This window comes from Pipistrellus hanaki (assembly GCF_964339955.1).
Source record: "Pipistrellus hanaki genome assembly, chromosome: 12".
Classification (NCBI taxonomy): domain Eukaryota; kingdom Metazoa; phylum Chordata; class Mammalia; order Chiroptera; family Vespertilionidae; genus Pipistrellus; species Pipistrellus hanaki.
Window position 1 is genome coordinate 4,884,206 of NC_140514.1, and position 72,089 is coordinate 4,956,294.

Below are 72,089 nucleotides of genomic sequence, written 5' to 3' on the forward strand. Positions count from 1 at the left end.
TCAAAAGAGGCTGGTGCCTTTTTCTCTGAACCAATTTCTCCCCACCTCCCACTCACCAATAACTGGGATTAATGTACAGAAAGATGGGATTTAGAAGTAGCCACCCACCCTTCTAGTTTAATTTATAGGTTTTGAAGTTCTACTGGTAGATGATCATTCAACTGGGTCTTGGAGAGCCTTTTTAAGAAATTAAAATAGCTGAGACAGAGGTGAGCCACACCTGAGGGTTTATGGGGCCACATGATGGAGGATGGAGGTGGAGGGCAATCTGCTGAGGGAAAGGCTCACCTGCTGTGACGTGGAAGGACCACAGTGACTGGGGCTCCAGACTGGCTGCCTACATGCCATTCATCAGCTGTCACATTCCTGGGCCTCGATTTCCTCATCTCTAGAAGGGGGCCAATCACACCTACCTCCCAAAGGGTTGTGAAGATCAAAAGGCAAATTCAGATGCCTATCAACATACATGATATGCTTCTTAGCTGTGTGTAAAAGTCTGATATATTTCCATTGAACAAACATATAGAAATATCATAAGGAAAGTCTGGTCCTTGGTCATTATAAACTATAAAATCCCTAATTAGACCTTACTGTTTTGATAAAAGACTTAGATATAATAGTTTAGCACTTTATTTTATATATATATATATATAAATATATATAAATTTATATATTAAGTATATATAAATATATATAAATTTATAAATATATATAAAGGGTGTCTTAAAAATGTATACACACTTTGAGTGATCATAAAGTCAGTGTTTATTAACATACAGTTCATTTAAAAAAATTTAAAAGGATCTCAGAAATGAATATATATATATATATATATATATATATATATTTTTTTTTTTTTGTCAATGCCTGTTTTCAAACTGATGACCGTTCTGGTCCAGGCACTGCTGATAACATAGAATGGCAAACATCAAGATTCATCTTGTTCAGTAGATGTGTGTGCCTAACCTGTTGAGTGTTACAGGTTTTATACCGTAAACTTTATCTCTTATGTATCCCAATTTTTAAAAAGTCTAGTGTCATCTTAGACTAGCCAAATGATAACTGAATATGTTCCTCTTTTCCTAGTGCCTTTCCCCTTAATCTTATGTCTAGAGTCTTCCCATCTATTAATACCCTGTTCGAATAATGCGTCCTCCACGAAGCTTTTCCCTCCTGTATATTCCCAGAGTGCTTTGCTTCTATATATCTATTTAACTGCTATTTTAGGCTATAAGCTTCTTCAGAATATCATTGGAATTGAATCACCACTGTATTTTCTTGTCCCAGAGCCCAGGGTATTATAAACCTAGAACATAGCAGAGTCTCGATGGTTTTTAAATGAATGAACTATTGAACCAACAAAATACACTAAAAAAGAGAACAAATTTTGAGGGTGGCATAGGAATGAGACTTCAGGGTGAGTTTTCTTTGTTCAAAGCTTAGTTTGGCTTCACCCATTATTTCAAATCAGTTAAACTTGAAAAGGAGTAAAATTAAGTGAGTTATCAGCTATTAAAGTGCATATATTTCTGGGGGAAACACCCTATAGATTTACTTTTAAAACTGAAAAAAAAGTTAATGAGCTAATAAGCTTAGTCTCAATGAACATGTGATTAAGGTTACAGATTGTTTTCAGTATGATTATTTCATTCATTCATTTCAATATATCTATCTACCTATATCTATATCTATATAATCTATTTAATCTATTTAATTTATTTAATCTATATCGATATCGATATAGATATAGATATAGATATAGATATAGATATAGATATAAATTAGTACCCATTATTTGGCACTTTAGTCTCCAATGGTTAGGATTATGAGACATATATTGATTTATTACTTTTTTTAAAAATCAACCTATTTTTTTGAAAATATTGATAAAATCCATATCCAAATAAGCTCCCAAACACTGCAGAACATGGCCAATGCCACTGCTAAACAGAACTACTAGCTGGCAGCAATACACATGGGATGGCTCAAGTGTCCTTTCCAGACTGATGATGGAATTCAGCATGGAGATGTGTTTTAAGGGTCTCGATGTAAAATGTAGGTAGTAAAATGTCAAAAACCACCAAATCTCTATTAAAATATTTTGGTTAAGGCAGCAACCAAATCGAAGGGAATATTAGCTCTGGACATAGGAGAGTGATGGCAGGTAAGAGAAGCAAACAAGAAAGCCAGGAGGGGAGTGGAGCCCTGTCCCACAGACCATGCTTCTCCTGACAGAAGGCTCAGATGCAGGGGAAAGACGGCCCGCTTCCCTCAGGATAGCCCGTTCTGTCCTACGCCATCACTAGCGGAGAATTCTGTCACTCCTCATTCCCAATCCTGGCTACACATTCAAAACACTTTTGGTTCTTAAAAACCCAAGACCAGTTCAATCAGAATTTCTGGGCTCCTCCCTGGGGAAGCTTAGGTGCAAATGTATGTTTGGATGCCAACCTGTTAGGTTTTTGTTGTTGTTGTTATAGTTTGCTGTATCAATTTGAAGATTACACATTTTAAAAATTATTTGTTAGTAGTCACTCTGAATTATATCATGCATTCTAGACTTAACACATTTGAATACCAATCTTTACTTTTATCTTTCCCTGGATAATGAAAAACCTTTAGAACGCTTTAATTAAAATGACCCCTTCCTGATTTCTGTGTTAATGTTATCAGGTATATTAAGTCTGTTATTTTACATTATTATCTTATATGTCTTACTAGTTTTATCTGATGCTTATATAATTCTTATCTTCTTAATATAATTTTCAGTTTTATAATTACTCAATAGTGTTTTATTTGTCTTCATTATTTTCTCAGAACTTCCGTCTGGAATAACCTTCCTTATGCCTGAAGTGAATCGTTTAGAATGTCCTCTGATGTGACCAGCGGTGACCAGTTCTCTGCATTTTGGTATGTTTGTGAACATTTTTGTTTTACAGCCAGTCTGGATATATATTTTGATTGAGTATAGAATTTTAGATTGGCAGTTATTTTCATTCAGTCTACCACTCTCTTTCACTGAGTATGTATTTTATCTGTGGTCTTTTCAAGCTGGCTGCTTTCACTTAGCAATATGAATTTCAAGTTTCTCCATGTCTTCTCATGGTTTGACACTCTTTTCCTTTTATCCCTGAATAAAATCTCATTGTTTGGATGTACACAATTTACTTACTCACTTACATACCAAAGGGCTTATTGGTTGCTTCAAAGTTTGGGCATTTATGAATAGAGCTGCTAAAAACATCTATGTACAGATTTTTTGCATGAATGTAAGTTTTTAATGTATAGCTTTTTAATATTCCTGTTTAGAATTAGCCTTGTTGAAACTTTGGGTTTGTTTTTCATTCGTCATAGAAAGTTATTTTTTAATTCTCTCTTCAAATGTTGCCTCTGTCCCAATTCTCTCTTGGTTTTCTTTCTAAATTCTAATAAGAATATATTATATATTTTTATTCTATCTGCCACAATTCTTAATCTCTCTCCTAAAATTTCCATCTTTATGTCTCTCTTTGCAGCATTCTGGATCATTTTTCTGATCTGTCATTTTAGTTCATTTCTTTTCTCTTCTATGCAGCAAGTCCACCCTCTGAGGCTTTCATTTATTACAGTACTTTTCACTTCTAGTAGTTATATATTGTTCTAAATGTTGTCACTTTTATATGTTTTCTGCTAAAATGTCCAAGCTCATTCGTATTTCTTTAAGCACAGTGGGCATAGTTATTCTAACATCTGTGTCTGATGGCTCCTATATCTGACTGTTTGGATTGGTGCTGCTGGTTCTTACTCATGATACCAGTACTGTTCCTTACTGCTTGTCATTGCCCTCGATAAAACTATTTTCAGAGGCTGCCCAAGCGCTTTTATGAAAGGACCTTCCTCTGAAGAGGATTTGGGTTTGGTTTGGTTTTTGCTGCTGGTCCTCTAATCTCTACTGATTTTAGAGCAAATTGATGGGTTGAGCTTTCCTGGGTTGCTCTGATGAAATCCGTTAGCATTTCTGCAGGGGGGGGGGTTAGCTTACAGCCTTGCAGGGATGGGTTTCTCCTTGTATATGTCCCCTCTTCTGCTCAGGGTTGAGACAACCCCCCTATTTCATGGAGCACCTGGGAATATAATATACTGTGGATTCTCGCTCACCCTTACCTTGACCATGTAGTCATTTGGAATTGCAGTTTATTGTGAATTGCAGTGTCCATTGGACATCAGACCCTAGATTTTGTGCAGATGTTCATTTCTTTTTTTTTTAAATGTATTTTATTGATTTTTTACAAAGAGGAATGGAGAAGAATAGAGAGCTAGAAACATTGATGAGAGAGAAACATAGACCAGCTGCCTCCTGCACACCTCCCACTGGGTATGTGCCCACAACCAAGGTACATGCCCTTGACCAGAATTGAACCTGGGACCTTTCCATCCGCAGGCTGACACTCTATCCACTGAGCAAACCGCTTTTGGCCAGACATTCATTTGTGTCCTCCACCAGGTTCTAGGCAGTCAAAACACAACTTCACATTCATCATGGCTTCTCTGAGGGTGACAAGTGTCCTCTGGGCAATAGGAATTTTACCTTTTCCCTTAACCTTTGAGATTCTTACCTTTGTGTTTACTTGATTTTGATCAAAAAATGTCTCACCATTTTTTTTCAGCACTTTGCTGTTTTTTAAGAAAAAAATATTTTTTTCCTATTTTCTTCAGGATTGTTAGTTGTCCTTAAGTAAAAATTAGTTCAAGTAATTTAGCCTGATTTTTCCAGAAGCCAAAGTGTCCTTGAAGTAACTCTTAAAAAAAAAAAAAAAAAGAAAGAAACATAAAAACATCTTTTATCTGTCTCCACTCACTTCATTCAGAAAACTTTTTACATGAAATAACATTGATATGTCAAGTGTGTAATCAGTTGTGTAGTAGGAAAACTATTCTAAGTATTTGAAATCTTTAAAAAAAATAGTGGGTTTTCACTAATGGGATATGTGTAAGGTCTGAATTCTTAGGCGTTGAAGAGTTAAAACTGTTGCACTTTAAAATAAATGGATGCATTTGCTATAAAGTATAGTAATATGGTCCTTTTGATCTTTGCATTGTGATTTAACTCAGACATCTTTATTGTTTGTGCAATTTCTCCAAACCCATGAAAGGTGATATATATCCTTCTGGCATGAAACCGACCCTCTGGATTGGCACTGGGTTATTTAACCACCCTGATAAATAATTTACACTTGGGGATATTGTGCAGAAACCTTTTCAATTAACCTGTGTTGACAGAGAAACTAAATATAGTCGTCAATGAAAAAAATGTTTAACACATTCTTGACCTGTTGGGCACACACACACAAAAATTATTACTTAACGTGTTATCTACTCTACATAAGAAAATACGTGAAAGGGGAATATTGAACATAATAACGATTGTAAATATGAGATTTAAACATCTATTATTTTTTAGAGGAAATTTTAACGTTGTATATTATTTTAACTTATGTATAAAACGTTAACGTATGTACACTATTTTAATTCACTAAAAGAAGTGTCCACTGGTCGAGAGGGTCTCAACTCTGAGACATTTTGGTTCAATTCCTGGTCTCATCGGGCATGCCATTTAGGCTTCATAACACTCACACCCCTTAACTGTAAATCGGGAATAAGAATACCTGGCAGTGTTCTTACAAGGATTAGAGATAAATAGGTTAAATAGCTTACGTATGTAGTAGTTATTATTTTTCTAGAAAGAACTTTCTTGGGTGAGTTTAATCAAATCTCCTAATTTGTCATATACTTGATGATCTGTGGTCTTAGGCATTTGCAATAACGTGGCATTCTTTTAAAAAGGAAAATAAGCTCCTTTAGTTTTTTTTTTTTTGTGTGTGTGTGTGTTTTTCCCCCCAAAAATTTATACATCTTTGAAAATTAAGTAGGGGATGAAGTTAATGCATACAGATTATGACAGAATTAATTGTGTTGGCTTTAGTAAATCACATCTAACTAATTGAAGGCAGACTGCTTACTAAAATACACAGGGATCTGCAGAAAGGAACCAAAAAACAAAAAACAAAAACAAACCTAGAGGACAATAACCAATAATCTGACTGAACTGTATAGAAACTTCCAGGGGAATTTGTGGCCAGCTTAAAGTTTTGCAGTGTGTGAGCTTTCTTTCCAGCTTCCCTCATACTAATTCCAGATTACCACTGACTGTCATTGTCAAAATGACACACGTACCCAAGGCTTTCACACTCATCATTGCGTACTTTGAATAAGAGCGTGCAGGGAAATTCGGCACCACCTTCTGAGCCAGAAGGGCCCTCTTCTCCCTGTAACGGTGGGGCACACTTTCTAGAGGGCAGGCAAAGACCAGTTAAATTAGTTCGGACTACTCTGGCCATCCAAAGGATGACAGACATGTTAGTTTTAAGGTCATTAATTAACTGATTAAACAATCAGCCTAATATCTTGTGAGTAATTGGTATAGCACTGCCTTTTGCCAGATGTTAGCAGGAGGCAGCAAATGTTCAAATACATGCCCCCGCTCCTCAGCAGCACACTGCAGGCTGGCTCCTGAAAACTCACATCTAGCCTTTGCATCCCCTCTACCTTGACTTCTCTGATTAGATGTGCAGCAGATAAACAGAAATAAATATTCCCGGGGTAGCCAGGGCTTGGGTTGTAAATGTCTTTCTAATCCGTTCACACTCCCCGGAGCACTTATGCAGGATTATCCATCACAAGTCATTCTACAGTCTTAATCAAATTGCCTGCTGAAGGAAGCCTCGTATTTATTACATTTTTTCCTAAATGGAAAACAGCTGTGATAAATTAACGTGCACCAGAAATCTCATATTAGGAGCGATTCTCAACTGTCAGTCTTTCCAACTATGAATAATATATTCCTCTACGGCAACCTGTATCTCTGAGTGTGGCTAATTCGCTTGGCCCCTTCCACCTCTCTGTGTGGTACACTGGAGGCGAAATGTTTTCTGAGCCAGGCTAGCAATGTTTCAATGATATCCATAGATTTTAAGAAATCAGAAAATGGCCTTACGAAGGCGGCATGGTTGGCAACCGCAGAACACATGTGTACAAGGCTCATGTCAAAAGCCACATCCATCCCATCCAGAGCATCCATCTCCCGCTTATGGATTTGCCTAATGCAGGTATCACTGCGAATGGCACCCACATTCACGCTCAGAATTAGCTTCCTCTCCTCTGAGTCTGTAATAATGAATCAAGGTCCTGATTAGAATGTGGCTTCCCCAATGGGTTTCCCCATCGAGACACAGCATACTACCGGAAGGAAAGAGATTTCCAGTTCCTCTGGTGGCATCTCTTTGTCAACTGACAATTTGACAAATTTATGTATCGGAGGCTGCTAAGGGAGGGCCCAAGTACTGCATTATTGTGATTTCACCATAGAAATGCCTCTCTTTCATCAGCCCTCCTCACTTTTCAAGCTATAATACTCCATTTCCTCGTGCCTTCTGTAGATCGTTTCACTGGCTCATTTGCAAGGTGGATTTTAGTAGCAAATTTATATGTGTGCTTTTTTTTCTCGCTAGACAGTAATCCTGGTAGTCTACTTTTTTGTAAAAAACAGGGAACAAAATCCATCCAGCTATTTTAAGTGGCAAGAAGATAGTATAGAAAGTGCCTGCACATTCATGGGAAGGGCTGGAAAAGCAGGATAGGTTATAACAACAGAAATGACTCCCAAAATACTATAGTACTGACCTGGGAGGGGAAGCTACTGCTTCTGCCACAATCAGGGAGATGGGAACCTCGAGGGTTCCGATGGAAATACTGAGTGACAGCACACAGCACCACAGCGAGGACGTGGGCATCCGGAGACGGCAGGATGCCACTGCCCTGCAGCCTCCTCTCAATACCCACTAAGAACTGAGTGGACACAGAATGTCGGGGTCTCTCCCAGTTGCCTCTTGTCATTAAAAAACAACAAAACAAATCAAAAAGAAATAGCTGAGTGTCCACAGCCTTCTTGCCCACAGAAAATAGCCAGAAGGAGTGGAAAGAAGGCTCCCTTTTCAATTCTCCCTTCAAAATCTCACCGTGGGGCAGCCATGTGTCGGAAGCTGGCATTCACCCTGAACAGCGGTCGGCAAACTGTGGCTCACGAGCCACATGTGGCTCTTTGGCCCCTTGAGTTTTTAGCAAAGGCCAGCCTAGGGGTACCCTCATTAAGTTAATAGCAATGTACTTACCTATATATTGTAGTTTAAGTTAAAAAATTTGGCTCTCAAAAGAAATTTTAATCATTGTACTGTTGATATCTGGCTCTGTGGACTGATGAGTTTGCCGACCACTGGCCCAGAACAGAGGCATTAGGGTTTGTTGCTCGTTGTGGGGAAGCTCTCCAGCCTTAGCAGGACGACAGGAGCAATCTCCCAGTAGGAACACAGGACACCAGACGAGCATGTCATTCAGGTTCTCTTAGTCATATGTTCCTACATGTTCCTACAAGCTCCATGGTAGTAACATGGAAGGCATCTTGTCTTGCACATAGCCTACTGTTCATATCTAATAGGGATATGGGGACAGCATCAAAACTGTGCACTGGAGGAGTTGTATGTTAGTTGTACTCAGTGTTATGTACTGTGTGAGATCCTGAATAGCTCCATTCCCAAGGAGACTATAGCTATGGTTAAGTGTGTAATATGCATATCATTGAACGTCCCCATATTACACGGAGTGTGAAGCAAGACAGAGTCCCTCTGAAGAGAAGGGAACCCTCATTTGACTTCTTCTATTCGCATTTACTTTAATAAGATATGAACCCCCAAGTGTGCTGCCTTGCTACTCTGCCAATACTTTTCTAATTTAAGTGTGGACACATTTTTGTAGCTTCTATTATTTCTTTCAAATATTGAAATATTTGAATATATCAAGACATTCAAATATAGTTATCCTCTTTTCAAGTTCACAGAGAATTCTGGAATAAGAATGTGCATTCAGAGGAAAATGAAAAATACACATTGGAGCCTTCTCCACCCTCCTCCAAAACACTCCAGTGACTTTCGCAACACCCCCAAGTTCATTTATCTATAGGATGGCTCTTGATGGCTTTGTGTGAGCTTTTTAAAGTTCAGCCAAGCCAGCTGCGTGATCCACACAAAGACAATAGCTCCCACACACGGGGCTACATGGATTAAAGAGCCCGACCCATCAGTAAATCTGCCAGATGGCAGTGGAAGAAAGCTTGTAACTCTCTCACTTTCATTTCAACAGCAGCAAACAATGTTCAATGTTTAAAATAAACTCTTCCAGATGAGCTAAAGATAAACTCTGAGGTGGGTGGACTGGGGCTTGCTAGGCTGCAGCTCTGAAGTGTTTGATTACATTAGCTCAAACCCCTGGGTAGAACCCGCTTCTGTCAACAGAATGCTTCGCTTCCAACACCTACTACATGAAGCCATTTCCTGTGCTTTCATGGCTTGGTGGCAGAAACTAGCCTTGCTTTTTGCACAAACTAATAATGATTATTTATTTCTCCGCGCTCGGCTTTTCCTCAAACAGTGTGTACAACTTTAAGATATGCCCAAAAGGCCAATGCTGTATGTAGGTCTGCACGGATTAAAACCTTTTGAATGTACTGGCAACTTAAACTTCTATTGACACTTTCACCCTCCTGCTCACTTTACTGTTCTCATAGTAACAAGAAAGGTACCATTATTTAGAATCATTCTGCTAATAACTAGATGCCTATTTAGATTCATTGGGTACAAAGAAAGAGCGAGAAGGAAGGAAGGAAGGAAGGAAGGAAGGAAGGAAGGAAGGAAGGAAGGAAGGAAGGAAAAATACAAGTATTCTGTTAAGTCAGAATTTATAAAGGAAGTTAGAAACATTTTGTTGTTTTTATTAAACTTCAAAACCTGCAACTTAAGACCAACCAGGCTATAATACATCATATGTAATATGTCATTTTAAAGATAAAATGACACACTGAAAAATAATTCTGTTAAGTATTAAGGAACTTATTTCAACGCAATTAGTAGATGCTTTAAATGAAGGAGAGAAACAAACACAGGTTGATAATGCAAATAAATTTTAGGACACTCAGGATATCAACAAATGCTCAAGGAAGTATATTGGGGCATTTTAAAAAATTAAACATTGCAAATTTAGTTTAGAAGTCTTCGGGAAAATATGATTCACAACACAGAACGCAGTGACTGCTGGTTCCTCAGACAGAAACCTCTCAGTAATAGCTCTGTGTATGCAATAGAAGCCCTCTTACTAGAAATCAGTTAGCTACATGGAAAAAAAAATGATTACAGAAGAATTTCATGAAGATTAGTAATTGAACTTCATCTGCCTATCTTCTGACATAAGGTTAAAGGCTTGTCTATTGTTTTTCTGAGTGTGGCTTCACTTGGAATTCCATCTTCCTATATTGTACTCATGTACTCTATGACTTCCAGCCTTTGTGCCTTTAAATTGGAGTCAAAGTTTAAAGCCATTTGCAGAGCACTAAACACAGACCCTTTTAGATGTCTATAATATCTATTTTAGTTGTTTTGAAACTTTATTCAACCATTTCTAGTGATTTGCCTTCATTTACTTTTTCACAAAACATTCAGCTTACTTTTCATAGAAATTCTTTTTTGCACTCATAATTTATTAGTTTGCATTATGATTAATAATTTCTATTCTAAATTATAACTAGCACAGCTAACACACACAGGATTGGCTGGGTTTTTTCTGTTGCCGCCTATGACCCCAGGGGCTAGGCTAATGACTGGACATTTGACTGTATTTGTGAAATGACAAATGAACGGTACATAACTCACTCTTCCTATGTATGTGACAGAATAGGTGGGCAAGAGGGGAAACTCTTAGCTTAGAGCATTATCATGCTATGGGCCTCAGTCAGTATATTTTAGCGGGGGGTGGAGGGGTGGGGGTAAGAGGAGAATCGGTTATTACAGCAAACTGCTTTAATTAAATATCTAACTTAGCAACAACTCTTCCTTAAGAGAGGCATAGACTGAGCTCTCCAGCTAACTTTCCTCTAGGAATAAACCACCTTCCTCCATGCTAACCTGTGACTAATTTAACTCTCCATTGTCCAGAGAAGGTTTGTGAAACATCTGAAGCTGTCTGTGGGAGCCAAGCTCCTGAAGGGGGATTCGTAACATGTTCTCTCTTCAGTGTTGCTTAGGACATTTGGAATCAATTAAATATTCAAATATAGATTTCCTCAGATCTCTAGCCAGGCCCAGCTAGTTTGGGAGGGGAGGAAGTTCAAGGCAGATAACTGCTACTCCTCACACCAAAATCTATAGCTGACGATTTAAAAAATATACTCTCTAGACTTCCTGGGTCTGTAAGCAAATAGGCAAGATTAGAAATGAGGAGGAGAAACAGCAGGAGCCTTAAGAAATAGGAGGTACAGTATACATGAGAACGGCTGCCTAAACCGTGTCTCAAACACAAATATTTGACTACATTGGGATATTGCATAAGTACAACAGTATGTATGGCCTGTGTGCACTAAGAATGATTTTACATTGGTGAAGGATTATAAAACAATGTGTGACACAGACTGTATATGGCCTAATAACTTTAAATATTTATACTCTGGCCTTTTGTAAAATTGCTGACTCCTTGGTTTAGTTTTCTTTCCATCCTATGTACTAATATAAATATGACTCGCCCTACCAATTAAATGCTCTTTAGAACCTCACTCTATAAAAGTTACTCTGACCTCACCCCTTTTCAGAACAAGCTGTGTGAAACAGAAATCGATATTTCAAAAGAAGAAGCCAATAGCCAACATGAAAATGGGTTTCCAACTCCATGGTTCCAGGACCTGGCACCTTATACACGGGTCTCCCACGATATTTCGCTGAGGTCAGGGGAAGTATCAGAACTGTGTGTTACTTATTCCTGTGCCCAGTGAAATGGCTGGAAGTCAGTGAGCGGAGGGAGAAAGAAGAGAGCAGCAGCAAAGGTTTACAAATCTTTCAAGTCTAAGTAGTCGTACTGTAGCTGTTAGTCCTCGACTCCATCAGACGCCGGGTGGGAAGGACATCTTCCAAATGGCAGCTCATTTTACCTTAATAGTTGGTGTTTCCAGATGAGTTCCTAGTTTTCCATCATGATAAATTAATATATCCTATTTTACTACGGTGCCACAAACAAGAACTCTGAAAGGCTCCGCTCTTACAAAAGGCCCAAATCCCCCAAAAAGCATCAGGTATCAAAATGCAGCCAGAAAAGATGGTATTAAAAGAAAAAAATATGGGCTCCTTTTTAATGAAGTCGAGGTGTAGGACAGATTTATTAGCTTCCATTTTTCCAAGTTGCGTTCTGGTGTATTTCCTGCCCGTACTTTTAAGTTCAGCAGATCTCTTTGCAGAATTATTTTTTTTAATACTTTTCAAAGAACATGATGTGGCTATACACACTACACCTGCAGAGACACACCTGTGATGAGACAAACACAAAATGTTCCTCACATTCACAACCCAAGCTCTAACAGAAAACAGACCCTCCGTGTGATCTGCCAAGATCCTGCCATTCTCAGAAAGAACTGACACTAGTAACCACATATTATAAAGTCTTACAAAACAAACCAAGATCACCCCTGACCAAAATGCTCATTCAATTTAGTGTAGTTCAGTCTATTCTTTACCATAATTCATTTTTCCAATATTAAGAGATGATTAAGACAAATAATTACTTTTGGTGTGTAACAGATGCCTACAACATTCATATGTAGATTCTATTTTTATGTCCACCATGGATTCCTTATTATTCATTCAAACATCATTACCATATGTTTATTGTGTGTCGGGTACTATACTTGATTCTTGAGGAAGGAAAACTATTAATACAAATACAGTAAAATAAAATAAAATAAAATCTTTCCTTGGAAAGTTTCTATTCCAATTGTCTTAACTAGATTTGTGAACAAATAATCAGTGTATTAAATCCATAGTCAAGTTGCCAAGATCAATGAAAACGAAGTAGAAAGAGAATGAGTCCAACCTACAGGGACTGAAAATAGGAACACACTTGAAGAGAATGTTAAAGGGTAGGTAGTATTCCCAGTGAAAGGGAGAAGGGTATTTCAGATTGAAAGAACAATGTAAGAACAGGCCAGGAGGTGAGTGTTTGGTCTACACTGAGGACAGGATTATCCAATGGAATAACTGGCGATGTGCTAAGACAGTGGTCAGCAAACTCATTAGTCAACAGAGCCAAATATCAACAGGACAATGATTGAAATTTCTTTTGAGCACCAAATTTTTTAAACTTAAATTTCTAACGCCACTTCTTCAAAATAGACTCACCCAGGCCGTGGTATTTTGTGGAAGAGCCACATTGTTCTTTTGAGTTACCCAAGAGTTCAGCATTTTGTGTGCTCTGTTTAAACTCATCTAACATTCTAACACAGTGGTCGACAAACTCATCAGTCCACAGAGCCAAGTATCAACAGTACAACCATTGAAATTTCTATTGTGAGTCGAATTTTTTCAATTTAAACTTCTTCTAATGACACTTCTTCAAAATAGACTCACCCAGGCCATGGTATTTTGTGGAAGAGCCACACTCAAGGGGCCAAAGAGCCAGATGTGGCTCGCACGAACCACAGTTTGCCAACCACTGGGCTAAAAAATTAGTCACTATGCACATGTGCCTATTTAAATTTAAGATTAGAAATTCAGTTCTCTGTCATATTTCAAGTACTCAAAAACCACATCGAGTGTCCCGTACTGGAGAGCGTAGAGAATTATCTCCATCCTTGTACAGTTCTATTGGACAGCACTGTGCAGAAGAGTACAAGGTAAGCCTGTGGCAGTTCATGGAGAATCTAAAATGTATACGAGTGTTCAAACTTTAAGTAGAAATGGTTTGTAAACTACTGTATTCTACAGGGTACCTTCAGAACTAGCCTGGGGGACTCCACCTGGGTATATTTCTATGGCCTGTTTTACTAATCCAGCTTCTGCATTTGAGAAAGATATTTTTTAAGAAAAAATTCTGCAGCTTAAAATAGATAGATAGGTAGGTAGGTAGATAGATAGATAGATGATAGATAAGACAGACAGGACACTCACTATTATGAATAACTGGAAAACTACATAGGTTTTTAAGCATTGAAGTGTCACCAAGACACAGATTTGGGTTTTAGAAATATAACTCTTACAACAACAAAGAGAATGTGAGAAGAAAACCCACTTGATATTCCAAAATCAGTACAGGCTAATGATGTGGTAAGGACTAATTTCAGTGAAGCTTCTAAAGAAACAGACAATGAAGAATTTGCATCAGTAAATTTATTCCAAGTAAGGATTGCACACACAAACCAGGCATATTATATCCACAAAACCCAGCATTGCAACACAAATATTTAACACTTTGGTCATGAAAATCAGAGATAAAAACTTTTCAAGGTATCTATTTTAAGTAACTGAGTTCAATATTTGTAATCCAAGCATGTTCAATTACAATTTTTAAATCTTTTATATTTTTTCCTTATTCATTATGCCTATTGTATATTTACATCTTTTCTGAAATGATTTCCAAAATGTAACTTTTCATAACTTCAAAATAGCCATATATACTTCTATATATATAGTACTACTGTAAAACCAAAATGTGTTTAAGTAACAAGTGCTCAAGCCACCTGATCACAGATGTGAGATCCATTTTTCAAACGGCCCTTACACTTCCTGTTTCTACTGTACTATGCCAACCATTACTTCACTGATATCCCAGAGTTTTCTTGCCACAGACTCATCCATGGCTATAGGCAATAGTTCTTCCTCTTTACAATCCCCAAAGTACTTTCCTGACACACCTTCTACCTCCGGAGAAGAGGCTAAATAAATGGTAGTCTGGGCACCTTCTACTGGAGTTTTGAAAAATGCCCAAGACACCAAATTGAAAAGTGGTTTGGCCAGCAGTGGAATGTGTATGTGCCTCCCCAGGTTAGTCCGCACAATGCCAGGGTGCAAGACATTGACAGTGACCTTTGTGCCTTCCAGGCGGCGGGCGAGCTCCCTGGTAAAGAGGATGTTGGCCAGTTTGCTGCGACTGTAGCAGAAGCTTTTATTATAGCTTTGCTCGCTGTTCAAGTCTTCAAAGTTGATGTCCCCGTATTTATAAAGTTTGGAAGACACTACCACAATCCTGCTGGGCGCTGAACTTTTGAGTAATCCCAGGAGCAGATTAGTGAGTAAAAAGTGGCCCAGATGGTTCACCCCAAACTGCATCTCAAACCCATCTTCGGTCTTCGTGTACGGGCACTGGAAGACCCCTGCGTTATTGATCAAGACGTCCAGTCTAGGCTCTTCCTGTAAACATCAAAGAGAGAACAGCGGAGTTAATGAACACAGGCCTTAACTGTACCAAAAATAAAAATAAGAAATGAAATTTCTTATGAGCTACTAAAATTCTATAAAATGTCTCCATCAATTTTCAACTATTGACAAAGAACTAAAACAGATTTGCACGCCCAATAGGGGCGTGGCCTTCTGCTTTTCTCCTGTTATCTCATCTAATCTCAACAACCTATAAGCAAACAGAAGCACAGAAGACCTGTGGTTTGTCCAGTGTCACAGACTTCCTAAGTGACAAACAAAAATGTGAAGATGGAAGTTTCTGATTCCAATGCCCGGGCTCTTAATGAGTAAGCCAGCTTGCTTTTCTAATTGGCATTTTCAAATGAGAAAAGCTAGAAAGTGGGTGAGAGCTGGAGAGTGGAAACACAGCAGAAGGAGGTCAGTCTTGTTTATTCCCAGAGCTGCAACTATCAACACCAGGGGCAAGTTGGGATTGCTTCATTTTGTAGTTCTCTGAGGGTAAGTGGTACCGTGGGGATGGAGCAACGTCAAATTGTTTCCTTAAAATCAGGACAAGCAATAGAGTAGGTCAGGGATGCAAATGAAGGCCAGACAACATCATAAATAAGTCCAAGAGATATCTTAAAAAATGATCCAGCCAAAACTGGTTTGGCTCAGTGGATTGAGCATCAGCCTGTGGACTGAAAGGTCCCAGGTTCGATTCCGGTCAAGGGCATGTACCTTGGTGGCAGGCACATCCCCAATAGGGGGTGTGCAGGAGGCAGCTGATTGATGTTTCTCTCTCATCGATGTTTCTAACTCTCAAAATAAAAAAAATTAAAAAAAAATGATCCAGATGATATAAAAATATCAGAAACAACAGTCTAAATACTAAGTCTTACAATGACAGCAAAGAAGATTAACAGAGAAGATAGGATCAACAAACACCTTAACCTCCACCATGACTGGAAGTCACAGTTCTTCCCTGGAGGATGAAACTACCTCTTTCAGGCTTCAACAGGCTCTCAACTTAGATCTCTACAGTCAGAACTTCGCACTGTGACCAGATCCTGCCGCGTCTTTCCAGATTACATTTAGACTGTTCTTAAAGGGGCGTCTTTTCATTTTATAATTCGTGTTCAGTTCAGTTGATTTTCTCCAGCCCTGCCTGGCTCCTCTCTGTCTCTTTTGATGGGCAGAGAAAAATAAATGTACGACGTGTTCCAGGTGTAGAGACAGAAGGATGACCCGCCATTGAATTAATTTGAGGTCAAATTTCAAATTTCACTGGCCCGTTTGCCAAGTGTAAGTGAAGAGAAAAATGTGTTAAATTTCACAACTGTATCAAAGCCTACCCGTCAGAGGATTAACTATTTCTCATTCTGTCTGTCTAAGCACCTTCCAGCTTTTCCAATAGTCAGCTTCAAAAAGAAGGCAAAAGTTCACCCGTGGGGGAAAGAAAGGAGTGTTCTCTTTCAGTAATCCTTTGGAAGAGTTTCCTGTATTAATCATTTTTGAGCCATCATTCTTTGCTGGACTTGTGTTATTTTAAGACTTTATCATCTACTATTTTTTTTTTTTAATTCTAAGAGATAAATGACATAAATACCAAGAATACCAACCTGTGGGAAATTTAATTTCCATTAAAAAAAAATTCTGATTATGGTCACTGAACGTCAGAGCCAGGAAGAAACTTAATACTTAGAAGAAGGACAACTTTGTTCTCTCTTTATCTCAGCTTTTAATTGGCTCTGCTACACGTGGCCAAAGAAATAACATACCAAGTGTATCATCGGGGAATGAGAACACCAGCCACATCTACATTTCGATGGCAAAGAGGGAGACCCATGGTTAATATTTCCAACATCTCTTATGAGTATTAATTTCTTAATTTTAACCTGTTTTTTTTTTCTTCTAATAATGAAGTAGACATGAAAACAACCAACAAACGCCCCCCTAACCTCTCCAGATCTGCAACAGCTCCCAAACAGTGCAGCAGGATGCCCCAGAGGCACAAGGAACTCCCAGCATCCCCTGGAATATTTTAAGTGCTCAAGGGAAACAAAGATACTCCGCTCAACATCTCAAAAACTAGTTTCAGGTGGCTCACAGCTTCACCACTGCGTTGAGCTCTCTTCTCTCTGAGGATGTCACATCTTTGGGAAGCTGCGTTTAGCAGCTGCTGTAATCACGTGCGTGTACAGTGTTAGAAGCCAATGCGGAACAAGAAATGAAGGTGGCAAAGTCCAATCTGATCCTGAGGTCAGACAAGTGAACAACAGGTACACATTCCCTAGTAAGAATGGTTTCATTGTGTGGACTGTTTTTTCAAATAGTGACAAAGTTATGATATCAACACTTATTGGGTTATTTGAACCTAATTACTTAATATCAATAAGACGGCAGATATTTCTTTTGGACTCAGGGCATCGTGGAATTAAAAGAAAAAAAAAAGAAAAAAAAAGAAAGATTGGGAACCTCTGCTCGACCTAAGGCTCCATTTCATACCGGCCCATCTCCTATGCCAGCGAACCTGAAATCTCTTCCCAGCGCCCTCTGCAGGAATCCCTTCTATGCCCATGTCCATGGAGAGCATGCCCGTTAGTGGAAAGTTCACCATCTGCACAGAGATAGCCTCCAGGTCCCTGGAGGGCAACAGGAATCCAGGAGTGGAAAGCAAGGGCTCTGGGGACAGATCCTGGGCACCCAACTGCGCCTTCCGCTGCTTTCAGTGCCTTGTGCTGTAAAAGGGGGGCAACAATGCCCACCTCACAGGCTACTGTGCGGATTCCATGGCAAAAAATAGCCAAGGGCACTTTCAATATATAAAATATAAATATATATATTTCATATATGTAATCTGAAATGCTTGGAGCAGCTCCTGGCACACGGGAAACCTTCCAATAAATGCCAGGCATTACATATTTACATATGTGTGTCCCTGTTTCCAGCACAAGGCGGCTGGGACACCGGCTCCAGCTTATTTGGAAAGGAGGCCAGGTTGTGGTTAGGGAAGGTGCTAACGAGTCCCCTGGCAGCAGAGCGCTGAACTCCTAGCTCCGCGGGGGGAAGGGCAAGGGCACGTTTGTCCCAGGACCTTGGCACGTTTGTCCTAGGTCCTTCTGATTTATTTTAATTCCATGATGCCCAGAGGCCAAAAGAAATACCTGCCATTTCAGTGATAGTAAGTAATTAGGTTCAAATAACCTAGTAAGTGTTGATATCATAACTTCCCCTGCGTGCTCCCGGCCCTCTGGAAGGCGGGCTGGGTCCGGGTGCACTTTGGCCCTGGGAAAGCGCTCCCTGGCTAACGGTCCTCTGGGGCCAGGTTCTCCTCTTCGCTTCCTCGGACCACAGGGCTCCCCAGCCGCCGCCAATCACGTGACCGAGTCTCCTCCCGCTTCCGGCCTCCCCAAGGTCACACCCCGGCTCGGGCTCGGCCCCGGCCCCCGCCCCCGGGCCGCCCCTCCGCCCGGGCCCGCGGGCTGCACACCTGGAGCAGCTCCCGGCAGAAGGCGCGCACGGAGCGCAGGGAGGCGAGGTCCAGCTCCTTGACGACCAGCTCGCCCGCGCCGCCCTCGGGGTCCGCGCCGGGGGCGCCGTCCCGCCCGAGGTCGCGGCGCAGCTCCCCCGCCGCCGCCTCGGCGCGCGCGCGGTCGCGGCAGCCCATGATCACCCGCGCGCCCAGGCGCAGCAGCGCGGCGGCCGTGGCGCGGCCCAGGCCGCTGTTGGCGCCCGTGATCAGCACGGTCTTCCCGCGCATGAGGCCGGCCTCCCCTGCTCCGGGCAGCCGCCGGGCGCCGGACCCCACGAACCGCCGGGCCGCCAGCCACACGGCCCCGCCCAGCGCGGCCAACAGCGCCGCCACTGAGGCCACTGCCATAGCCGCCAGGGCACCGCACTTCCGGAAGCCACCTGGGCGCGAGGAACTCTGGGGCGCGGCCTGTTGTCCTCGAAGGGGACAGCGTGGGGCATGCTGGGACTTGTAGTTTTCCTTCGGAGGGCCCCTGGTGGTGCGCTCTGGGGGTCCTGGTGTCTCCTTGAAGCAGGCTCCCTGCCTGGGTGTCCTGGGTGAGCACAGCCCCCGGTTTTCACTGGGGTCGGAGGGCTCCTCCCCGAGGAAATCCCTGAGTGGTGGCCGCCTTACCCAAGCGAATGCTCAGTTCATATTTGTGAATTGCCAACTCTCTATAGAGGCTGGTTTACAAATCCCACACTTCATGGATAGTGTAGCGTGTTTTAAGTTAAGGGCTCCTGGGACATGTTAACCCTCTCTTCAATTTTTCACCCTCGAGAATTTTCCCTGCCCGCTAACGCCTAAGGAAGGACTCGAATCTGCCCCCTCTCCGTCCACTCCCCTTATAAATGAGGCCAAGAACTTAGCAACATGAATCAGTTGGAAATAGAATGGCCCAATGGTTGTCAAATTTTAGCGTCGTATCAGAATCACCCAAAGGGCTTTTAGAAAAGAAAAAAACGAAACAAAACAAAACAACAACAACAACCCCCCCTGAAATTTCAGGGCCTAGACACCAGAGTTAGGAACTGAATTGGTTCAAGATGGGACCTGAGAATTGGCATTTCTAACAAGTTCCAAGCTGATTCTGATATGGTCCCTGTAGAAGGGGCATCCTCAAAGGGCCTTTTCTGACACTGGCAGGAATACTGTAGGAAAATCTTGCACTTACTGTAAACATGGATTTCTGGCCAGGCCCCCTTCCACCCCCTCCATATGACCATTAAATGCATAACCGGAGCGGAAAGTGCTCTGTACCCTGGAACAGGCTTCAGCAATGCCGGGTTACTGCACAGGGACCCATCTTCAACACTTGTGGCTTTAGCCCAATGGACTCTTATGTGATCATTCACCCATCTATTCACCCACCTAATATGTGCCGGCCCTTAGGTTCTGGGAAAGTGACAGGGAACGGGGTGCTCACTTGTCTGGTGCAGAAAGTTCCACTGCCCCAGCCCCATTCTAGAATCTCCCGAGCAGGAGAGGATCCTCCCAATGTGTATAGTTGAAATAAATCCCTGTAAGATTTTGATAATAAAGCTCTCCTACCCTACTTTACACTTGTGAAGGCTACAACATGTAACGATAGTCACGATACAAAGAGAAAAGGGGTAGAACGGCAGAAGGAGCGTCGTGTGAGTGCTGAGAGTGAAGCACGGGGCTGGGGAAGAGCACTCTCCCTGAGGATTAGACGAGGCACCAGGAACAGAAACCAGGAAGGGACCAGAGCCTTTGTTTCTCCTATGTGAAGCTCCCTGTAAATTCTGTTAGCCTGGAACACATCTGTTTCCTGTCTCTCTCTCCAGTTTTATCTATTTTCTGCCCTTCAAAGCCCACCTCAGTACTTTTCATTTCCTGACCACTGCCAGCCCATGCAGATATTCGCTTCAACCTCATCTGTGGCCCTCATTTGGCACTGAGAACAGCCCTCTAGTGTTGGCTGTTAGAGTTTGAACATTTGACTTCATCCATGATATTGGTAAGGTTTTAAGTTTCCTTAGGGGATTATGTCTGAGTTCTTTGGTGGATTTGACATTGGGGAATGCATAGAAAACACTAGGTACTCAGTAAGTGTCATGACTGATATATTTTGGACTGGCTTACATCAAAGTAGGAAGCAGATCAAAAGATGTATGCCAGCAGCATCTTCTTTACCTAGAGTCAGAGTGGAAATGGCATAAGTGGGTGGGGTGTGATGGAATAGAAGGAACATGAGAGGGAGGGGAGGAGAGAGGAGTTGAGACCCGCTGTGTAACTGCTTTGTAGCTTAAGCATCTAATCTAATGGAATGACTAATCTGTTCAGGATGGGTTGGTCGTATGGCCATAGAATCAATAAGAACAATTCAGTTTGGAAGATTGTATAACACAGGAAAAAAAATATATGTATGGCATTTGAAGTAAATAAGGCCTGAATTTGGTTCTTAGTCCTACTATTTATTAGCTGCTGTTCTTGGACAAGCTACTTAATCTTTTTTGCATCTTAGGTTCTTCATTGATTGAAAAGAAGGGTAACAATATTATATCACACACACACACACACACACACACTCACACACACACACACACACACTCACACACACACACACACACACACACACACGTTTGACTTGATGAGAAAATGAGGTAACATGAAAACATCCAGCTTACCATGCCTTATCATGTAGTGGATTATGGTTAATGATGTTTTTGAAAGCAAACCAATGGTAACAACAACAGTGCAGGACACTGCACTTCATGCCACACTTGTAGCCATGGCCAAGGCTTAATATGCCACACAACCATAGGGCCAAAGCCAGAGACTTCAAAAATGTTGTCCACAGGCAATAAACCCATCAAATAAGCTTCAAAGAACCCTTCCTAGGAGGTTCTGCTTGGAGCTCGTCTTAGATGGAATATGAATAACCAGCTGATTTATTTCTGAATGACTAGTGTCAGAACTGGTATACATACGCAGGTGGAGTGACATTTTCCTTTTGCATCGATTCAAAGGCTGGTCACAGAGGCAAAGAACTAAAAAGCTCTAGCTTTCCAAAGTGTACTTAACCTACTCTTTCCCCCTTTGAAGACCACCATTCTATGATGATGATTTGTAACGATTTATTCTATTTACCAACATCCAAGAATGAGCAATGCATTGTAAGACCAAGGAGGCTTCTGAGGTAGCCTCTTAAGCATTCAAAGGTTCAAATTCTAAATGTATCCTAAAGAGTCAGCATCGTGATTTACACACAAAGGAAGGTGCCATGGTACTCAACAGCATTGACATCTCAAAGAGAAGTAGCTTGAAGGTGACTTGAAGGTTCACAACTGTTTTTCCAAAAGAATCAAGAGAGAACCTTTCCAAAGGAACTAAGTACTGAGGTCCAATCATCTGACATCCCTAACTAAATACCCTAGAGATCCATAAGAAGTGGCTTCTGTGATACCAGACTCACTGCTTTATTTCTCCTCCCCATCTCTAATTGTTCATTTTTTGAGTTATGCTATACGGTACATGAGGTGAGTTGGTGCCGAATTTCTGGGCCCCTTCAATACGGAACATGCGGTCATCAAAGAAGATGTGGGGCCGAATTTTCATCAAGATGGGACCTTTGGAGGCTCCTGCAAGGAAAAGGGCTTCATCTATCTCTAGACCCCAGCGGCGAAGCAATTTCAGCACTCGGGCACCCGAACTGGCTGCGCTTCTGGCGGTAACCAGGTAGGTCCTGATAGGGCAACATAACCGTTGGTCTTTGGCAAAGAACTTCTTTTGCAGTCTGCCTAATTCTTCCAGAAAGCACTTCAGGGGACCCTGTAAAAGGAACAGATGTCATAGCTGTGATCGAGTGAAGCTAATGAAGTGAATGCTGAGAAAACAGAGTCTTTTAAGAGCTTATAAAAGATATATGCAGTATCGTAAGGCCCATGGCACAATGCTGAAATTCCTGGCATTTACGTGGCTATTTTGCCTCATAAGGATCCATCCTTGGGTTCCTTGAATAAATGTAGGATGATGATATAATTTATTCTCTAAACAGATATTTTAAGAGTAAAAGAAATTTCTTTTGACAAGTTAAACCAAGGCAACAGACATAAATAAAGCTATTCTAAATAAAGCTCAGTTAATTACCAAAAGTACTACCCTCTTAATTTGCTTTTTGTGAATTGCACATTTTAACCTTATAAGGTATACTTCTTTGTTTTGTTTCATACCTTTGTGGCATGGATCCAACCTTGTCTTATACTTTTATCTTCAATTTTTAGTTTTAACTGTAGTACTATGGGAGCATTTTGCTATTTGATCCAATTTGGAAGTCTTGATTTTTAAAACAAAAGTTGACTTTTAGGACATTTATATTTATAGGTATTACACGGCAATGGTTCTGTCTTATGACTTTTATTGTATTTTTCATGCTAAAAGATTTTAAAGGATTGTTCAACAACAAGTGTCTTGTGTGTGTGTGTGTGTGTGTGTGTGTGTGTGTGTGTGTGTTCTAAGATTTAGGAAGGTTTATATTATTTCCTTCTACTGGTTACCTTTATAACTATAAATTTTTATAGTACTTCCAGTAGTCTTTTTTAAAAATCCAGGATTTATTACTTTTTACAATGAGAGAGTGAAATTAGGCTACTTCTTTACCTTTTAGTTATCCTCTATTTCTTCTTCAGCCTTCCAATTTTAATTGTTTACATTGGTGTCATTAAATACTATTTTACTTATTTACACTTGCATCATTAAAGACTATTTTTCTGTTATTTCTTACAATGAGAAATAATGAAATTAGAGTACTTTTACCTCTTTTATCTCTATTTCTTCTTCAGCCTTCCAATTTTAATTGTTTACATTGGTGTTATTAAGGATTCTCAGATTTCTATTTATCAGCTTCACATTTGATGCTGTGATCAGCTATTGTAGCTGAAGATATCAGCATATTTAGACTTCCTTAGACCCTTTCCTCTGTGTTTCTCCAGCTTTCATTAATTACATAATTTCTATATAAGGGCATGCGATATGCACTTTCTTTTCTACTCCCTAATCTTTATGATTGTTTTAGTTTGGTTCTCTGATTAAATATATCCCAAGCCAATGTGTGACTTTGTCTTTCTAGTAGTCTACAGAGTAACCAAAATGTAACTGATAAATGCAAAATCTAAAAAAAAAAAAAAAAAAAATGCTTTACCTATGATAGTATTTTAAGATTATCTTGTGGTAATTTTTTTAAAATTGTGTGTGTGTGGGTGGGTGGGTGGGAGGGTGTGTGTGTGTGTGTGTGTGTTTGTAGCTCTTCCACATTTCAATAATAGTTAATGTATAATATAAAATGGGCTCTGAATTTCAGCAAAGCCGACAAATATAAAATATCACAAGTGATTTTCCTTGCAACAGTGAGCTTTGTTAACACTGAACAACTTCCTAGCATGAAAGCAGGTCTTCCAAAGTGGCTATTTAGGAAGGGCCTATAAAGTTAAACACACACACACACACACACACACACACACACACAGTTTAACTATCACTTGCTGTAACTTAAGATTGGTTAGTAAGACTTTTCAGCTTTCAGTTTGTCTATTCATACTTTTACAAATGTAATAAAATATAATAAGGTGTATCTACACTTCAAGAAGAGCTGATAAAGAGAGGCCAATTAAATTTCTTGGTAACATTCATAGATTAAGACTGAATGATCCATTAGTTCACTTTGGAGAATATTTTGGTTCTTCAGATTTCCTTTGGTTCAGAAGCTTGGTTCATTTCAGACTGTGGCTTTAACACTCTCCCTTCAGTGTATGGACTGGTTCCAAAGAAAGTTCATGTTCAGTTTCAGATTGATTAGGTTTTCATAGTTCGCACTTATTTGAGGCTCATTCTTCGATTCTACTCAAGCTGTCAGTTGTACAGATTTTCTCAATTAAGCAATGCCCTTTATTCAGTTTGAGGTTACGGAGAGAGAGGTTCAACAAATGTTTACTGACCTACTGGAAACGACCTTACTATTTTGAGAACCTGTTATGCAGAAATGGCTTATTGGTAAGCCACAATACCTCTGTTACTCATAATTTGATGGGTGAAGTCATTATCATAAGATCATAGAAACATTTCCAAAAGGCTAGATAAAAGAATGTTTTTTTAAGAAAAGTCCAAATAGGAATTAACAAAAGAAAGGGAGAAAATGGCAAAGGATCAGAACTGAGGAGTGGCTGCCTAAAGTCATCTGACAGCCATCACAAGGAACAAATAGCGGTATCTATTGGAAAAGAGGGAGATCAGAGTTAATTAGAGCTCCTTGAACCCACCTGAACAATAGGCTTAGTCTCACATTGTGCTTCATGTTGAAAGAATTTCTCCAGCCCGTGCTCCTTGGTAGGATATTCCATCTCCTCAGAGAAAAGGAGAGAGTCTCCATCAAAAGCCACGCGGAGCTGCGAGTCACAGTAAGACATGTCTTTGCCTGTGTCAAACATGGTGGCAGCGGCGATCCCTAGAAGACCATGGGGACTGATTAATCCCACTCTCAGGGCCATGAGATGTAGTCTCTCCCATGCAAAAAACAATAAGCCCTCCCAGACCTTGCGTTTCATCTCTCACTCTTATTCCCTGAGGACTTGGCTCCTCTCCACAACCCACACATCTCAACACAGCTGTCCCTGCACCGCACTGGTACAAGGAATAGGAAAGTGTCAAGTGGGTGTAAGACGATCACTGCAGATGTCCACCTCCAGAAAAGCCAAAGCCCTAGAAGACAAACTTCAGGGCTGCCACTTGCAGAAACCTCTTAATGAAGTCCAACAATAGGCATAGGGGAAGCCCAACGGAACCTCTCCATGGACTACCGGGATCAAACCACGCCTCTACCTTCTTGTAGTGCTTCTTGGACTTTTTCACAGTCTGCAGACAGGTAGAAGTTGGTAAGATATGACTTCAAATAGCCGACAGGGCTTTTCCCACCGGTCAGACAGAAGCGGTCAATGAGCAAGCCTGTTATGGGGCAAGAAAGACTCTGTTATGTCCCAGACTAAAGACAAAACTGCTACTGTAAATGCAAGGGAGAGCTACCTGAGGAATGACGGAGGGCCCTCTGAGGTTTTAGAATTCCCTTCTGAGTGCCAATATGGGAAAATGAGAAGTACCCTCTTAGCACCAGTATTTTATATAATAGTTGATGTGTTTGATGCATGACAATTTAGGGAGTCCATCCACATTGACATTGCCAGTGTAGTCTCATGATAACTGGCAGGCGTTATTGCCTTCGTTACAGAAAAGGACACCAACACCTAACATTTTGTCTAAACCCACTGGTTCCTATCGACTCTTGTCCTTCAGCTGCAGCCGCCTGACTTGTTGCAAAGGCCAGTTAAGGTGTGGTTCTATTTTAAGTACCCTTTCTGTCTTTCTTCAGTAACAATACAATAGTAATAAAAAGTTGTGCTTGGAATTGAACAATTTTTTTCAAAACATCAACAAAAGGTCTCCCTTTCCTGACTCAGAAGTTCAAATGGAATTAATAACAGACTGAACACTAATATACTATCAAATGTCTTTTAAATCAACAATTAGTACAAATACTAGATGCTGGTGAGAGGTTTGTAAAAAATACTATGGATGAGAGTACACATTAGTACAAGTGATCTAAAAAGTAATTTGACAAAATATATCGAGCACTTTTAACAGGTTTATACATTTTGACCTAGGATTGCATTTTTGGGGGACTTTATTCTAAGAGAATATTCTGCAACTCTGATAAAGATTTATGTATAGATGTTTTGGTGCAGGATTATTAAAAAAGCAAAACATGGTTAAATAATATGTAAGTAATTAAAGTATAATATGCATAGACTATATGTACCCAATCAGAGTGTTCATAGATAGATGATAAACTGTGCAGCTGCATATAACAAAAAGCGGCATTTTGAGTCTGACACCCATATGGACCTAGAGAGTGGGTGGGGTCCTCCAACAGTTGAGTGCAAGTGTCTGTGGTGGTATTAACAAAATGCTCTCACTCTTTCACTTGTGCCAGCACTGGGCATCTGTGACACCACACTGCACTCTACAAGCCTTACTTACATTGATTTAATGAACAGAAATTATGTGGTGGCACTGGGGCTTTAGACATGCCTAGAACATTGTCCCTTATTCAAAGGGACAGTTCACTGAGGAGCCAGGCTTGTAAGCAGATAATTATAAAGTAACAAGGGCCAGAGCAGAGAGGTATACAAAATGCCTTCAACATCTGGAGAAGGCAAATGACTAACTCTTCTCCTGAGTGACAGGTTGTTATTCCATGAACAAGGCTGCATGAGAAGATTGGGCTCAGTCAGTTAATTAGCAGATTGAATAAGTGAATCACAAAGATGTTTTTGTGTGCTACTACCTTTGTGGGCTCAGTGTGGTGAGGGATAAAGAGACATAACTCACCTACTAAATCAACTCATAGCTGCCCTTTATTGAGTGAGTAATCTACGCGTCTTCTATGCTAAACCTCTTACATATGTTATTTTCATGTCCTCGCACTATGAAAGCTGCATTTTTGAAAGGCAAACATTTTTCAAAGTACATAGTTAGGTCCATACAATTTATAACTTTGTAATATATCTTCATTATTTATACATATGCCCAATTTCAACCAAGCGTTTAAGTATGCCACATTTACACCTTATTTTGGCTTGACATCCCCATAAAACTGATGTCACTTAGGAAATAGGCTCAAGTCCCCAAATAAGAAGCCAGGTAATTCCATAACAGGGAGAAGGGGGACTTCCCTCTTCAGCACACGGATGGAAAGACTCCGAAGAGACTTTTGATGTGCGGGGAGCGCAGCCAGGGAAAACCCGAGTTTAAGAGTGGAAAGGCAAGGTGCGAACCTTGAAACCTTTCCCATGGATCTGCGGTGAGCAAGGGGTTTGATCACCCAGCACAAGCCTCTGGGGTGACGGCCCCTTGAAGTCAGGTTCAGAAGGGAAGAACATAAACCAGAAATGCATCGCGGGGCCCGGGATTAAGACTTTGAAATTCACACTTGACAAGTTAAGTCCAGAGCTTTGGGCCCAGCTCCGGGCCGAAGTTAAAAATGAACATGGCCCCTCTTGTTCTGACATGGGCAAATAAACATTCTGCACGCAGAAGGGGGTGTCGGTATCAAAGACACTGCCTTCGTTAGGCCACAGTTAGCACAATCACGTGGCCCCTCTCTTCCCGAGCGCCGAGCCCCGCTTCCACATGGTATTTATTTTACTTACCGTAGTGATTGACGCTGTTTATAAGCCGCACTCCCACTTGGGCATGGTTATTAGTCATCAGTACAATATCAAATAATTCGTGTTCTTCAGGGTACAGATCGCGGAGTCTAGCATTGACATGCTGCAGGGCCTGTGGGGTACAAACATGAGCGTGTGTGTGTGTAAGAGGGCCGGGCAAGGTGAGCCCTAGGAGTCTGAGGGAAGGGATTTCGTCAGGGTCAAAGTCAAGCTCTGAAGGCGCTTCCCTGAGAGGTAGGACTCCCTGGAGGTGAGTCGATGTCATTCATTTCTGTACTTTATGCCCCTCACACATAGGACTTCGGTCATTGATTAGTGAGTCCGTGATAATATTTATTGAAATTGTTAACATTGGGTCTACTAGCATTGTCTCTGTTGAGTAGGCAGAGAGAAGGTTAGGCTAGCCCTTGTACAACTTTATTTTTTGTTTTGTAAAGGCTGATGATTATTATATTACTTGTCAACTATAATTCACATTCAGTATCAGTTTATACCAGCACGGTGGTCAGACAATTATATAATTCCTGAAGTGATTCCCCCCCGCCCCCCCAATAATTCTAGTACCTACTTGGCACCATACATAGGTATTACAATTTGATTGACTACATTCCCTAGGCTATACTTTATATCTCCATGACTATTTTGTAATTACCAATTCATATTTCTTAGTCCCTTCCCCCTTTTTCTTTTACTTCCAAAGCCCCTTCCCTCTGGCAACCCTTAATTTGTTCTCTGTATCTATGTGTCTGTTTCCTTTTTGTTTTATTTATTTACTTTGTTCTTTAGATTGCACATGTTCGCAAAATCATAGGATTTGTCTTTCTCTGCCTGACTTGTTTCACTTAGCGTACTTTATAGTCCATCCTTGCTGTTGCAAATGGTAAGATTTCATTCTTTTTTTTATAGCCAAGTAATATTCCACGGGATATATGTACCACATCTTCTTTATTCCATTGACTATTTATGGGCACTTGGATGGATGATTGTTTTTTATTGTGAGAAATATAGAATACTCCGTGAAAATGCATAGTTACCCTTGCACAGGGGCCATGCTAATGGTCTGTGTTGTTCCAGTTTTAGTGTGTGTGTTGCCAAAGAACACTATGTCCATTTCTAAGCAGGAGTCTTCAGAATAGGTGTGTGGCTTCCTCCCTTGCCCCATACATACTCTCTACTTACAATGGAGATGTCGATTGTTTCTGCCTGGATATGATGCTACTGTGTAATATTTGTGTAAATTATATTGTATAGGGAATCACAGTGAAAGGGCTATACATGTCTGTATAAGTTTAGATACCTGTACTTCATTAAAATCATGCCCCTAAGTGCCTAGAATATTTTGATTTTTTTTTAAAAAAAATGTGCTAGGTTTGGGGCAAAAGCAGCAAGAATGAATTTCATCTCATTTTAAGGTTTTAAGGAGATGTTTTATTCTGCTAGTGCTTGGAACTGTAAATTCATTTTTTTTTTTTTTTTTCTGACTACTGCTCCTTCTGAGGAGGGAACTGGTCTCATGGTTAGGACTCCGCCTAGGAAAGCACAGCCTCTCAGATCTAGGCCCAGCCCTCCCTCAGCATTCTGGGAGCCTCTGTGAAAGCAGAAACTGGACTGGGGTCAATTCCAAAGGCAAGAACGGCAAAGAGGGGCTAGGGACTGTGAGGGGACCTGGAACCTGGAGGAGGCAGATCCCCGGGGCGGGCCTGGGTCCTCCCGGTACCTTGACGAAGCGGAAGGCGGGTCCTGGCGTCAGGATGACGTTCTCGTTGCAGAGCTGGTACTCCATGTACTTTTCCAGGCCCTCCTCCTCGTAGACTTTCCTGCCGTCCACCATGTTGAACAGAGCCCGGGAGGACACAGCGATGGTGAGGGCGTGCTTGGGTTTGGCCTGTAGACAGAGGGGCCGGGGACAGGGGCGGTCACACAGGCGGGAAGCGGTCAGAAATAGGACTCATCCCAGGGCAGGGTGGGAAGGACACAGATGAGCTCTTGTTTGGGGCACTGGGATGTTGGAAACAGCTAAGGCCTGGACCACCTCCCCAGGTCCACCTCCCACCCTCTACTCCCCTAACCCCCACCCCATCACCATCACCACCACCACCACCTCCACCATCACCTCCACCATCACCACCACCATCACCACCTCCACCACCACCACCACAATCACTACCTCTACCACCATCACCACCACTACCACCACTACCACCACCACCACCATCACCACCACCAACACCACCACTACTACTATCACCACCAACACCACCACCACCATCACCCTTCCACCTCCACCTCCCACCCTCTACTCCCCTAACCCCCACCCCATCACCACCATCACCACCACCACCATAATCATCACCACCATTATCACCACCACCACCACTACCACTATTACCACCACCATCACCATCACCACAATCACTCTACCACCATCACCACTACCACCACCACCACTACCACCACCACCACCACCATCACCATCACCACCTCTATCACCATCACCACCACAATCACCACCACCACCACCACTACCACTAACACCACTACCACCACCACTACCACCACCACCACCATCACCACCACCAACACCACCACTACTATCACCACCACCACCACCACCACCACCACCATCACCCTTCCACCTCCACCTCCCACCCTCTACTCCCCTAACCCCCACCCCATCACCACCATCACCACCACCACCATAATCATCACCACCATTATCACTACCACCACCACTACCACTATTACCACCACCACCACCACTATCACTAACACCACTACCACCACCACTACCACCACCACCACCACCACCACCACCATCACCCTTACACCTCCACCTCCCACCCTCTACTCCCCTAACCCCCACCCCATCACCACCATCACCAAAACCACCACCACCACCACCAGAGACTGCAAGAGGGGCTTTGGGATGCACTTGGACTTCCCTCCAGCATGGAGAGGAGAGATGCTGGGAGGGGCGTGGGCTCTGGGGCTGCGCAGAGCGGGGCCCAGGCTACCAGGCTCTGCAGGCTCTGCTCACCGGCCGGGGGCGTGAGCAGCCCGGGTTCTTCTCGTACAGTGTCTTCACTGATGACCAGTAGGCCTCCTCGTCGTCGTCGTCATCATCCCGCGGCCGGGCCATGTCAGCCATGTAGTCCCGGTCCTGGGAGTTGTAGGTGTTCCGGCGCTGAGGGAAGGGCTTCCATTCCAGGGGGGGCGTGCGCGGGTAATCCCGCTGCTGTGGCTCCCGGGAGTCCCTCGGGGACTCCCTGGAGTCCCGGCCGTCCCGGGCATCCCTGTCCCTGTCCCTGTCCCTGTCCCTGTCACGTATCATGCTGTGACTCCAGTTGTCATGGGCCTCATGCATCTTGAAGCTGCGCCGGGTCAAGGGCTGAGGCTGGGGCTGAGGCTGGGGCTCCAGGGGCGTGCAAGGATTGGAGTCCACGGGCGTGAGTGGCGTGCGCGGCGTGGGTGGCGTGCGCGGCGTGGGTGGCGTGCGCGGCGTGGGTGGCGTGCGCGGCGTGGGTGGCGTCCGTGGCGTGGGTGGCGTGCGCGGTGTGGGTGGCGTGCACAGCACGGGCGGCGTGGACGGGGTGGCGTGGTCTGATAGCTCGTGCTGAGACTCTGTCTGGCTGTGGGTGGTGGAGGAAGTCCGGGAGGTTGTGGAGCTTGTGGGGGCCTGGAGCAAGAAAATGGGCATCTGAGATGCACTCTGGTCTTGGGACCCCTGTCCCCCAACCCAGCAGGAGGCAAGGAGCTGTCCCCTAGCCTCTGGTCCTTGCTTATCCTTTCATTGGCTCCTGGTTCACCTCAGCTCTTTTATTTTTATTTTTATTTATTTATTTTTATCTCTCTAGCTTGAGGCCCGGTGCACAAAATTTGTGCACAGGGTGGAGCAGGGGTGGGGTGTCTCTCAGCCCATCCTGCACCCTCTTCAATCTGGGACCTCTCAAGGGATGTTCATCCCTCTCACAATCCAGGACTGCTGGCTCCCAACTGCTTGCCTGCCTGCCTTCCTGATTGCCCCTAACCACTTCTGCATGCCAGCCTGATCACTCCCTAACCACTCCCATGCCAGCCTGATTAATGTCTAACTGCTCCTGTGCCAGCCTGTTTGCCCCAACTTCCCTCCTCTGCTGGCCCGGTCACCTCTAACTGCCCTCCCCTGCAGGGTTGATTGCCTCCAATTGGCCTCCCTTGCAGACCTGGTCCCTCTCAACTGCCCTCCCTTGCAGGCCTGGTGCCTCCCAACTGCCCTCCCCTGCTGGCCATCTTATGGTGGCCATTTTGTGTCCACTTGGGGGCAGAATCTTTGACCACATGGGGGCAGCTGTTGTGTGTTGGAGTGATGGTCAATATGCATATTACTCTATTTTATTAGATAGGATAGAGGCCTGGTGCATGGGTGGGGGCCAACTGGTTTGCCCTGACGAATGTCCTGGATCAGGGTGGGAGTTCCCTTCGGGCGTGGGGCGGCCTGTGCAAGGGACTTGTAGTTTGCAGGTCAGCCATGCCCCCCGAAGACCCAAGCAGAGACCCTGGTATCTGGAATTTATTTACCTTCTACAATTGAAACTTTATAGCCTGGAGCAGAGCCAAGTCTCCTGCTCAGTCTGTGGCTGCCGCCATTTCTGTTTGAATTTGTTTACCTTGTATAATTGAAACTTTGTATCCTTGAGTGAAGGCCTAGGCCGGCCAGGGCAGGTGGAAAACTTGGCTTCCTCTATTGCTGGGGCAACCCTAGCTGGCTCTCTCCAGCTCTGTGCTGCCACCATTTTTCTTGGGATTTATCTTTTATAATTGAAACCGTATTCTTGAGTGGAGGCCTAGGCTGGCCAGGGTGTGTGGAAAGCTTGGCTTTCTCTATTGTCAGGAAAACCCAAGCCTCTCAACTGCTCTCTATGGCTGGAGCCATCTTGGTTGGGGTTAATTTGCATACTAGCTCTGATTGGCTGGTGGGCATGGCTTGTGGGCATAGTGGAGTGATGGTTAATTTGCATACCACTCTTTTATTAGGTAGGATTATCTTTATTGATCCTTCTTTTTTTTTTTTGTTCCCTCAGCTTCTGCTCATAACTCATTCTTTTTTTAAATTTCTTTATTCATTAAGGTATTATATATTTGTCTTCATACCCCCATTACCTTCCCAATCCCCCCCACTCATGCCCCCTCCCCCCTGTTGTCTTTGACCACTGAGTAGGCTTATATGCATGCATACAAGTCCTTGGTTGATCTCTCTCCCTTACTCTCACCCTCCCCTAGCTTCCCTCTGAGACACCTCAGCTCTTTTAAGTGGGGCTTCAAGGGGCTTAGACATTTCAAGGCCCCAGATATTATTAGTTTCTGTTAATAGACACGGACACAGTCAGCTTTCATTGCTCCCCCTCCCCCGTTACTCTTTTCTTTTCTTTATTTTTAGTAGTAGCTGTGGCACAGGCTCTCTTTCTTACCCTTAGCAGATGGCACACCCTTTGCAAAGTACTGTCATTTGACTTCTGTATGGATACCTGCCCAATCAGAGACTTCCAGGGAAGTTTGAGTAAAGGGTCTTGCTTGCCACTGCCTCCATTTGTGAGCTCCGGTTAACCCCATGAGCACCTACACCAGATGTTCCCCCCAAAGACTCTACAGAGCACCTAGGAGACATGTCTTTGCCCTGTGACTAAGTGTGATCCCTGGAGGCTGAAAGGCTGCATAGCCCAGTGTCTCCCTTCCACTGGCGTCTGTTGAACTCCAGAGAGAGTAACCTTCCTAAGTAGGAAGGAACCATTCTAGACACAGCTCTCCTTTACTAAGGTGTGCAATAGATCATCAAGCACCCATATGTTATTTCCGTTGCTATGAATGTTTCGCATATTTTGAAAGGCATTTTCTTGGTTAGATTATTGAGCCAGTCTGCACAGAGCTAGATGGATTGATGGGAAGGTAAGTTTTCCCAGTGGCGGGATCTGTGCAACCCGCTCTCTGCAACCAAGAACTTAATCTCAAAATGAACTTTTTCTTCTACGTAAGGGCCCAAAGCGCTACACAAAGACTCATCAGCAATTTATCTTCATTGTTGCCCTTTCCAACATTCGTTCTTACTCTTGAGTACTCCGCAGTTTCGTGGAAGGAAGAGAGGAAGGGGGAAACCATAAAGTTGAATCATTTCAGTGTAAATGATTAAAGATGTAGCGGCCTTGGATTTTAATCTAGCTCCGTTAGCATTATTAATGTGAAATCTTAGGCAAGTTATTCTATGTGGTTTTTCTTTTTTCAGCTGTAAAATAAGTGTTATTGGGGGCAGGGGAGTGTAAGTATATAGAACAGGGGCTGGCACATAGAAACATCAACAAATGTTAACCATCATCATCAGAAGTATCATTACTGTTGTTACTATTATGCTGTCATGTACTCCATCCTTTCATCCCCATCTCTACCTTAAGTATGGTGCTCTTGCTTCTTTGTTCTTCTACGGATGGGACTTTGGGGGTTGTGTTCCGTGAAGTTCCAGACCACTGGTTTCGCACAACGTACCCTCGAGACTCTGTCTTCGGCAGCACTTCTTGTGATCCCTTTTGAGGAGAGAAGAGATCCAGGGTGTAATATGCCACCAACCAACCCTCCCATGCTCGTGCCTACAGAATAGCCATGTCCAGCTAAACAAAGCAAACCCCAGTGACGAGATCGCTGGCCACTATGACCCTTAATTCAATCTGGCCCAGTCCTCACTTCATTGAGGATCAGTAAAGTGGGGATATATCTGGAAGAGCATTCAAAAAGCAAGAAACAAATCTGACACCTCATCTTTTTTTTCACCTGTCACTCTTCAATGGTCCTCCGTAGAGTTGACCATTGTTTCTCCCTTTCCCCACAGTTCCCCTTAAGAATAAGCCTATGAACAGATGCTAAAAAGACATATCCCCATTTTTTTTACGAGACTACAAAGATGAGGGCAGCTGGTCCCTGAACAAGGCTGTAACGGGGCTCCAATGTGTAAGAGGGAATAGAGCACTCTAGCACTCCCTCTGAGCGGAACCACATGGAAGGAGACCACGGAGAGGAGAGGGGAAGAGTTTCTGTGTCCCACATCCTCCCCCTCACCCAGACTGACTGTGGCTCCCCTAGGAAATCGGTAGTTGGATCTCTGCTCACCCTGATCATGGTGACCTGCTGGCCCTGATTCGAAAACAGGCACATGTGAATATAAATTCGTAATGTGCGGCAGGGGCCAGGAAGGACTGTTCCCTCAGCTGCCCTAAGGCAGTGTCTACACGACAGATGAGGACGCATGGGGCAACATCTCAGCCAGTGATTCGGATTGACTGCACGCCTCATCTGAAAGATTGGGCAGAAAATAGTCAATGCGATGGCCAGACTCCCCTGCCCTCCCTGACTTGAACAAAGACCAGTCTCCTCCCAAAGGCTGAGCAGAGGAGATGGCTTTGGTTTCTACACCGTATTTTCCATGGGGATGTGTACTGTAGGGAAGGCAGGGACCAGCTTCTCCTAGCTTTTCCTTAACCTCTCCATCAGAAGTATTGTATCCCTTAATACAAACCTCAATAGCTCAGTCTCCCAGAACTCCCTTTCCCAGAATATTTCTATTATGTTCTCTGCTTTTTTAATTCTCTCAGCAACTATAAAACGGTCAACTCACCTGAGAGCTGAGGCGAACTGATTTTTCAGATTCCCGTCTTTTCTCTGTTTCTAGATTGTCTTTTGTGTATTTTGGTGTAGAATCATTCTTAATATAGAAACAAAGGATGTTTATTAATTTTAATCTCAAGGGCATTAGAAACTTGGGGCCTGGGGACAAAAGGATACATTAAAATTAACATTCATCTCTTTGCTAATATATATAAAGTTTGACATTTTTTTTGCCCTGTTCTGCTAAGCATGAGTAAAAACAATTCAAAGGACTATATAATTTTTTTAAAAATATTTTATTGAGTTTTTACAGAGAGGAAGAGAGAGAGGGGTAGAAAGCTAGAAACATCGATGAGAGAGGAACATCAATCAGCTGCCTCTTGCACACCCCCTACTGGAGATGTGCCCGCAACCAAGGTACATGCCCTTGACCGAAATCGAACCTGGGATCTTTCAGTCTGCAGGCCGACTCTCCATCCATTGAGCCAAACCGGTTTTGGCGGGACTATATAATTTTTAAGGTAGAAATTCGGTGGTTTATAGGTTTGAGGCATGAGGCATATATCATTTAAAATTTGTAATACGGGCCCTAGCTGGTTTGGCTCAGTGGGTAGAGTGTCAGGCTGCCGATTGAAGAGTCTCAGGTTTGATTCCAGTCAAGCACATGTGGCTGGGCTGCGGACTCCATCCACAATAAGGGACATATAAGGAGGGAGCCAATCAATGATTCTCAGCATTGATGTTTCTAGCTCTCTCTCCCTCTCCCTTCCTCTCTGAAATCAATTAAAAAAAGTTTTTAAAAATTGTAGTATGTGATATGCTGGGGAAGAATTATCCAGGGGTCAGCAACTGTTTTCACCTCCTAAAACTAAGCAGTGTTTCCCAACCTTCTCTCATGATGAGAATCACCTGGTGGAGTTGTTAAAACACAGATTCCTGAATCCCAACTAAGAAGTGCTAAACTAGAATTTTTGGGAACATATAGGTAAAATTGTATACCTAACTAGTGCTCTAACACAGATGTTATATACAGAGCACTAAGTTAGGTATGCAATTTTACCTATATGTTCTCAAAAATTCTAGTTTAGCACTTCTTAGTTGGGATTCAGGAATCTGTGTTTTAACAACTCCACCAGGTGATTCTCATCATGAGAGAAGGTTGGGAAACACTGAACTAACGTATGCGCCTATCCTCCCTAAGTGCTGATTTATCGGATGGACTTATATTGTATACTTTCATCTCCTTTTCTCCCCTCTGATCATTTACTTCTGCCTCTATTTTCCCTACATGTAGTAGGGAAATAATTTGATATTTCATCTGAAATAATTCCATAATTTCAGAGAAGCCCCAGAGGTCAATGAAGGATGGATATTTAACATTCTTTGACTCTTTGGTAAGATTCTAGGATGTCTACTTCACTCACCTTCTTCTTCTGTTTCAGAGATGTTTGACTCATTTCTTTAACTATTGAAATTCTTTTGCTGTTATGCAGGTGTTCATCTCTCTAGCGCCATTTTCTGTTTCTTCTGTTGCTCAGTCCAGGCGTGCATAGAATGTCAAATTTATGACATCACATGTGACTCCATAGTAACAAACTGACTGGGAATCCATGACTATAAAATGTGACTTATTCATATATTTGAGTACAACCACTCATCATCATTTTCTGGGTCTTTAGGAATTGATATTTGAACACCCAAATATTTAATGTGTAGCAATATTAATTCTACGACTTCCTTTTAAAATATCTTTTAGCATTACTCTATCACTCAGCACATCAATCCCATATATGGCTGTGCAATTTCTGGTACTGTCAAAATTAATGACAAACTCATTTGTGGACCCAATCATTTATTATCGTTCATCCTGACAGAGTTTGGAGAACTTTCTGCAAATATAGAGGTGACTTTTGCCAGCTGAGAATTTGTTCTAGATATGGAGGTTAGACTTCAGTTTAGCTTTAGTGTTTGGTGTTTCTTTCACAGCAAGACCATTTTTGTTTCATAAGGTCAAAGCATTTTCCCTCTGGCTGGACAGTGTGGTAGAATAATACTTACACCGTCTGTCTTGCTGTTCATCCTATCCTTAAACATTTAAACACACATATGTCCCTTCTGTGTACATGCAGAGAAGAATATGTAAAATCCAGTCCCCAGCTTGGGTTTATAGGCTCCAATAATATTTGTCTAATTCTGATTTTATCTTTACCCAAGTTCCATGCCAATTTGAGTTGGTCAAATCATTAGGGATTGAGACAGATTTCTGGGGACTGTCTTCATTGGAGTTGAAGCTTAGTTTGGATATCAGGAGAGGTTTTAGATAGCCTTAATTAAAGTCCTCTGAGGGGTCTTCTAGAGAATAAAACATGCAGGTTCTAGGTTACACTGCCTGGGTTTCAATCCTTTCACGTCCCATATCACCGTGATCCTCAGCAGGTTGTTTAATTCCCATAAGTCTCAATTTCCTCAGAAGGTGGAGATAATAATGGTATCAACATCAAATGATAGCTGTGGCAGTTGAAATAGTATGAAATATTTAACACAGTGGTTGGCATGCATAAGTTTTTAATCCATGTTAGCTATTGCTTTTTTCCCCATATTTTTGCCACAGCTACACTGTAGAGTTCAAAGAGAAAAATCTTTAATTTAATTCCCAATGCAATCTAGGAACAGAATTTTAAAATTATTTACTATGTGTGTACTTCTATAACCAATCAAGTGTCAGTTTAACTCTTTCCATAGTGTTAGTGACAGAGCAAGAGGGCAGGCACTAGAGGGCAGGCACTAGGGAATGAAAGCTGGTGAGCTCTGAGACTCAAGTTCTACAAATTAGGACAGGAAGACTTTTCAGAGATGAGGGCTTGAGAGAGCATTTGGTTTCTGACTGGTCCTTCTAGCCTATACTCACAAACAGCTTTTGCTTTGGGTCTCTTCCTGTAATTCAGCATTTATCTAGTCAATAAGTTCCTCGAGTATTGGTCTTCTCCCATCATACATAGCCTAGAATAGATTACAAGGCTAATGACTATTTAAATTATTTTATGTATTGAGATATAAATATATAACTAATGATTTCATTCAAAATGATGAGTGACATTAAAGCATGATTTGTGCTTTTTTCAGATTTTATTTGTTTTTTAAAATTATTTTCTAATTCTTTACTTTGTTATTGAGCATGGAAAACTACACATACATGCAGGCCGCTTTATTGGTCAGGGTTCTCCAGAGAAACAGAACCAATAGGATATCTATCTATCTATCAATTTACCTACCTACCTACCTACCTATCTGAATATAAATATAGATATGTAGATATATAGGCATATAAAAAGAGATTTATTATGGGAATTGGTTAATGTGATTATGAAGGGTGAGAAGTCTCACAGAATGTCATCTGCAAGCTGGAGAACCAGGGAAGTTAATGGTGTAATTCAGCCTGAGTCTGAAGTGCAGAAAACCAGCCGGGATGATGGTAGAAGTCCCAGTCTGAAGGTCAAAGGCCTGAGGGGATGTTGGTTGAAGTTTTGGAGTCTGAAGGCCCATGTGCCAGGAGCTCTGATGTCTCAGGGTAGGAGGAAAAGCTGGATGTCCCATTCAAGAAGAGAGAGTTTTCCCTCCCTCCAACTTGTTTGGAGCCTCAGGAGATTGGATGATGCCTGCCCACACTGGTGAGAGCAGCCTTCTTTATTTAGTTTACTGATTCAGATGCTGATCTCTTTCAGAAGCACCCTCATAGACACACACAGGAATAAATGTTTACCAGCCATCCGGGCCTCCCTTAGCGCAGTCCAGTTGACACATAAAATCAACCATCACAGCAGGGTGCTTTTTGTTTGGCTTAGACAGACTCTTCTCTGCATGAGTTCAACCTTGGTAATAAGCTAAGATGCAACAGAATTGTGACCTTTTCATGCAGCCTTTCCAAGTCACCAGAAATTAGTTATTATACTGAAATTATCTTTGTTGGTTCTGGTTGTGGATAATTTTTATTTATTTATTTATCTATTTATTTATTTTTAATTTCTTTATTGATTATGGTATGAGCCTAATCAGTGGTCAATCAATAGAGGGGTGGGGGTATGAGAGGGGGGGTGGAGGATTGGAATGGGGGGTTGAGGATAATTTTTTTGTAAAGGAACTTCTTAAAAGGCATTTGGGAATACCACAAACATGGGAACATCTTTGTGAGCACTCTCCATCCATTTTTGATTCTTGCCATGGTTACCCATTCCCTTGTCCATGTGAAGAGGAATACTGTAGTTTGTGGGACATGTTGTACATGCAAACACTCTGGCCAAAAGCTGGTAAGTGGCAATTCCTTGCCCAAAATGTTGACTGGAGTCAGATGTGCATATACCTAGGCTCTGCCCAGTGGCGTTTATGCCAGCATTCTGCTTATGGAGGTCCAGGTGGCAAAGTACAAAACCTGGGAAGGCTATCCAGAGAGGAGAGAATGCCATTCAGAATTTGCCAGTGAAGAACAGTGGAAGTTCTTCTTTCTCGAGTCGGTCCATCTTGATTACCCACGTGACTCAGGTGTTACTGCGGATTCAGAGGGCCAGAGAGCTGTGTGTGTGGCCCCTGGAGTGCAAGTATTTGCTGGATTAGAAAATAAAATAAAACTAGACACTGGTGATTTAGAAAAATATTTTTGAAAAATTTTCTGGGGTGAGTCTTAAACGTAATAAAGGCATATAAAATATAAGGCCTTAGCAATAGCAGTGCCAATTCATTTCTGTAGACGAGGGCTCTGAGCTTTAATTCTCCCATCTGTAAAGCAGGAATTAAATGTACTATACGTTGCGTAATTTTGTTGTAAAACTTGAATAAAATCATGCAACTAAAAGGACATAGCACAATTTCCAGTAAGTTTTTAACAACACAAACCTCCAAAGCAATTTCATTCAAAAATATCTGCCTGTTGCACAGGGGGAAAGGTTAGTTGGAAAATGACCAAAGGGCTTGAAAATCGGGCAGGCGCCATACAAAGGGGTGACCCCTTTTACACAAAGGCCCGTGTCACATTGGGTCTTGCTCTGTTTAAAAAAAAAAAATCATGAGGCATTTTTTCCACTTTTCATTCAGCTTAGCCAAAGTGGTCCATGCTCACCTCCTTTTTCCTCCATCCTGCCTTCACCACTCACTTTCCTAAGCAAAGTTAACAAATGATCCCATTCCTCCCATTAGCAACAGCCATTAGCAAGAATGTTCGACACTCACCAGCATTAACCGAGCCCTAATTAGCCCAACACTGCCCGCTGCCCCCTCACAATGCACACCTTTCTTTCCCGGCGCCTGCTCCGGCTCTCCTAAAAGAAACATTTGTAGGCTCCCCTTCTCGGCCCACTCTCCCTCACATCATTAATCAGCTGGCCATGCCTCATCCAAAGGGAACAACATTATCCCGTTTCCTGTTGTATGCAGGCCAGATGCACAAGTGCTAAGTAGGACTTCCATGTGTGTCCTCCTTGTGTGCGTGTCACAGCCATGGCTGCACCTGGAGCCGTGGTGTGCTGGGGAAGGCCGCCCCGGCTTTCCCAGTGCCTGTCTGTAAGCTGTCTAGTCTCCACGACGTCCTGTCCTGATGATTCTGCTCGCTAGATGCAAGCCTTGCGTAGAGCAAAGCAGGGCAATGCCTCCTGGCCTGGGGCCTTCAGCTTGCTGTCCATCAGTTTGCTCAGAGATCCCACGATCGGAGAGGGATGAAGGGGACAGAGAGACTTTATTAGGTGGCTTTAAAAGAGGAAAAAAAAGAAAATTACAAAGAAGAGAGGGTTGAATGCCTATGTATACATACACACGTCACGCTGCCCCTGCACTGTCACCAACCGATTTCCTGCGCATGGGTGGCAGGGACCAAGAGCTCTGGTGAGCAGCATGGTCTGCAGGCTGGGCTTTGAACGCAAGTGCTGCTGCTGCCCAGGGGTCTCTGCACGTTGCTTAACCTCACGGATCTGTAAAAGAGGAATGATAATAATCCCGACCTCACAGAGAGAGGGAAAACAAGGAACCTGGAGGCCACAGCGCAACGCCTGGCACAGAAGAGCCACTCAGGACCCATCCTCTTCCCAGGTCCCCTGCCTCCCGATTCACCTGCATAAACACAGCGCAGGGCCTCTGGGGAGGGTTTGATCTGGACCATGTGACCCCCTGGGGAGGACCTTGCCCTGAACTTCAGTGCCCCGTGAACAGCAGACCTGGAGTCTTGTCCCTCTGTTTTCTTTGGGCCTGCTCTGTATTTGGGGTCTGTGTGATTTCCTGGCCGCGGCCCCGCTGGTGGTGAGAAAATATGTGTGTTTGCTGTGTGAGGAGCAAGAAGCTTGTTTCTGGGGGTGCCCCTCCCCCAGGGCCGTTGCAGAATGTGGGTCAGCGAGGCATGTCCCTCCGTGCAGCGCCCTTCAAAGGAGAGCCGCAGCGTCGGCCAGCTTGGATTCTGCATTTCTCATGATGCATGTGGACATCTTTCAGTTTTTGAAGTTTTGGCTTCGAGATTGATTCACTTTCCTTCCCCCCCCCCACCCCACCCCTCTGGTTAGTTAGTTCCCTTCGACCTCCCCACTCCCCCTTAGTTCCCACATCTTCCTCCCCAGTAAAATAACAGCTCGCTTCTGCTCCTGTCTTCCTGTTCTGTGAGTGGCACCACCATCTTCCTGGAAGCTCGGGTTAATTCTCCGATGTCTCATAGACCGCTGCGCCGTCTTCCCTGTCACATCACACCACTCCTCAGCATCTTTTACTTGAGTTTCTCAATATTTTCCAAATCCAATGTTGTCCTCCCATTGCATCTGCTTTCAAACATAGCCTCCAGGGGGAGATCCGGGTACTGCCCCAGCACCAAACTTCTCTCTTACTCATGCAGACAAGAACGTTTTGCAACTGCCACGCTCTTGGCAGCTCCGGCGACATTATGTACATCCTACCAAACACATTCATGACCCTTGGTCGTTTATGTGTCTGTCTCTCCTGCGTTCCTTGGCTATATTCTGTGCTCCTCCCTCCTCGCAGGCCTCACTAAATGCTTCTGAAGGAAAGAAGGATGGGGCACTGACTTCTGTAATGAGTGGCTTCCCCCTTCTCTGGGACATTCGGCCAGTTCACCCCCAGATCTGACCTCACATGGGAAACCATTGAACTGGGAAGAAGGGCCAGGCACTTGTTTCTGAACCAGGAGCTGCAAGGCAACAGAGGGATTCTGTGCAAAAACATAGAGCAGGGGTCTTCAAACTACGGCCCTCGGGCCACATGCGGCCCGCAGAGGAGTCTGATCCGGCCCGCCAGGTTTTTTGGGCAGTGAGCGCAGCCCAGGTGTTACAGTAGGAATTAGTAGTTCATATAAACCGGCCCTCCAGCTCTCTGAGGGACCGTGATCTGGCCCTCACTTTAAAAAGTTTGAGGACCCCTGACATAGAGTAAGAAACTTCTAGATGTCAGATGAGTGCTTCGTGTGTTTATCTTATTTCAGCTTAGCAACGCTTCATCGAGGGAGGAAATAGGAATCTCACTTTGAAGAGGCAAGTTTCATGGGAGCTAAGTAACTTTCTAGGGGGGGGGGGGGGGGGGATGGGAGAGAAAGAAGGAACCAAAATCCAAACTCTAATCAGCCTGACTTCAAACTTGAACTCTTTTTGCTACGTGATTACCCAAGAGAGTTTGAACGATAGCAGAGCTCTGTCAGGTAGAAAAATCGAGAATAGAGACGTTGACTAACAGGTGAAATTCTGCTGTGGTGCATCACCAAAACATGGGAAGCTATCAAGTAAGTCCAGTGGTGAATCCAAAAGGCTGTTGTATTGGGGAGGAAGTGTGACAATTCTGCTGGGACAACAGGCTTTTTGAAAACATGGGTTAGTAGAGTAGATGAGATTTCAGAGACCATCAAGAGAGATGAACCCATTTTACAGATGAGGAAACCAAGGCCCAGAAAGAAGAAAGAACTTCCAGCCACCCAGCGAGTCGATGAGGCATTCAGGATGTGCTACCGGGTCTTTCTACCTCTTCCTACTAAACCTAGCTGCTCTCTTTCATTTCATGTTCTCTCAGGTTAGTCCACCTTTCTTATTGGCTTCAACCAAAGGCCTATCGGGGAATCGGCTTTGTAAAAAAGCCTTACAGGGCTCTGGAGGGCCAGCGGCAAGAGCTGTGTCTGGGGTTAGCAAAACACTTCTGTCTTTCTCCGTCTCCCTGTGTCTCCGTCTTGCTCTCTGCTATGGACGGCCTCCTCCCCGGTGCAGACAGAGGTCAGAACACGCCTGCACGTGAGGGTGACCTCCGTGCTCTGCGCTCCTTATTGCGGCGCACATGTTCCGAGGCTCGGTGTCACATTCTGCAGCGCTCACTGATAAATAGTAAGCAGAGAATGGACGGCATGACGATGAAGAGGGAGAAAATGTCCAGATGTTAGGAGCTCATAATGTTTTAATTTGGAGCAGTGCTCTCGCCCAGCGCCATCACCAGCGGTTTGTCTCCGGTTTATTTGTGTTATCACAACAGTGACGATGGAGTTAAATGCGGCCTTTGAAGAGAGGATTTTGGGTTGTTTCATTTATATTCTACTGTTCTTTCATTAAACATTTCTAAATATTCACAGGGCCCGATTCTTACAAAAATAAATCAGATAAACCCAGGGCTCTTGCCAAGTCAAATATCTACAGTTTCTGGCAATTATGTAATTTCCAACTCCGCTGCAGTAACCATTGCTGATAAGTCAATCGTCATAAAGAGAAATGTTCCAGACCAATCTTTATTAGTGTGTCCTTCACTGATATATGCAGTCTTTTTTCTTTTTTTTTTCTTTCCTTTTTTTTTTTTTTAAGCAGAGTTGTAACTTTTTTTTGTCTCTGGTGAATAGCTTCTCATCATAACAGTTTATATCTGGGTAATGTCATAGTAAAATGTGAAAATGGTAAATTAAAACCCATGAAATTAGGCTCCGCTGTTATTAATAAAAGGCTGCTCTGGTTTTCACCATGCTGTTATGATGGCACTGTCCTATAAGGCAGCTTCGCAGTAATGTGTTTCTGGCAGCGCGCGTTGATTTGGCCCAGACAAAAGCAATATTTAGAAAGTTGGTCTGTGGAACTTCTCTGGGAAAAGGGAATCTGAGAATCATGTGCTAATTTAAATACCTCCTCGGCACTGAGGCTAAACACAGTATTGATCAGAACAGGCCTTGGTGGAGACAGGAACTGTGCTGTTAGGTAGGACGGGTATGAAATACGTGCACTGAATGTAGCAGCATGCGCTCTGTCTTCTAGAGTCCCTCTCTGTGGGGCGCAGAGACATTGTGGGGCTGCCTCTGGAGGCTGCCTCTTCTCTGTAGTGAGAGCTCATGTGCCATGAACTTATTTGATTGGGGTCCTTAGAGTTTGTGGAATATTTTTGCTCACATTATCACATCCATTTCCTATAATAGGCCTAGGGCCGTGGTCGGCAAACTGCGGCTCTCGAGCCACATGCGGCACTTTGGCCCCGTGAGTGTGGCTCTTCCACGAAATACCACGGCCTGGGAGGGTCTATGTTGAAAAAGAGGCTTTAGAAGAAGTTTAAGTTTAAAAAAATTGGCTCTCCAAAGAAATGTCATTCATTGTCCTATTGATATTTGCCTCTGTTCACTAATGAGTTTGCCGACCACTGGCCTTGGGCATTGTATACCAGGAAGGCAACACTCACACGAGGCCCTGAGCAGTGTTCCTACCAGTTCCTCTAGTAAGTAGAAGCCCTGGGACTCACCCTCATTTCCTGCCTCTTGACCACTTTCCACCCCACCTTGAGCTAAAGGAGGGAGGCACTAGGTCCTTTGGTGATGCACAGCAATAGATTTACTCTCCTGGGGGAGATACTCAGTAGATCAACCAAGCTTTCATCTCTGGGAAGGGAAAGTAGCTTAACACAATCATCTTAGTTTACTTTAAAAATATTTATTTTTTATTGATTTCAGAGAGGAAAGGAAGAGGGAGCTAAAAATGAGAGAATCATTGATGGGCTACCTCTTGTATGCCCCCTAGTGGGGATGGAGCCTGCAATCCTGGCATGTGCCCTGATCGGGAATTGAACCATGGCCTCCTGGTTCTTAGGTCGATGCTCAACCACTGACCCTCGCTGGCTGGGCGAGTAGATAGCTTTTGAGATTTAGGGTCAGGACTTTATGAAGGACCCAGCAAGCCAACTGGCTGTCCAAGTCTTCTTGGACATTGAGTCCTGGCTATATGTGAGACAGAGGGTTGGAATAACTGCATCCCCTTCTCAATATCTTTATTCACACAACAATGGAATGAAAGCCACAGGTTTATAACTAGACATCAGTTGTCCAAGGGCCCTCTGTGACCTTGCCCAGCCTCTATTTTACCTCCATCACGATGTGAGATGACCATCTTTGGAGGGAGAGGAAGGAAGCCAGGAGCCTCTGCCTTGTTCCTTCCAGTGGCAGCAGGCAGGGGTCACTATAGCCAGGCTCCCCTGCTTTCTGTGCTTTAAGGAGAAACCAGTGCAGGTGCTGTAAGGCTGCTGTCTGTGTGTGGGAAGGATGCTGGGCTCCTACCTGTTTCAGTTAGGGTTAGTTTGGAAATGAGGGCGATTGGAGTCCCTGCTGCTCTTCTTTTATCTGGGGCTATCCAACAGGAATGGGGACAGGGAGATCTGCAAAGACAATTATAGTGTGAAGAACACAGTACATTTTACAAGCTTGGGCTTTCTTCAAGTGTCTTCCCTGGGCGCAGTTTTCTCTGAATTGGAAAGCTCTAGTGTTAGCTTGATGAACTGGTTTCTGGCTAATTCAATCATTCTAGCCTCTGCTGGAACTAGAATGATGCGTATTCACAGCAGAGAATGTGGTTTTCTGAGATGACATTATGAATAGGGTGGCCAGATTGAGCAAGTAATCCTGGGTGGCTAATTACATTGCCATTTCAGTTAAACAATGAATAATTTCTTAGTGTAAATATGTTCCAAATACTGCATGGATCCTCTCAAGTATTGCAAAGGAAACACCCATAATAACAATAATTGTTGCCCAGCCACTGTGACTCAGTGGTTGAGCATGGACCTGTGAATCAGTAGGTCACAGTTGAATTCCTGGTCAGGCCACATGCCCAGGTTGTGGGCTCGATCCCCAGTAGGGGGCATGCAGGAGGCTGCTGATCAATGATTCTCTCTCATCGTTGATGTTTCTATATCTTCCTCTCCCTTCCTCTCTGAAATCAATAAAAATATATTTTAAAAAATAATTATTGATCTGAAAGTCAAATTTGATTGAACACATTGAATTTGATCTGGCAATTAAAAGGTGATATTACTATTGTTCACAGAAAATAATTTATTTGGTCATTGATTAGATTCACAAGAATCAATAGATATATTAGATATGGGTCCCCATTTCTTAGGTACATTACATTAGTCGGATAACATATTTTCTCTTTTATATTGTGGAAATAATGGGCACAGCTCTAAGATAAAAATGTGCTAATGTGCTGAGCAAATTTAGGTTGTTCTGCTTAACTCATGATTGAAGAATCATGCCTTATATGAAATTCTATTTTATTTTATGAAATTAGTATATATAGTAGACATCATAGATTGGATACACTGGGAAAACTGAAAAAAAATTATCCTGATTATATTAATAATATATGCTCTTTGTTGAACATTTGGAAAATATGTAATAATATAAGAAAAAAATGTCCCTGTCAAATTTCTTAACTATTGATATTTTATATTTTTTGTTGCTACACTTTTAAAAACAAATTTACCAATAGTTCCGAATATGTTTTAAAATATATTTTTATTGATTTCTAGAGGAAAGGAGAGGGAGAGAGAGAGAGAGAGAGAGAGAGAGAGAAACATCAATAATGAGAGAGAATCCCTGAACCACTACCACCTGCATGCCCCTCCTGAGGATCAAGCCTACAACCGGGGCATGTGCCCTGATGGGGAATCAAAGTGTGACCTACTGGTTCATAGGTCAATGCTCAACCACTGAGCAACACTGGCTGGCTCTGGCTACACTTTAAAAAAAAGTTAGGATTATGCTATAAGCAATTTTATTGCCTTTTTAAAATTTACCATTACACCATGAATGTCTTTTCACGTCATTAAAAGCATTTATAAAACACTTTAATAGGGACATACTATTGCTTTTCCTTATTCTTTTAATTTTCCCTGCTGTAATGTTAAAACAAAGGTAGTGGTACATAACGGTAACTGTTTGTTTGCATTGTTGATTATTTCTTTGGAAGCATTTCTGGAAGTGCAGTGATTTGATCTAAAGTGACATGAACTATATGTTACCAGTGCTGTAAGATGGCAGTCTACATGTGTCAGTGTTCTGGCCAGAGGGACCCTCCTGGCAACTTTGTCCTCCCATCTCTCCGCACTCCTTCCCATAGGGACCCTCACGACTTACTGAGTGGATGAGTGTAGAAGCAGGCAGTGTGATTCCGTTCTTTCTAGGTTCTGCTTCTTTCCCATGGGCTGCCCACATAGAGGGGCGCTCTGGGTCTTATTCGCTGTGCCAGATGGTTAGATTACCTGGCAGTCTCTGGCCGGCTGAGCAAGCCTAGAGAGATTCTCTGCTTCTGGGAGATTGAAGTTAGGAGGTCATATGGGAAAATCCACTGTGACCATTCATCTAATTCACAGCCTCCTTTCTAGTGATTTTAAGAAATACATGTGATGTTTGGTCTTTATCTCTCCAATAGCCATGTCTAATACTCAACTAGTCCCAAACTCAAATTGGGGAGAGAGCTAATGAAAGATCATTGGCCAGGAGGAACTGAGCCATAGTTAGAGGGCCTGGCATTCAGAGCTCAAAATAACATGAGTAGAACAAGATTTCCAGTACCACCAGCATTTGCCTAAGCGACATAGCTTTCTTTGCATCAGCCTTGCAGTTTGGGCCTGTGAGCTTGGCAGTTGGCGGTACATATTGTAGTTGTGCAGGTGGATTATGAATTGATTTGGGCCAGACAAGCTCTGGTAAACCTGACTTATGTGGTCCTCCATGTGTCTCCTTGGTGTGTTTTTTTGTTTTGTTTTGTTTTGTTTTGTTTTGTTTACAAAGGTAGGGTTTGGGTGAAGTGGGAATTCAGTTCCTAGGAAAAGGACTCTCTTAGGTCTCATTAAAGATAATTTTGGAATCAGTTAATAGGCTTTTAACTATTTGCTAATGAAAGATTTTTTTCTCTTTCTTTTCTGGGGAATTTTTTAGCATGGATGATTATGGGCCAGGACTGAATAATTCTAAGATAAATAAGTTCCATGCAGAGTAGACAGCAAGAGGCAGGTTCTGTCAGCTCTGTCTCAATCTTGTGGAATTCCAGAGACAGAACACATTTCACCTGATTTTTCATTTCCCAACTCTCTCCTGCCTCTTCTTAGTAAACACCCCAACTCGGGAATTCCAGCCTAGATTTCTAGACATTTCTGTGTCAAAACTGTGAGGAAGAATTTCAGCTTCCTCATCTTTCATGGGGTAGATCTAGTTTTAGGGGAAGTCAGAAGCTTAAGAGAAAGAACACAAAATTAGGCATGACTAAATATTTATTAAGAACACAAGACAAATTCTAAGAAATTACTGAAGACTTAGAGATCCTGATGTCTTCTTTTGAAATCACTTTGCCAGTTTACTGGAAATGCTCAATTAGAGGTACTCCCTGATTGTTGCCTAGCATTTCCTCTCCTGCCAGAACATTCTATGGCTCCCAGAACTCACAATGACAGGCCCTGATGCTTAACCTGCATTGAGCTCCATCATTTCTGCCTCTCCCTGTTTCTTCAGGGCCTGTTTCTTCCCCCCTCTGCTGGAGCATTCACCTGGTGCGGAGGGATGATTACTCACCTCAGGGAGAAGATTCTCCACATTTGGAATTTCAAGATGCCTCAGGAACAGGAAAAACAGTCTAACATAGGACAAAAGTACTCATTTTACGTGGTGCTATAGGCTGAATTGGGTCCTCCATTCCACTCATAGGTTGAAATCCTAACCTCCCAGAACCCCAGAGTGTGAGATAGGGCCTGTAGTTGAAGAGGGAGCCTTTAAAGAGGTAACGAATGTAAAATGAGGTCATATGGGTGGGCTCTCACCCAATAGGGCTGGTGCTCTTATTAGAAGAGGAGAAAGGACACAACACAGAGGAAAGATGAGTGAAGACACAGGGAGAAGGTGGCCGTCAGCAAGCCAAGGAGAGAGGCTCTGAAGGATCCAACAATGCGGTTGCCGTGATTTCACAGAGTCAGCCTCCAGAACCCTGAGGCAGTAAACCTGGTGTTTAAGCCACCTATTAGGTGATGCTTTGTGACAGCAGCCCCAGAGAGCTAATCTAGTGGCATAGAGGCCGCAGGAGGGGCCATTGCTTTATGGTGTGATTGCACACTAAGTCAGAACCCTTCCAAGACTGTATGCATGAGGGAAGGCTGGGTTATCCCGAATGTCAGTAGCTTGCAGAACACTGTGTCCTGAGGAGCCCTCTCTGAAGAAATGGGTCAGTTCCCGGTAAGCAGCTCCCACTGGCAGCTCCTTTTCCTCTGTCTTGCGCTTTCTTGGCCTGCATTCCGATCTGTTACAGCTCATCCTAGCCATGCCTCCTGTCGCCTTTTCAGAATGCATTCCTGGTGAGGGTAACCACTAACTCCAGGAGGTGGCTGTTTTGTAACTGTGCCACCTACTGATCCTTTCTCTGTAAATCCATGCTAATCACCTGCTACTCAGCGAAATGCTGAATTGTTCAAATAAACATTTCTGGGAGAGCTGAGATCAAAACTGGCCTATGTGTTAGCTGTCACCCCCAAAGGAGAGTGGGGCGGCCTAGTCTTTTGGTCCCAGCTGTTGTGCTATTACAATCCTGCTCATTCACTGCTTTTCCTTATCCCCACTCCCCCCCACCCACCCACCCACATCCCTGGGTGGGGTAGGTACTTCCTCTTTGGAATTCCTGTATAGTTAACTGTGAGCTTCGTTCTAAACCAAACTTATATTGTGAATGTTTGTTCACAATATCTCCTTTACTAAACCTTAGGTTTCTTTAATTCTTGGGTTATGTATAATTCATCTTTGCATCACTAGGGGCAAAATACCTGGCAGAAAGTAGGAGCTAAAAAAATTGAGCCTCAAGAAAGATCTTTATTCAAAAGAAAATTATTATTATTTTTTTTACTTGGCATTGACCAAGAACATATTCCTGTAGCTTTGTTCCCTGTAAGTTTTTTCTTTAGGTCACTTCTAATCAGCAAACATGTGTTGAGTACCTACCATGTGCCGGGTGTGTTAAGCTTCAGGAATAAAATATGAATTCAACACAATCAGATTAGTTAGAGCTTCCAGTCTATCAGAGAAAAGACAAGCTCAGGCATGTCTCTCACACAAGGGCTTGCCATTCCAAGGAGAGTGCCAACACAACATCTGAGGGTGGAAAGGTGAGAAGGTAATGATGAGGTTTGGAAGGGACCACAAGAGGAAGGCTTCTGGGAGAAGGTAACATTGAGGTGGATGACCAGGTAGTACACTATTCTGCTAGGACTGCCATAACAAAGTTCCACAAATGAGGTGGCTTAAACAACAGAAAATTACCTCATACTTCTGGAGCCTAGAAGCTTGAGAGCAAGGTGTCAGCAGGTTGGCTCCTTTTGACATCTGAGAGAGAACCTGTTCTACATCTCTCGTCCAGTTCCTGGTATTTGCTGGCAGTTGATGGCATTCCTTGGCTTGTGGACCCATGTCTCTAATCTCTGTGTTTATGTTTGCATGGTCTTCCTTTTGTGCATGTGTCTGTGTCCAAATTACCCTTTTTATAAAGACCACAGTCATATTGGATTAGGAGCTCACCTTATCCAGTGTGACATCATCTTAACAAATTATATTTGCAATGACCCTTATTCCAAATATGGTCACAATCTGAGGTTCCAAGGGTTAGAACTTCAACCTATGAGTTTGCAGGGGATGGAGGTGGGCACAACTCAACCCATAACGGGTAAGTTTCAGGAGGCAGAGATTATAGAAGGAAAGTAAGAGGAAGGCCTCCCAGAAGTAAAAACAAAGCAGAAGCAGGTAAATCAGCTTCTAATAAACTTTTGAACTACTCATTTCCTAGCCATTCCTTTTGCCACCCTTCTAACATTTTGGTTCTTTAGTTCCCTCTCCCAACAATGCCCTCCTTTCTCCCTGTCTTTTCCTCCCTACTCCAGCACTCTCGGTTGACTCCTGTCTGGTTATGAATTGAAGAGACACTTACTTCTGGACAATCTTTAGGGCCCGAAGAAGCCTTTGTCTGGCCCCAGGAAGCACCTCAGAACACCTGTGACATTAGATTATCTACACCACTCCCATGGCATTCACATTTATTGCTTTGTGTTACCATCTTTTCATTCGTACATGGAAGAAAGTCCATGTCAAATCTCTGTGCATAGTCTTCAGTGCTGAAGAATAATAAAAAAATAATATCTATGGTAGATAACAATCTAAGATTTCCACCAAGATTCTCACCCCCTGTATACACACAAAATGCAATCGTCTCCCCTTAAATTTGGGCTGGAGCTTTGCATATAATCAATTCCAAAGGTGACAAAGAGTTTTATGTATATATGTCATCAAGTACATTAACCAGTTCCCTTTGAATCAGTCAAAAGAAATTTCATATTGGGTAGGCCCAACCTAATCAGATTAACTCCTTAAAAGAAACTGGAAACTTTGAGAGTCTCTGCTGAGTTTGAAGGAGCCACCGTAGTTACTATAGCTGCAAGGAAACAAATTCTGCCTACACTATTGAAAATTGTGAGATAACAAATGGGTGTTATAAACCACTAAGTGTGTGGTAAGTTGTTATGGAGCAATAGAACACAAATATAATATCTGTGCTGATTGTACATACTTGTGCAAGATGGTCTGGAAAGAGGGCAGCAGATTTCTAGTACACAGAGACACACAATGTATGAGTCAGCTTATGCTGCTATAACAAAATACCACAGATGGGGTGACTTAAACAGTAGAAACAGTCCAAGATCGAGGCTCCAGCAGACTTTGTTTCTGGTGAGGCTTCTCTCCTCACCTTCTCTCTGTGCCCTCACATGGCCTTTAATCTGTACCCATGAAAGGGTGGGGGAAGAGTAGAAAGAGAGAGAAAAGGAGAGAGTGAGAGACTTGCTCTGGTGTCTCATCCTCCTCTTATAAGGACACCAGCTTTATCAGATTAGAGCCCCATCCTTATGACTTCTCATCTTAATTACCTCTTTGAAGACCCTCATCTCCAAATAGAGTCACATGGGCTTTAGGACTTCAATATATATTAATTTTTAGGAGATACAGTTTAGTCCATAAGAAATAGCTAATGAAATGGATGGTGAGTGAAAAGTAGGAAAGCGATGCAGCCTGAAAATTATTTAGGGCAGAGGTAAGAAGAGAGACAAGTGTATATACTGAGCCAACTACCCTTTAGTCTTTAGTTCATGGTGCAAGCTGGTTACTTCTTGTAAGTACCAATGCTTCCATCTGTGTGTTGATGGTTTACATGGAATAATGTGTAGTGTCCTTTCCCTGACTTCATCCCTCACTCATATTTCTTTAACATGCCGGAGTAGGCTAGGCCTCCTTTTTCATACAGTTTGAAAGTACTTGCATCTCTCCCTTATCTCACAATTACTTGTCAAATGTTTATTCCCATTCGATTTTAGTGTCCATGGTCATGGGATATATGTGGCCTACCACTCTCAGGACCTGGCACAGTGCCTGATACATAATAGGTGCTTAATAATTATTTATTGACCAAGTGAGCAATCTTTTCTGATCTTGCCAAATGAATATGCTCTTGTTTCTATAACACTCAGTCAGTATTTAACATCATCAGGCAGTGCTAAGGCACTTTCACCATTAAGAGGTTTTAACCAGTTAATGAACCCTACCTATTAGAATATTATTAAAAGGTAGGTTTTGTTTTTCTAATGGGCTGGTGGTAACCCCATCTGTAGAACAGGAGGTCATGAGGCCAAGTGGACTTGTCAAGGATGCTCATGCAAGGTGGCCATTGGAATAATTGAAAGAGCAGCATTATTGAGAGAAACCAAGATGGAAGCTAGGAAAGTGGTAGCAAGTGACAAATTGAGCAGGTAAGGGAAGGAAAAAAATGGGCAGCAAGTTTAGACACATTAGAAGGCATTACGGAATTAGCTGCAACAAATCCATCTCAGAGAGTGGTTTAGAAATAAAGCAGCAAGTGAAAAGAATGCGCAGGCTCTCTGGTGTTGCATTGTACCTTGTGCACTTTGAGGCAAGTGGGAAGGCTGGGTTTGGGGACCTAAGGAATTACACAAGATAGGGGAATTTTTATGCCCTAAATAGATATCTGTGGATATTTGTAGTGCTCAACTGAAAAATGGGCCATAATGTCACAAAATTAACTTTAAAGTCTGTGTTATTTACAAAACTTACAAACTAAAACGTTTCCCATGGATTCCATGTTATGTGAAGGTTGATTAGATTTGCAAGACTATTGATTAGATTTGCAAGACAATTCATGAGCATTTTAAAATGTGTATTATACTAAAAATATCCTGAAATGTTTATATGGTTAGTTGTTTTGGGAAACCAAGCACCCTTTATCTTTTCAGAGTGCTTTGTACTGGTAGGAAATAATTTCAATATACATATTATGCTTATCAGTTTGTCAGTCATAAATTACTAAAATACTTCTGTAATACCACAATTTTGCTTAAAATTATATTTTTGATGCCTTTATCTTGTGGGAGTGAGTGCATTGATTTCCATTTTTAAGCCTCTATTTGATATTAAAATTAGAACAGCTTGTTCAAATCCTGAAGTTTTTATCTTGCATAAGTATTGCTAAATTTTTATTGAGCAACTGCCTTAAGTTTAGCTTTGGAAACTCACCAAAATCTTTTCCTTACTCATTTATTTCTTTTTTATCTGAATTCATTTTCATTTTCTTCCTTAGTAAAGTTGCTTCTTTGGGCATCTCTTTGGCCAGCTGTACGCATTACATCTTTTTTTGTAATGACTTATTTATATAGTACACATTTTATGCTTTTATATTTGGGAACATTTTATATGTGGATGGCCCCATATTGAATTATTACTAGACTTTCAGTTTTTGGGCTGTGAAGAACCCTTTGAGGTCATCCTTTATACTCTGCCTTTCAGCCTACAGATGCGGAAAACGAGTCCAGAAAAGCTGAATAGTGTGCCCCATCTCACAGGACCAGATAGAGCTGGGATGGAACTGAAACTCTGATGCCTTCATTGCCTGTTCATTGACTTGTTTGATATGCCATGCCATCTTACCTGCAGCATTTTTTTTCTGCAGAAAGCTCTATTGTTTCATTGTTCCAGTGCATGGGCGGGGGCTTCAGGAGGCTAAAAGAATGGCCAGTAGTTTTGGGGAGAAGCTCAGATAAAAGACAGACGTCAGGGAAGGCAGAGGGGCCTCTCACGGCCTCTGAGCTCCAAGGCTCCTGGTGGCGCTTGAGGGTGAGCCTTTGGAAGAGACACTAAGCCTGCCCGGCCTGGGCCTGGCCTGCAGAGGTGAGGCAGCTGTCACCCATCATCTTGATGAGTTTCACCTCCTCGCCCTGGAAGTGGCTCTCCAGGAAGTCGCAGAGCTGAGGGTCTGCACAGGTGGAACCAGGGCCTGCAGCTCCAGGAGGGCCTGGGTCAGGCTCCTCTCCAAGGCCAGGGCAGCCTCCCTGTCATCCTGAGCTTTGCCCACTCCTCTTGGGTAAGCTTTGGCATGTCCTGGAGAGAAGGCGGCCACCGCTCTTGCTTTGCAACTTTAAGAGACGCTCAGTGCCCTCACGCTTCTTCTCCATCAACTCCTGGAAGAAATGGCACAGGCCCTCGAAAGCCATCCTCACAGTCGAAAGAGAAGCCCAGGGAGAGGTAGGTGGCCAAGTGGTGACCGTAGCCTCCACCTGGGGGATGATTCTGACAAATTAGACAGCTATGGTTGCTCGACAATAAGGAGCTAAGGTAGAAAAAGAGGTGTGCTGGCTGGTCTCAGAGGTGGTCCTGCAGGAGGTGATTGGATAAGACTCAGAACAGTGGCCTGAGGCTGGAAGAAGAGGCAGCTCTGGGTCTGTTTCATGCAAACACTATTGAAGTAAGAGACAGAGCCAGGCCCGCCAGGGCACTGCTGTAGCATTTGGTTTTATTTTAGATTCTGGGCTAGACTGCCTAGGATCCAAAATGCATCCAAAAAAAGTATCTTATGTGTAGATATGTGAAATTTTCACAATTAAAAAAAATCGCCAACCAAATACTCCAAAGGGCTTAGCAGAATCCTTCAACTGAAAGAGGCATACGATTGTATACTTCCTCTCAAACTTTAATCGGGTTAATTTGTAATGGTGTTGAGAAGGATTAAATATTGAGGCCAAGGTCATGGAGACCATTCTGTCACAGAACAGTGTTCTGCAGCCTCTCACCCTGCACAAGTGGAGAAGATCCATGACATAACTGTTTGGTTGTTGACACTCTTAGGGTAAGGTGACCAGACTTCCCGCTTTTGGTGGGACAGTCCCGATTTTTAATAATTTGTCCCCTGGCATTTTTAAAAAGTCCCAATTTTTGGAAAGAATGCACAACAAGCTAGGGAACGGTGGGAGAACGGGAAGGGAATATACGGTTTTCGGCGGCCATGTGGCTATTTAGCCAGGATATGAGTTTTATATTATTTTGTTAATTTTATAATGTTAAACTTTAATAATAACAAATAATTGTTGAGAACTGATTATCGAGTACTGCTTATTAAAGTTCACATTGTTGATCAGTTGTTAGAATTCACTCAAATGAGAAATATGCCAAAGAATAAAATAATACATAATTTTTTTACTTTATTATATTTGTAAATTGTACTTACGTTGAAATTTATAAAAATATATTACAATACTATTTTTTTGCATTCTATGAAAATTTTTGTTGCTCCATAGAGACCAAATTTTTAATCAAGAATACCCCCCCCCCCCCCCCCCCCCGTCAATGGTGTCCCACTTTAACAATGTTAAAATCTGGTCACCTTATCCTAGGGAGAAAATAAAGATGAGACTTAGCCATGTTAATGTGTAGACCATGATCATTGAGGAGCTTAAGGAGCAAGAAAAGCACAGTTGTAGTCTAGATATTCCTACAAGGCAGACGTTTGTCAGATTTCACTCATTCATTCATTCAAGAAGTGTTTACTGAGTTCTGTGTTCAGACAGACAGGGATGAAAGATGTGATCCCTGCACTTCAGACACTCAGAATGTGAGCTTTAAAAGGAAAGGTGACAGAGAGAAGCTGGAGGGGAGAATCTGGAATATGGGGGCTCTTTTTGGAATGAGAGAAAAGCCAGCACTAGTAGAATGATTTCTTTCCCTGTTTGTACCTCCATCCACCCAAGGTTATTGTTCCTGTGTCTTTTCTCCCTTTGCTGCCCTCTGTCCTTGTCCCCTGATTATTCCTATCATTGTCAGCCTCGTTGTACCCCTAAAACTGTTATCACTGTACCCTGGAAGTACTTGAGGTACTGTGTTGAGACCCTTCCTGTTTTTCAAAGCAAGCACTGCAGAAATTGCACATAAACAAGAATTATTGTTTTAGACAGGCTCAGCTCAGACACATCATCCCTGCTACCAGGTTCTGGCACAGCCCTATCGCTCACCATCCATCTTATTCAGATTTGAGGCTCAAGAACTTCTCTTACCTCATGCTCCTTCCTCCTCATTTTCTGGCATGTCCAGTCGTTGCCAAATACCTTTTTCTTGGAGGTTGCAAAGGTTAGTACCTGGCCTGGGACGATGCCCTCAATCTGGCTGAGAGTTATATTAAGTCCTGGGACTCTATAGTGGAGGCTTGCTACCAGTCTATTTGCTGGTATTTTCTTAAATATGTTGTTGTTAATGCAGCAGCTGCTACTAAGGCCTGAACTGACTGGTTAAAGCATGTAGGTTATTGAACCACAGGTACAATTTGTGTTTAGTGACATGTAATTTCCTTACCGTGGCAGTGGGGGATGAGGGAGAATGGGAGCCTGAATGTCAGGGCTGAATTATGGCTGAGATTTCATGTTCTTCCCTTTAGTTCATAGAGAAATAAGAATAATACCCTATTTACGTATGTGTGTGCCCAGTACTCTCCTAAACAGTTTAACATGGATTATTCCATTTCATCTTCATAGTAGCACATAAATAGGTTCTACATTGCCATGTCACAGCTGTGGAGATTGAGGCTTGTTGAATTCAAAATAAACGCCTCGCCTTGTCACATGTCTATGAAGTTTCCAAGTCAGGACTGAACCCAGGTCATTCTGTTTCCAAGGCTTGAGCTCCTTCCTCATCACTGCATCCAACTGGGACTTTCCTTCGTTGTATTGGATATTCTTTTTTTTCTTTCAATGAGTTTTATACCCGTCACTCCTTTATTTATCCAAATCATGGGAGGCTTGTTGTATACTACAAAACTGTATCTAGTTAAAAGGATCCTAAATTACTAAGAAGGAATAAGCAGCCCACTGCTAACTTATTTTAGATGAAACATTAGACTAGGACTCTGTGGTCGGCAAACTGCGGCTCATGAGCCATATGTGGCTCTTTGGCCTTTTGAGTGTGGCTCTTCCATAAAATACCATGACCTGGGTGAGTCTATTTTGAAGAAGTGGCATTAGAAGAAGTTTAAGTTTAAAAAATTTGGCTCTCAAAGAAATTTCAATCATTGCATTGTTGATATTTGGCTCTGTGGACTAATGAGTTTGCCGACCACTGGGCTAGGTGATGTTCAACTACCCTTCCACCGATTGATAATCTGTGATTCCAAGAGGCATCTTGGTCTGGGCCACTGCTGTACCACTCTTTTTTGTTTGTTTGTTTGTTTGTTTGTTTGTTTGAAGATATTTCTCCATTGATCTTTAGAGAGAATAGAAGGAAAAGGAAGGGAGGGAAAGAGGGAGGGAGAGAGAGAGAGAGAGAGTGAGAGAGAGAGAGAGAGAGAGAGAGAGAGAGAGAGAGAGAGAGAGATTGATGTGTGAGAGACAGATTGATTGATTGCATCCGCATGTTCCCCAACCAGAGATCAAGCTTGCAACTAAGGTACATACCCTTTACCAGAATTGCAGAATTGAACCTGGGACCTTTCAGTCCTCATGTGGAAGCTCTAATTCACTGAGCCACACAGGCTAGGCTGTACCATTTACTAGTTGCATAACCTCAGTAGAGAAATCTTACCTCGCAGAGACCTGATTTTCTTTTCTGTGAAATAGCAATAGAGGATGCACTGATATGGCATTAGTGAAAGCATAGCACATGGCCTTTTTCATCTTTATAGTTACTGTTTAGGTGGCAACTTTTCTCAGCCATGCCTTCATTTTTAAGATGGAGTTTATTTCTTACGATCCCATTAATTAGACAAAACATGATCATTGCAGGTGAGATAAAAGCTATCTTTTCACAAAAACAAGGCATTCTCAGCCAATGGACAGCTCATAGAATCTTTAAATGCTGAGTGACCCTAGAAATGATATAATCCCATCCCATTATTGTGTAGATCTTAATACTAAAGCCCAAAGAGGCTAAATGCATTCTCCAAAGCATGCAGTAAACCTGTGGAAATTATAGCCAGGATTTATTTCTCCTGATTTCAGGCCCAGTGTTTTTGTGAAGAGTTCTCATAAACTTAAGATAAAGGTTGAAGGTTAGAGGGAAGGCTAATTTAACGACATCATAAAAAGAGACATTTCATGGTATATGCATTTATTTCTATGTCTATGTTAATAATGGTTTATGCCCTAAATATTATTGACAGTAAAGAATTGGGAGGGAGGAACTTAGCCTAGGTATTCCAGCATACCTGAGTTTAAGACACAGATCTGCTACTTATTAGCTATGTGACCTTGGAGATTAAACTCTGTCTCAGTTTCCTTATCAGCAAAATGAGATAATTGTTATAACTTTCTAGTGATTGGGAGGATTAGATGAGATAATATATGTGAGGAGCTTAGCCTTGGAAACAGTTCATCCTATCATAAATGGTAACTCTTAATGATAATAATTTATAATAATAAAAGCATAATATGCTAATTAGACCTGACATCCTTCCAGACAACCTTCTGGATGAAGCGGGGCTGTGAGGGAAGCCCGGGTCCTGGGTGCCAGAGGGAAGCCAGTGTCAGCAGCCAGGGTAAGGAAGGCCTACTACTGCAAGAATTTCGTGCATCGGGCCTCTAATATTAACATAATGTCCATGGGAACTACTGCACCACAACCATAGCCTCCTCATCTGTGGGTGAATTCACCCCATTGAAACAGAAAAACTTCTCATTTCTACTGAAAGTCAAATTCCAGGGTCAAATAGACACATTGCTTTTTGAATTAGTGAGGATGTCCCTTGACTACAGCCTGCTGACACCACTGACTGATTCAGGGACCGCTCCTGAAGCTCCCAGGTAGTGCTAAGGCTTTCTAGTCCTTAAAGTCACAGTGCACAGTCTGCTACTGAATGCAACCAGGGAAGAGGTGCTTATTGTTACCAGAAAGCCATTGCTATTCCCCTTGCCTTTGAGTTAAAAAAAAAAAAAGTGTGGACATACATTGTATAGTTAGTCTATGGATGATTGAGACTTCAAGGAAGAGAATAATATCAGGAATATAAATAACCGAAATCTTCAAATAAACCTAAAACTAGAGATAATTCATATTTTTCAATTCTCCTAGTTAAAAGGTTCTAATGATATCACAGAGACAATACAATATATGCAAGAGTATCTTTTTTTTTTTTTTTTTTTTTTTTTTTTTTTTTTAAAGACGGTGACTAAATGAGCTGGTTTTATAGAATGATAACTGCAATGAAGCAAAACAGCCTGGCTGGCATGGCTTAGTGGTTGAGCATCCACCTATGAACCAGGAGGTCACAGTTTGATTCCCTGTCAGGGCACATGCCTTGGTTGTGGACTCAATCCCCAGTAGGGGGCATGAAGGAGGCGGCCAATCAGCTTCTCCCTAATTGATGTTTCTATCTCTCTATCCCTCTCCTCTTCCCCTCTCTAAAATCAATAAAAATATATTTCTTTTTAAAAAGAAAAACATTCTTATTTTTTCTTTTATGTGAGTAATTAAATATAGTAGTGCCTTTTTCTCTTTTAAGAATTTTTTGAATCATAAAGTAGTGGGAGAAATATTAAATAATCCATTCTTATTGACTTCAGGGGAAATGATACCTGTCATCTTAGAAATATAGGCTATGCTATTTCAAGTTGGAATTTTTTTTAAAGTAGCAAATTCCACAGCTCATCTTATACCAAAGAAAATATAGTATCTTCTGGGATGTATTTCATACAAATAACAGCTTCCTGAAATGTTTATATATTATGTTTCTGTTTACTTACATTAATTTGTGTTGGTGATAAATTAGGATTATTAATTAAATGGTGGTTTGATTATTTTAGCCCAGTGATAGTGGAATCTAGAAAGAAGGGAAGAGGCACTGAAGGGGAAGTTGGGTCAATGCACATTTAAAAAATTAGTTCCCAGAGTCTAAGTGATGAGACACTGTAACAATACATTGTTCAAATGTAAAAATGTAATGATAGATATACACTGTAGAAACTGGCATGCATTTGACCTTTGATTCCTTCTATGCTTGATAGTATTTTAAAAGAATCCATAAATATTCTGTGGATATGATTTTCTACTCCTGACTTATTACAGTCACAAGTTCAGAAAAAATCTAAAAAGAAAAAGACAAAGACAGAAGGTGAAAGAGAGATAGAGTTGGAGATAATAAACAATAGGGTGGTGAAGTCCTGGAATGGGTAGGTAGGGGCTGGACAAAGGGGATCAACACTGAGGGGAGGGGGGACGATGGAAGACATCTCAACAATAAGAAATTCTATCTAATAAAGGCAGAATATGCAAATTCACCATCACTCCATGACAAAGATGGCGTTGCCCACAGCCAATAAGGAGGGAATATGCAAATTGATGCAACAAAGATGGCAGCCAGGCTGGGACACAGGTGTTCTGCCCTGCCCTGGCTATTTTGGCCCTCTGGGAAGCATGCACACACATGCACAGAGTGGCCAGGGCAGGGCAGGACGCCTGCTATGAGTGGGAGGCAGGAGTGAAGGTGGAAGGCCTGGGTTCCAGGTGCCGGAGGGAAGCTGGTGCTTGCAGTCAGAGGAAGGAAGGCCTCTTCTTGCACGAATCTTCATGCATCAGGCCTCTAGTGTATAAATAAAAAAATAAACATAAACATAAAAAAGAGGGAGAAAAGGAGAAGTGGGGGAGCAAAGGAAGAAGAGGAGGAGGTAATAGAGGAGAAAGAAGAGGAGGATTCAGAAGCAAGGCGAGAAGGTAGAGTGTAAGTGGGGAGAGAGGATTACAGAGAGAGAGGGAGACAAAGATTGAGAGAAATGCATTAAATGACACTTGGCAGATGCCCAGAGCAGCTGTTGCTCTCTTTAGCTCTTTTCCTATAATCCCAAACTAAGCAGCTATCCTTTGGATGCGGCATCTTAGAAATAGGAAAGGGCTCTGAACCAGTCATGAGAACACTCGCTTGTCTGGGAGACTGGCTTGTCTTGAGAGACTTCCTGGGACTTTTATGAAGGGCCCAATATCTGTCTGTCAGCACACATTTGTCGTGTCTGTTTTTCTGTCCGGAACAATGCTGTCTCTATTTGCCTTTTGTGTCTTAACTGTTTTCATTGCTGTGTAAATATTTCACGAGTTGGAATGTTTCCCCTTGCAATCATGTCATCTTTAAGAAATTTGAACACACTAAGAGTACACATTATCTTCAGCTGTGATGAGTTGATTCATTGCCGGGCACTCGTTAGCCAAAGATAGAAGCAATTTTTATGCTATTAATCATGTTTCCCACAAACTCTATGGCAGTTGTCGAAAATGGAAAATTATACAAACGTTTCACCCCTTACCGCCATCCTAAGGTTTGAAGAATGTGTCATGCTTCTCCGATGAGGGTGTGGCGTGATTTAAGAACATTGATGTGTAGTTTTAAAAAAGGAAATAGGTGCCCCATGCTCCATGTGCAACCTGAAAGAAAATCACTTTGGCATTAGTAGGGAGATCTATATAAGACTTGAATATTTGGGGGATTGGAAAATCATGTTCTCTGTTATGTGTTTTGTCTTATATAAATAACAAGCTTTGCCCTTACCTGTTTGGCTCAGTGAATAGAGTGCTGGCCTGCAGACTCAAGGGTCCCAGGTTTGATTCCGGTCAAGGGCATATACCTTGGTTGAGGGCACATCCCCAGTAGGGGATGTTCAGAAGGCAGTTGATTGATGTTTCTCTCCATCAATGTTTCTAGCTCTCTCTCCCTCTCCCTTCCTCTCTGTAAAAAATCAATAAAATATATATTAAACAAAATAATAAGCTTGAAGTTAAGGAGAAGAGCTTATATAGGGTAGAATCTATGAACTAGAACACAGCCAGGTTTTGAGCCTGGCTAATGAAACTCATACTGATTGCCTTTATGTTATTCTTGCACACATTAATGTTTCATGATTTAGTTATCTTCTGTGAAGTGGGAAAATGAATTACACCATTTATGTGATATCCACCATGAATCACAGACTCTGTTAGGCATTGAGAATGTAAAGATGAATAAGATAAAGTCACACCCTTCAGGAGCACAGATGATAAGGGAAGATAAACAGGCTTCTAACATGGAAAAGGCAAAAGGCAGTCCTCGGGGCCCGCCCAGACTCCTTCTTCTGCTCGCTGGGTGATGCTGGAGGAAGTACTTTGCCTTTCTGAGCCTGCTTCCTTACCCAAAATATGGGGGTAACAATGGCGAAAGTTCTCCGAGAAGGTTATCCCTAAGGTTAAACAGGAGTAGAACAGAATAGCGGTGTCTTGTAAATGATAAAGTGCTAAACATAGGGGAGGTATTTTTGGAAGGAAATATGATACCATGGAACGGGCACTGCTTTGGGTCATCAACTCAGTTCAGATATCAGCTCTACCATTTAAAATTAATGTGAGGTGGAGTTGTCATGAAGACTAAAATCATTTATTCTTAATTCATCCATCCAACAGAGTTCTTATGTACCTATGATCTGCATCAGTCCTGGGACTCTGGGACCAGATAAGTTGGTCAGTGTTAGACTTTTGAGAGGTTCCCTCAATGTGTCCTTGCAGGTTCAGAAATTCCCAGCGAAATGTCATAGAGGCCTGTCGTCACAAAATTTACTGAGGTTACTATATATGGATTAAAAGTAATTTTCAGATTGTATTTTTATAGAAGTACCTTCTTTCAGGCTCTCTGTGAGTACATGGGACATATGGATATGCAGGAGCAATGTAAACTCTCCATCCACCCCTATCCCCCAATCGTATGGTCTACAGGGGACAGAGATGCCTTGACTGATGAGTGAAATTCTACAGTTGTCAACTTATGAGTACTTACATTTCATTCATTCCCAAACTATTCCTGCATGGGTAGAGAAACAGTCTCCTAGAGAAATTGATCATTATATTGATTTGGGGTTCCAAAATTGGAAAGTGGTTAAAATGAGATTTCAATTAAATAAATAACTAGATCCTTTTTACAAATAAGAATACGTTTTAGAATTCAATATACAATTATATATATATATATATATATATATATATATATATATATATATATATATACACACACTACAGGTCTGATGCACAAAATTCATGCAAGGGGCTTGGCTCACAGCCAGTGCGGCTGCCTTGGCCCTTGCAGCCCCGGTTTCCTTTTGGATGGTTGTTCTGCTGTTCAGCTATCCCATTTAATTAGCATATTACACTTTTATTATTATAAGATTATTATAAACAATGATACTAAACATGTGTGTCACCCAGGGAAGTGTGTGCTATTATTAGTATGCCCATTCTACAGATGACACAACTAAAGAAGAAAGGTTTTGACATTTGAATACAAAGCAAGGAATTTGTGGAGCTGGGATTTGAACCCAGGTCTTCAGCTTTGCAGAGGGAGATGTGCTCTGCGATTTACAAAATGACTTCTTTCCATTTTTGTGACAACACAGTGAAACCGAGATTGGGCCCTCAGGAGGATTAACACGAATACGGAATTGCTTAAATCTGAAGTGAGTAATATGAATGCTAGTCTATTTCAGGCAATGAATGAGGTGGTGGTGAAAACAGGAGCACAAAAGCAGAGCAGTTCCTGACTTGCTGAGGCTTTGCTGAGAACTGTAGCAGTGACCACTGGGTGGCCACAGCCGCCTTCAGCATACACACGCCAAGTGCCTTGCAGAGCATACCTTGCCAGCAGCTCTGTATGCTGCCATTCCTCTGAGTGGAAGGCCTCGGGCGGTGTGTCTTGGTTGTTACAGCCCAAGGGAAATTAGCCTTTCAAAGGCCTGGTCAGATCACATGTACCAGGTGGCTTTGCAATCCACAAGCATTCACTCATTGATTTGTCCCCCATTTACTGAGCACCTATTATGTGACAAATGCTTCAGAGACAGAGACAAATCCCTTAGGGTTCCTGCTTCCAAGAAGCTAGCCCAGGTTTGCGGGAGCAGGTGAGAGAAAACCAAGTCACAATCCTTCCTCAGTAGCGCTCTGACTAGGGAGAGGGTGACACAGGGACACCCTCCAATTGAGCTCTGGGCTTCTTTGATTGTCTCCTAACCTCCTGAAAGCCCCTTGGCCTTCATTTTCTCCCAACATCAAACTTCCCTTTTGATGGTTCATCTGAAGTGGAACTAATCTCTTTGTAGCACCATTCTATCACTTGCTTGCTACGCATCAATAACTCCCATGATTTGGGAGGAGGAAATTCAAGTTTTAACCTTCATTACTCTATAAAACTGGCCTCTGCTTCCATCCTTAGTATTCTTTTCCAATAGACTTCTTATAATCTATGCTACATCAACATCCAAACACTTGAAAGTTCCCAGATACCCCATACTTTCTCTGCTATCCCTACCTAATCCCCAGAGGTCCCTTTAAATGCTCTTATGGGAAGCCCATTGCCAGCCTCAGGATAGTCTGTGCTATTGCTTTATATTCTGTATGCCACATAATTCACTCTGTCAGAGGACTTTCTACTCGCTATTGACATTTTCTACTCATTCATCTGAATTTCCAGTTTGACTGAAAGCATCTTGAAGGAAGGAATGGTGACCAGTTTGTTGTTCTCAGTGTTTTGTATAAATTGTGGCTCATAATAGCCATATAGTATATGATAATGAAAATAATTTGACTTCAATTTATTCCTTTAACAAAATTTAGAGTACCTACATGTTCCCAGCCCTATGTGAGACTTTGAGAATACTGAGATTAAAAAGAAAACATATAATAAAACATAGTCAGTGCTCCCTGTAACACACAAACTAGACATAGAAACAGATTTTTATACAGATAAGTATAATAATGTTTCATTGATTAATGTGGATGAATATGTATTATCATGCAGGCTCAGAGGTAAATACTGATGGAACCAGAGAATGTTTTCCTTATGTAGTGCAGAGGATATTTTTAAAATGTGTTTTTATTGACCTTTTTAGAGAAAGAAGAAGAACGATTGAGGGAGAGGAAGAGAGAAAGATCTCTGTGATAGGGAAACATCAATCAGTTGCCTCTAGTACTCACCCCAACCGGGGATAGAACCTGTAACCGGATATGAGCCCTGAACAGGAATTGAACTGGTGATCTTTTGGTGCATGGGATGTTGCTCAACCAACTGAGCCACATTGGCACAGTCCTGAGCACCATCTTTTGCACTTGGAGATCAACAGGTTATTCCATAGAGATTGATATCATTGGTTCTCACACTGATATACTTGGGTACAAATGTTGGTGTGTGAATTTAGGAAAATTATTTATCATCTCTGTGCTTGTTTCTTCTTTTGTAAAATATGGATAATAATTTACCTACCTACCTCATAGGTGGTTGTGAGGATGAAGTGTGGGAATGTGTTAGAACAATGTCTTGCACTCAGTAAATGCTAGTGCTATCAGTATCTTATTATATTTACTAGAGGCCTGGTGCACAAAAGTCATACACTTGGGGGATGGGGAGTGTCCCTCAGCCCAGCTTGCACATTCTCTGGGATCCCTCACACAATCTGGGATCCCTCTCACAATCTGGGACTGCTGGTTCTCAATGCTTGCCTGCCTTCTTGCCTGATTGCCTCTAATAGCTTCTGCCTGCCAGCTTGATCACCCCCTAACCACTCCCTTGCCAGGCCAGTCACCCCAATTGCCCTCCTCTGCTGGACATCTTATGGTGGCCATCTTGTGATGACATGGGCAGGGTCATCTTGTGACCACATGGGCATGGCCATCTTGTGACCACATGGGGGTGGCCATCTTGTGGAAGGGCATGACAGTCAATTTGCATATTACCTCTTTATTATATAGGATAATTGTGGTCTCAGAGAATCAGCCACTTCTATAACACCAGGAAGATGCTAACATCTAAACTAGCAGCTTAAGAAATGTGTGATTGGAGCATATGAAGTAGAAAAGAAATAGGGATCTTTCTTTGGGTCTTCTGGGAAATCATCCAGTTTAAAGAGTTAAAAAGTTAGAAAGTAAACAACAAAGACACCTCAAATTTGTTCCTCAAAGGACTGGGAGAGGCATCCTGATGCATAGGAGCTAAAGAAAGAGAAGAAATTATGTGTTCCCCTCAAGCAAAAAGCAAAACCATCACACTACAATTCAGCTTTCTCATCTAGATGAGAAAAACAGACTCAAAAGCTTTCCCATGCTTTGAATGTTTAGTGAAAGATGTGAATCTGATGGAGTCCCCTGATCCCAGTTTGTAGCCTCGTTATGCTTTCTCCTGGAATTTTCCAAATTCCTCTTGCACTTACAGAGATCGGTGCACACAGCCTTGGCTGCTCACAGCCAACTCCAGCACATGTTCCCTTCGGGGAATTTTCACCAACTCCTGAACAAATGATACAGCAACTTCTCAAGTCTTGAAAGTTGCATATTTTGCTTTCAATCGATTCCCAAATTTAGAATTATTCTCTTTTTTTTTCTTTTTTTGCTTTATACCATCGGAGTTTGCAAATGCATTTCATTCCAGGGATGAAACAACCTGACATAGCAAACCCATCTTGCAGTAAGAGAGAAGACTCCTGGTAGCAATCTCCCTCTGGGCTCTCCTAATACCTCCAGTTTCTTCTTGATTTAGAGTCTGTCATTGTACATGTGGACCCATTGTTCTCAGGAAGAAATCTGATATTCTCAGGCAACCCCAAACACCTCCACTGGCTACCTCCCCATTTCTCTTTCCCTGTTCTCACCCTGCAGCCTCCAAGGACCAACTGCACACATTTCCCCACACTTGTTGGCCTAGCATTTGCTCCACTCCTCCATCCTCGCCTCCCCCCACCTCCCTCCCGGTGACCCCAGGCTGTAAAATACTATAGAGTATCTCTGGCTTGGGTTCCTTATCTGGCCCCAAATTCTTTCCTTCTCCCTCTATGACATTGAAGAAGAAGGAATGCTCGTTTATAATATTTTATTCTCTATCTTTTTCTCCCAGGCCCCAGTTAGATGACGTTTTCACTCATGCTGCCTTAAAATTGAAATGTCCTTTTCTCACTTGCCCTCGCAGATATGGCGTTTCCCCAGAAGTAGTTGGGATCTGATCCTTAGGTTGTTGCATAGGATGAGAAATCATTTCAACAAAGTTGGTGATGGGCTGTATATCAAAACAGAAGTGGGAGGCATGGGCCGCTTTGAAGGCAGCATCCTCTTTCCAAAATGGAATTTCTGGCACGACCCAGCAGTTCTTGAGTTTCCTTTTCTCTTTTATTCCCAGGACTGCGGGAAAGAGTGATTTCATATGATTCGGGTTTCTCACCAGCACTTTATTGTCCTGCCACGCTCTGTAACGTGCTGTAAGCGAAGCCTGGTTATCCCAGGAGGCTTCAGAATCAGGAAAACGTGCTCAGTGACTATTCTCATTCTTCTGAACCAGCTATATGACATCATGGTAATAACAGTTATCTCCCACCGCATGTGCTTTTGTAGATTTCCCGAGCACTTTCACACACATTCTCATCGGACTTCAAATCCTGGTTTGCCACTTTTTGGGCAGGTGCTGTCCTCTGAGTGAGTGGCAGCAAGGTAGTCCACCCCCCCCCCCCCCCCCCATTAAAGTAAAAAGTTGAAACCAACAGAGGTAGGGGACTTAGGTATCTAACTATTTCTGGAATAATACAGAGATGCTGGTACCTGCTGGGAAAATGTTATGTGGATTAGAAGTGAAATCATAGATGTTGCTTTGCACGCAGTTGGCACTCAATAAATATTAGCATTGTTGCAAGGAGACTTTGTTTCCTCATGTGGTTCTCGCAGACACCGCTTGAGGATCACTGCTGTGTTACAGTATGAGGTTGGTTCAGAGAGTCCTAAGTGGTGTCCGGCCCAAATTGTGCAGCCAGGAGATGGTGGCATTAGAACTCAAACTTGGGTCACCTGAATTTGCTCTTCCCATTCTGTCACACTACCTCTTCTGAAGCTCATTTTTACTTGTTTATCTGGCTTATAAATATTTATTAGGTGCCAAGTACCCGACTAAAAGTTAGGGACACAGACCTAGGTAGACCTAGAACCTTCCATCTGTGGCTTCTTCTGAATACTCTAGGCCCACTTCTCTCGAGTCCATGGAAATACGTGTGCCTGCAGTACTTTGAAACCTGGATTTTTGTAAGATGTGTAACTTATGTTTTTTTTTCTTTTTCTTTTTATAATAACTTAAGCCAAATACTTTATAAACCACTAAAACATTTTATGAACAGTTTATGAAACCAAATATAAATGTGATCATTCATCTTAAATAGAGTTCACATATAGGTTGTGAGGAATTAAGAAACTGCTGACAGATAGTCTGAATGTTGGAAAATGGCTATTGTCAAAAAATATAAAACATATCTATGTATAAATATATGAAAGTGCACACACACGGAAATATATATTAGATGGTAAGTAATTAATTTTATCTGAATATTTTGCTTTATTTTTAGATAAATAAATTTTGTGTATTTTTGTAAATGGTAGTAATGATAAACACAATTCTACTTAAGCAACCCTTGGTTGACTGCAGTGATTGGGAGCCTAGTGATTCTGACTTAGAGAATTGCTGTGTCTACCCTCGTCACTTGTTAAAAAACCTTGGTGTAGGACTATGCCTCGGGGGAGGCTCACAGGGAGAGAGATTTTTGTAATGGAGTGATCCAAATGTTTAACCAGCTGTATTAGCCAAGTTGTTTGGACAATTTTACACAATAATATTTTGTGATAAAACTTTGGTATGTGAAACGGCCATTGCTTCTCCAAGTTCCTCTTCTCAGACACAGAACACGAGCTCAAGGGGGCTCCAGATTTAATTGAGAAAATGGAACACATCCTTTGGAGATGGTATGGTAAGACATAAACATTTTTTTTTTTTGCTCCATCCCAGACGTTCATTCTGCTGAAGAAGAAACCCAGAAGGGCTTCTTTAAATAGGATATACTTTGATTGTGGTCCAAGGAAGAACTGATAGTAAGAGATTAAACTATCTTCAGGGTAATTTACAGCTTCCTGCATTTTTAAAGATTATTTTATGCCTTCACGGTCAGGGGTAATTTATAGATGCCGTGGTAGAAAGAAGCATGGCCAGGGGTTTTCTCTGCTGCTCAGAGTCCTGGCTGATTTAAGAGAGGAGATGCTATCTCACGCTGTACCAAATGGAGCCAAGACCTGAAGACTCCATTTAGCAGCCAAGTCTGCCCATAGATGTTGACAACTTGTACAGACAATATATTTCTGAGCTCTTGATCAAGATAGTATCATTGACAACAAGGAGAGAAGGAGAAGCTGAGGAGGAGGAGGAGGAAGTGGAATTGCTACTGCACCAGAAAGGCTAAGATTAACATCAGCAATTAATATTACTAAGACTTCTGTAATTCCAGTGTGTACATTAACTAGATTCATGTCAGCAAATGTCTTTCAGTGATGACCATGTGCCAACCATTGTACTAGACACTGAAAGATTATGCAGATGAATCAGGTCTAGTTCTGCATGGTCTAGCTGGGAGAGTCTCCGGGCACTTTCACACACATTCTTATAACTGAGAGGAGTTACAAGAAGAAGTTATAGGTAGAGACCATGACTTTATGTGTTTCTGCTGACTGGTCACAGAGGCACCCTGGAAGAATATGTGTTATAATTATAAATCAGTCATGTGCTCTCAGACCCGTTAAAACAATCGGACTGAGTGTCATGAACCTATTTTTGTGTTTTTATCATGATTTAACTAAAAATATAGCTGTGTGACCTTGGGACAGTTACTTAGTAGTAACCTATTGAGCTCCAAGGATCCACCTATTTCTAATTTTTGTCATTGTTCTTCTCCAAAACCATTTTGGTTGTAGTTTTTATTATTATTTTTTAAAATTGATGTTAGAGAGATGAAGGGAGGGAAGATGGGGGAGAGAGAGAGAAAAGGAAATCAATGTGAAAAAGGAACATCAATTGGTTGCCTCCTGTACATGCCCCAACTGGGGATCAAACCCACAACCTAGTAAGTGTACTGACAGTGAATCAAACCCACAACCTTTTGGTATATGGGATGATGTTCCAACAAACTGAGCCACGCTGGGCAGGGCTTGGTTGTAGTTTTTAAAATATGAAGAACATGCAAATAGGTAGTATTTCACATTTCATCTTGATTTTTGGATTAAATTATTTTCAGTTGCTATTATTTGAGTTTGATATGCAATGGCAAACATATCAAACCATTCCTTTCTCAAAAGCGTAATTCTAATGTAAGTCTTTAATCCTGCCAAGGAGAAAAATGTCAAATAAATTTGCAAACAAGCAGCTAATGGGAATGCTAGGTTTATTTCAGTTTTGGAAATCTGTGCAGAGGAAGTAGCATCCTGTTGTTATTAAATCAAACAGCTATATAAGGAAGGCCTTCCCCCAAATCAGGTATTTACAGTAAATTTTTCTGTGGAATGTTGGCTGCTTTCAGTGTAATTGTGAAGTTCTTTTGCTTCATCTTGAAAAGAATGGAGCATTAAAATGAGAGAATATTATGAATATTTTACCCAAAAGCAGCTATGCCTTTTATTTTAGGGGGGAAAAGGTAAAAACACTGGAATCCAGTAGTATAATGGAGCATAATGTAGTATAAAAAGGAATGCCTACATGTTTAATGCCCCACAAATGGAACTTCAGAAAACCACAGCAGCTCTTAAATGGTGCATTGCAGGAATAAAACCGTGACCCAATCCTGAAAGCATTCCTGCTGGGTGGCTGGGCCTTGCTTTTCTCAGGAGAACACAGATCTTATACAACCTTTTATAGAGTGAGGCCCAGATTATTCCATGATGCTTAGGAAAATATGGAGAAGGAGCTAAGTGTTTCAGCAAATTTTAAGCTAATTGAATCAATAAGGCAGAAGCCAAGAAAGGGG

At 42.2% G+C, this 72,089-nt stretch overlaps 2 protein-coding genes across 2 annotated transcripts; both read right to left on the reverse strand.

Annotated features, from left to right (window-relative positions):
* Positions 1-14,276: 14,276 nt before the first annotated feature.
* Positions 14,277-19,214, reverse strand: LOC311630678 (retinol dehydrogenase 14). The gene is made up of 2 exons (XM_084899999.1): positions 18,790-19,214; positions 14,277-15,308 (listed from the first exon to the last, which is right to left on the reverse strand). The coding sequence occupies exons 1-2, from the start codon at positions 19,177-19,179 to the stop codon at positions 14,691-14,693; spliced, it is 1,008 nt and encodes a 335-aa protein (XP_084756125.1). The 5' UTR covers positions 19,180-19,214; the 3' UTR covers positions 14,277-14,690.
* A 3,058-nt stretch (positions 19,215-22,272) lies between these two features.
* Positions 22,273-37,132, reverse strand: LOC311631124 (cytosolic 5'-nucleotidase 1B-like; the record flags this gene model as incomplete). The annotated part of the gene is made up of 10 exons (XM_084900945.1): positions 22,273-22,605; positions 25,089-25,273; positions 25,648-25,770; positions 28,032-28,161; positions 29,767-29,934; positions 31,087-31,725; positions 34,466-34,600; positions 35,181-35,363; positions 35,686-35,772; positions 37,100-37,132. 10 exons carry the CDS (start codon positions 37,130-37,132, stop codon positions 22,273-22,275), a joined length of 2,016 nt encoding a protein of 671 aa, XP_084757071.1.
* Positions 37,133-72,089: the final 34,957 nt, after the last annotated feature.

Excerpts from the sequence above, each read along its gene's own strand:
- LOC311630678 (XM_084899999.1), bottom strand. The coding sequence starts at position 19,179 with ATGGCAGTGGCCTCAGTGGCGGCGCTGTTGGCCGCGCTGGGCGGGGCC. Across the intron at positions 15,309-18,789 it reads TCTGCCGGGAGCTGCTCCAG|GAAGAGCCTAGACTGGACGT; the intron begins GTGTGCAGCCCG and ends TGATGTTTACAG.